At 46.5% G+C, this 72,089-nt stretch overlaps 1 pseudogene; it reads left to right on the top strand.

Annotated features, from left to right (window-relative positions):
* Positions 1-28,892: 28,892 nt before the first annotated feature.
* On the top strand, positions 28,893-58,103 carry LOC147729721 (uncharacterized; annotated as a pseudogene).
* Positions 58,104-72,089: the final 13,986 nt, after the last annotated feature.

Below are 72,089 nucleotides of genomic sequence, written 5' to 3'. Positions count from 1 at the left end.
GAATGCTCCCAGTGTGGGGGCAGTCATGCTGTCTTCCAATGCTTCCCCAACCAACACCCGGGAGATCACAGGAGGGGTCAGAGGGGGGGGAGAGGATCTGTGCCGCCTCTTATGCCAAAAGGCGCCTACTCCAATTAGGTTACAGGCCATGTTGAGCGCATTGGAAGCTTACCCTGATGTGGAAGGAGCGGCCAAGTTGTTTTGGGGGTTTCGGCTCGGATTTAGGATTGGTTATCAAGGCCCCAGAGTTTCCCGTTGGGCTGATAACTTGAAGTCAGCAAAGGAGATGGCGTCGGTGGTAGAAGTGAAGTTGCTGAAGGAAGTGGAATTAGGCAGAGTAGTTGGCCCTTTCGAAGTTTGCCCCTTGCCAAATCTAATTGTGTCACCACTTGGTGTTATCCCGAAGAAGGCAAAGGGTGAGTTCCGCCTGATACATCATCTGTCTTGGCCGGAGGGGCTTTCAGTTAACGACTTCATTTCCACTTCGGATTCGGCAGTGACATATGCGTCAGTGGATGATGCTTTGGAATTGGTGCGCAAGGCAGGGGTAGGAGCTGACCTTGCAAAATGTGACATACAGGCCGCTTTTCGCCTTTTGCCTATTCATCCAGCCGATTTTGGTTTGCTGGGTATGTACTTTGCAGGAGAATATTACGTGGACCGGGTATTACCCATGGGCTGTGCTATCTCTTGCTCACTTTTCGAAACTTTTAGTACATTTTTGGAGTGGTGTGTAGTCCAGCGCTCAGATCACGCAGCTGTATGCCATTACCTGGATGATTTTTTTGTTTGTGGGCAAAGCGGATACGGAGCAATGTACTAAAGTCTTGGCTTGTTTCCAGGACTTGGCTAAAGAGTTTGGTGTGCCTTTGGCAGAGGACAAAACGGAAGGGCCAACGCATAGGTTGACCTTCCTGGGCATAGAAATAGACACAATAGAGATGGTGGCCCGTTTGCCCAGAACAAAGTACAAGAGATCAGGTCTTTTTTGCAAGAACTCCTGGGAGCTAAAAGAGTGCAGCTGAGGCAAGTCCAGAGGCTTCTGGGCCATTTAAACTTTGCTTGTCGAGTTGTCAGGGCAGGCAGGACGTTCTGCAGGCGGCTGGGCTTTGCTATGGCTGGGGCGTACCTGCCACACCACCACATACGTTTGACAGCAAAAATCAAGGAGGATTTGAGCATTTGGCTGCGATTTTTGGACGATTTCAATGGCGTGTCCATCAATTTTGTGTCAGTGGACACGGTCTGGCCAGTGCAGATATTCTCGGACGCGGCCGGGGCCTTAGGTTTCGGCGTGTTCTGGGACGGAAGGTGGTGCGCAGAGCAGTGGCCGGCACAGTGGTTGCAGCAGGGCCGCAGCATTGCTTTTTTTAGAATTCTTTCCCTTGTTGGTGGCGCTGCAGATTTGGGGTGAAGAGTTCAGGGACCGCTGCGTGTTGTTTCATATCGACAACATGGCGGTGGTTTTTTCTGGTGAACGGGCAGCGGGCAAAGGATTTAAAGGTGTTACAATTGTTGCGGGCCTTCATGTTGCGTGTTCTGCAGCTGAATATTGTGTTTAAAGCCCAACACATCCCTGGTGTCAACAATTCAATTGCCGACGCTTTGTCTCGTTGCCAGTGGCAGAGGTTTCGGGATTTGGCACCTGGAGCGGACCAATGCAGAACACCGATTCCGCCGAACATGTGGGACCTGGGGAATTGAGGATGGCAGAGTTTACGGAGCAGTCCTTGTCAGAATCCACGCGACGCAGCTATCAGCTGGCATGGTCTGGTTTTTTGAGTTACACTGCACAGCACGGCAGGGATGGTACGGCAGTGCGGGATGAAAAGTTTATGTGGTGTTTTGTTCTGAATTTAATAGACAAAGGTTTGTCGCCTTCAACCATTTCAGGCAAGTTGGCAGGCATTTCATTTTATAGTCAACTATAATTGGGGTGTGAGGTGCAGAAAGGCTTTCGTTTGCAGAAAATGCTGAAGGGTTTTGGGAGATCCTTTGGGCAGGTAAAGAAGTTGAGGGACCCCATTACGTTCGACTTGTTCCAAAAAATTGTTGGGTGTGTTGCCCTCCTGCTGTTATGATGAGTGGGAATGGTTTCGGTTCAAGTTATGCATGATATGGTTATTTTTCGGTGCATTTCGGATATCAGAATTATTGGGGTTACGAAATCAGGAAGGGATCCGTTCATCTGATATTGTTCTTTTGGGCAAGGGTGTGTTGCAAATCACATTGAGAAGGTCAAAGACAGACCAGGCAGGAAAAGGGATGTTGGTGCGTCTGGGCAGGAGTGGGGTGAAGGGTTGCTGCCCGGTTGGGGAATGGGAGGCATTTGTGGTTTCAGGGGTATTTCGAGAGGGTGGGATATTTTGCCATAAAAACAAAACAAAGTTAACTTGTTTCCAATTCTTAGCGGTCTTACGGTAAGCATTGACTTTCGTGGGTGAACATGCGCACTGTTTGGGACGCATTCATTCAGAATAGGTGCGGCTACAGAAGCTGCGAAGTTGGGTTGGGGGGCAGAGGAGTTACAGCGAATTGGTCAGATAGCACGGGGCCAGGGTTGTGTGGACAGAATTTCTGTACAGGAGCCAGTGGAAGGGTGCTAGGGTTCAGGCAGCTGTTGAGAGGGCCCGCAAGAAAGTTAATAAAGCATTGAAGACATACTGCGTGGCAATGGGCATTACGGTCATTGCCCACAAGCATTTTAACGGCGAAATTCTGCACTTGTTAAGGGAGGATGGGGTTCATCTCTCACAAATGGGGCAGTCCTATTACTTGATGGAACTCCGAGATAATTGGGCCAATCTTTGGTGTGTCGATTTGTGGTGCTCCAAACCAAAGAAGTGAAGGTAAGAATTTGAGGATAAAAGTTTTCCTTCACAGACATTAGGTATCGTCTTGAGCGGACTATTTCTGCATTAGGGGAAGGTTTTGTGTGGGTGGGGCAGGAAAACTCAAGGGTTTTCCTGGGTGGCGTGTGTGATGGGGATTGGGTAATCTAGAGCGGATTCATCCTTTCTCTAAGGGGGAGGGCTTGGGAGGGTAGGTGGGGAAGAGATGGAAAAAGAAGAAGGAAAACTCAAGGATGGTAGCAAAACAAGTTATGTTATCGGAAAAGAAAGAATTGGAAAAAGGAAATGGTTATATGGAAAAGGTTTGGAGAAAAAAGAAAGATAAAGTTTTGTTGGAAAAGTTAAGTTGCGGGTCTGTCTTTGGCTGTCCTGGTAATAAAGGTGACCTTTTATACTATATTCAGAGTTGTGTGAGAGTCCTTATTTGCGCGATGGGCCCCCAGGGGCACTTGGCAAAGCCAATGTCCCCCTGGGGGATTTCGCGCGAGGGACGACCTCACGCGACCTGATTGGGTGGTGGGAGGGGTTAGGGTCAAGTGAAGGGTGGGGAGGGAGGGGACGTCACTCTGAGCGAGTGAGAGGAACGGTGGAGTCGCTTTTTGACCCACCCACCCGCCCTGATTTCAACAAATCAAGGGTAGGTGTTTTTTGTTGTCTGTCGTGTTTTTGTGTTCAGATAAAAAAAAAAAAAAAATAACAAGATGCAATGGAAGGTTTTCACAGCTTGATAATAAGTCAAGCATGCATGTCTACCTCTTGATTCAGGTCAAAGTGTCAAGATGTCACCTCAGGACACCTCGGGCAGATTCTTTTGTTGTCTTGTCGGCGTGTGTGATGGGGATTGGATAATCTAGAGCGGATTCATCCTTTCTCTAAGGGGGAGGGCTTGGGAGGGTAGGTGGGGAAGAGATGGAAAAAGAAGAAGGAAAACTCAAGGATGGTAGCAAAACAAGTTATGTTATCGGAAAAGAAAGAATTGGAAAAAGGAAATGGTTATATGGAAAAGGTTTGGAGAAAAAAGAAAGATAAAGTTTTGTTGGAAAAGTTATGTTGCGGTTCTGTCTTTGGCTGTCCTGGTAATAAAGGTGACCTTTTATACTATATTCAGAGTTGTGTGAGAGTCCTTATTTGCGCGACTCGGAGTTGACAGTAAAGAGAGACTATGCGTGATTAGTGGTTGGCATTATTGGTTGGCATAGAAGTATTCGAAAGATTTTGGATATGTTTAAATTGGTGAAATATTACTACAGTTACTGGTATATCGTTAGCAACGATATTGTTTATATTGAGAAATGGATATTTCAATTATAGTGCGATGTGGAGCAAAATAAAAGGATCAAGTTTTGATCTATGTATTCGGCTCATGCTGTTTGTCAATAAAGTCATAGGATCAAAAGTGATCATATACTTAAGTCAATGTGTCATAATCATTGTTGTTTGTCCGTGTTGATTTTATGCAAGGGAATGCCAAGCGATGTTATCGTTCATGCCTTCCCTATCTGTTTTTAAACGGTGGACCCAGTGTTGTTCTTTTTCATATAGAACCCGTTCTGCGTTGTGGTTTTTGGCAGTAAGGGTCTCTAAAACAACCCAGTTGATGTCTTCAGTGGAGTGGTTAACCTCTATGAAGTGTCTGCTCATCTTCGTGGTGGCCCAATGATAATGCTGTTGCGACACTGAAAGGCGGAGAAGCAAGATATACCGCCTTATGCCTGTGTTCGCATATGAGGGTTTTTACAACGATTGCTCGTTCCACGTGATATTAGACCCTGGAAACACAGGACAAGTGGTTCATTCTCCCTCATTGATTTTTTGCTTTAGCCTAAGGAAGCAGAATAGACTTTAATTTCTTTTCCCTCTTCATTGATTTTTGAGTGAATTTCTTTCCAGTCACTACTGCCACTGATGATAGGTCTCTGCCGTCCAGTCTCTATGTAACTTCTTTTTTTAAATAACACTTTATTTTCATGTTAGTTTTGCAATAAACGAAATTGTAACCAACATGAGGTTTCTGCTCATAGCATCTACCCCTAATGTATGCAGGAAGGCACCCAATTGCCCAAAAGCACGTAAGCAAGTCTCATCACTGGCGGTGCCTATTTTATGTAACAAGAGTCTGGTGGTGTATATTTGGTGAAGTATTTTAAGTTGGATCAAGCGATATCTTACCATAATTGTTTCCTCTTGTTGGAATTGCAGGGCCTCTCTCCAATCCTCTGCAGCTAACTCCCATAGGTCCTCTTGCCAGTGCACCTTTGCCCATTCCAGCTGACCCTGGGTACTTCTCATCAATGTGCTATATGTGAAGTGAGATCGCCTTCTTGATCATATGACCCTCCGGTAATCTACTCTCCTTCCATGGTTCCCCCACCTGTAGCACATGACTCAACTGCAGGTATTTAAATATTTGCATGTGTACCATTTCATACTCTATTCAGAGGTTCTTAAATGCTATCTCTTCCTTGAGTGACTTTACAACTTGTACATTTGCAATTTTTACTATTTGTATCCCTTCCCTGTGTGACTTTACAACTTGTACATTTGCGAATTGTTTTCCAATTTGTATCTTTTATGTAACTCATATAATCCTAAGTCCTTATGTATCACAACTGGTTCTTTTGTAAAGCGCTCTGACACCTTCGGGTAATGTTTGTACTATAGAATATCGCATTAAATAAATAAAAAATACAATGCCACTTGCTTCCCTTACATCCCCCAGTGAGGAGAGTCCTATGGCGTCTCATCGTTTAATCCCGGGTATCTTTGGCACCAGGCCAATGTGTCACCCCCATCCATAGGGGGTATAGAGTATCAGTCTTTTATCCCCGCTCTTTTCTCTAATAAGCCTGTGCCAAGTAGCTATCCCTGTCGCTGGTGGGACATCGGTCCCCACCTTACCATCGTATAACATATGTAAATAGTCGTGCTCTCCTAGTGCCCTCCGATCTAGTCTTTATGTCGAGTTGTCGAGTGATGCGTATGCCCATTCATTCACTGCACTGATTTGCACGGCTTCAGAATATGTGTTGATATTCTGTAGTGCTATACCTCCATCCAGGGCTTTAAGTGGGATGAAAAAAACAGGGGGGTTCTCAAAGGGCCGTGGCCAATGTAATTAAGGGCGTGGCTTAAAAAAAAACATAAGCTAAAAATCTGTGCTTAGCATAGTGTGCCACCAGACTTGTATTTTGCTGTTTCTTTCATTGCATCCCGATATATGAAATAACAAGTAACATCATACCTAGAACAAGGCAGTACGATTGGCTTTGTCAGTGGTTGTTAGTTGCATAAGATAAATAAGCAGCAACTATGGCTTGTATATAATATTGAAAAAGCTTCCACTTAAAGCCCTGCTGACAACACGACGATGTTGCTGCTCCTGAGTTTCAAAAAGAGAAGGGAAATCCAGAGAGAAAACAACTCTTTTTAAAGGATTTACCTTCCCCTACAACGCTCACCTAGCCTGACGTCATGACATAACTTCACTAGTGATCAGTGAGCAGTGGGAGCATGCGCACATGGATGTGCATGCTGTCACTGCAGTCCGGAATAAAACGGACCGCCTGTGCGAGGGCACAAAACAGCCTGATAGAGACCCGTTTCGAGGCCCCTTAAAAAAACTTCTGTTGCTCAGACCCAGTGAGACCCGGCCCACTTAAAGCCCGGCATCCATCATATGTGGAGCGGTTGAGGTTGGATAAGGTGATTCTCTGTAGGTCATCCTTCTACTATAGGGACCCTAGGAGCGTGTTAACAGGCTAGAAGAACTTGCTAGGTATGCGCAAGGCGTGTTTTGCAAAACATACGTAATTCGTGACACATTGATCATTTTAAAGGTCTCTTCCCCTCCCATAATGGAAAGTGGCAGTTCCCTCCAGTGGATCACATCCATCTCCAACCTATGGAGCAATGGGGACAAATTATCTGCATAGAGTGTCCCCTCTTCTCTAACAATCCAGAGACCCAGATATTTAAAATTAAATTAAACTAAATTTGAAGATTTAAATAGCGTGGCTTATTACCCGGGGGGACATCCAAGCGCTGTCCATGGGCATGGGGAAATTAAGTGATTTGCCCAAAATCACTCTGTCCGGTGCGCCTGCTACTGTCAGTGATATGGGGAGGCGTCCAGACACTACTCAGCTGACCAGCGGAAATATTCAAGACTTTTCCCACTTTGTTTGCAGCCCTGAATACCTCCTGTATAACTCAAAGGTCTCTCCCGCTCTCTTAAGGGATATGTCTGGGTCCGCCAGGTATAGCAAAATGTAATCCGCATAGAGGAATATCTGTTTTTCCCTAGTCATTTCCCATCGCCAGCTGCATAGCTGGGCATCTACCCTTATCCATTCTGCCAGTGGCTCGACTGATGAAGCAAGCAGCATGGGGGATAGAGGTTGCCCTGTCTGGTGCCTCTCTTTACTGGGAGCTCCCGCCCGAGATAGAGTTCTATTGACTATAAATCGCGGCCTGGGGTATCCTGTAGAACAACTTAATCCAAGCCAAAACTTGGGCCTGACTCTCATTTTCCCCAGAATAGCAAAGAGTCAAAGGACTTATTGGCATCCAGGTATACCACAGCCAATGGAATTGCCTCCCCTCCTACCATAGCTATATTATTGTATAATTTGCAGAGGTTCAGTTCTAAGTCCAGGTCTAAGATCAGCCCCTCAGTCAATTAGCCTATACCTTGGCCAGTATTTTGGCAGCCAAGTTAAGCAGCAAGATTGGGCGGTAGGAATCCCATCTGTCTGTAGGCTTCCAAGCTTTGGGAATGGGTACCACTGTCGCCATGGGAAGGTCCCAAAGTTTCACCTTTTTGGTGCACCTCCACATATAATTTGTGTAATAGAGAAAAAAATCAGACTGGAAATTTTCTTTAGGAATTCAGCTAGGAGGTCGATTGGGCCCGGCACCTTCCCAGCTTGCAAATGTGTCAGTGCCCAGTATATATCTTCTTCTGTCAAGTTTGCCTCTACATTGAGGGCTCTGTCCTGTGCCAACCGCCGGAGGGACACTTTCCCTGCATAGAATTCCTGCACGTCTGCCATGGTGGTCGCTATTGCCTCAATGCCTGTGATTTGTCCACCGGTAGGGCCCTGTATCTCTCTAATGTGCTTCCTACCTAGTTCTCTTCGGGGGAGCCAATCCAGGAGCTTGCCCAACTTAAAACCTGTTTTATCTATACACATCACTGTTAAGTTAGATAGGTCTGTTTGATTTCATTAGTTAAGAAGGATCTGTATTCCTCCAGTTTGTGGATCATCTGCATTTTGGTTGCCTGGTATACTCAGTCGCCAGTGCCCTAATGTCCCCCTCCACGTCCATGCAGGCTTTCTATCTCTGTCTCTTTTCCCCAATTTATCCAGAGATTACCACTCCCCGTAATGTAGCTTTATAGGCTTCCCATAGGCTACCTGCCTCTTTCACTGTGTCTGTGTTCTACCTGAAGAAGTGTTCTGTTGCCATCTTAAGGCGTGTCACCTCCCCCTGTTTTTCTAGTCTCTATGTAGCCATCCTCCATTTGCCTCTACCTCTCGATTTCGATATCTCTAGCTTAACAGTCAAAGGGGCATAATCTCAAATCCCCCATGCTTTATGTTCCGCCTCTGTGAATATATGCAACGTCGGGAGTGGGGTGATAAAAAGAAATGAGAGAGAAATGGAGTCAAGGGCTCTGTAGTAGAAGAAATCATCTCTGCTCTGGTCATGTATCGATCTCCATATATCTCCCATACCCACAGCATATATGAAACTACCCAGCTTCCCAATACTGGGATGGTGTGTCTGTCTCAACTGGGAACTATCTAGCAATGTATCCAGTGCCATATTAAAGTCTCCTCCTAATACAGTTGTGGCCTGTGGCAACTCTGCCGGGAGTTGACCAAGGGTGTGCAATATATGCGTTTGTAACCCTGGCGGGACATAAACAATAATAGGCACCACCCTTTCCCCCTCCCAGTCTACCAATGCCGCTATGTACCTGCCTAGCATGTCTGTACATATCTTGTCCACTGTGAATGGCGTTGTCTTTTTTTACTAAGATCGCCACTTCTCTATATCCCATTGTTTAACCTGAGGGGCAGGCTACTGTGTATTTCCCAGCGGTGCCCCTCAGATGTCTTTCTTGCAGATATACTATATCTGCGGCATTCCTAGCCAGAGCCTTCATCACTAGTCCCCGTTTAATTTATGCCCCAGTCCATTAACATTCCATGTTAAGAATGTAAGCTTGAGTATTACCATGGCTGATGTGTCATACCCCTTCCTCGCCTCTCCAGCTCCACATCAGTTTTGCATTTACCCCCGTAGTTCCCTACCCCCTTAAGAACATCTTCAACCAGTCAACTTCATTCCAACACCCATCGCTCAATACTTTAGAGTTGCAGAAGTCTCACCTGTAAGACAGGATCTGCAGAAACAGAGATAGTCCATCGTCTCACCTGCAGACTAACAGTCCACACCGCGATATCAGAATGGGCATTAGCCTTAAGGGGAAAGGGAGAAAATAGATATAGAGAAGGAGTTGGTTCCAGAGGAAGTGCTGCTCACACTACGGGCATGGTACTGTTCATCTTTTGTGATAGGTATCCTGGACACACTTCATTCTAGTACACAATCACAAAAACGCCACTCCGTAAGGCACCCCCCAATTATCATTCCAGGCAGCCACATATAAGCACTCATCAGTCAAAACACATTTTAAACGTCATCAATCCCCACAACCCTCTTGGAGAATAAGGGATGTTAATCAAGGATATTCCTAATAGACATCATTGGAAATAAAGAAAAAACCAAAATGAACAAAGTCTCATAAGGATGCCTAGAATTGAAAATAAGGTGTCCAGAGTCAAGGTCTCTTGATTTCAGGGTAGTGTAAAAATGAGGCAATAAAAGGGGTTGGTACACATGATGGTTGTCAAAAAGAATCATAGGCTTACAAACTTGAGAGAGAATTGAGGGGTAAAGCCAACAGAAAGATGCGTCCCATTACTAATGCCTAATCTGCCATAAGTAGGGTGCACTGACCTGGACTCCTAGGAGGGATGTGAGGTAGGTGCTTGCCATAAGCGCAGCCAGGCGGCAAGTTCGGTGATATCAGTGATGTAGGATTCAATGATTACAGAAGCCAAGAAGCTGGAGCATTTCTGGAAAGACACAAGGATCCCACGATGAAGAAAACAACCACAGTATTACGTTTCCAAGAAGCAGGTGCTGTACGGTATGAGATGTGCCACCGAGAACCACTCCGCGCGGAGCCGCACAGCAAAACAGGAAGTTTAATATCTGAGGCCACCCAACCCTTCTCTCAGTAGGATCTGAAGCCAAGCACTATGGCAATAGGGCAAGCGCTAGATATAGGACGTGCACCACAGGACATCTGATTGACAGAATGTCGAGACCTTGAGAGATCTTGTGTACTACAGAACTAAAAGAGACGGAGGGAGGGCAATATTGAAGGAGAGCTCCCTGAATACCTGTGGACAAAAATAATGGTCACTTATTCCCAAAACACACAGTTCAGGCAGAACGGGTGGTAGCACTTACTATGCCAGGATCCTTGAACTGACCGCCTCCCCAGTTCATGGAATGTCGGTTGTCCCCTTGTTCCGCATTGTGTGTATGGAACCATCGGAAAGGGAGAACTTGTCCATGTCCATACTTGGGGACGCAGGCCCGCAAAGAGGACAACTGGGCTGAAATACTCCAGTATTCTCCTGTCCTCACCTCCAGGGCATTGAAAGTCTCAGAAGGCCGGCAATAGCTTTTATTTCACTACCCTTGCCTTAAAGTGTGCCTTCTGAGGTCATTGGTGTGACCTCATTCATCCCCAGGTCAGAGTCCTCTCTCTTGAAGGTTGCAGGCTCTTCTCGCAGGGTTTCCCATCTGTTATTTGTCTCCGTGGTCCGATCCCATTTGATCTCCGCTACCACTCTCACCCTATCTGATTCAGCCTGGTCCTGTGATGGGGTCGCCTGTGGACGTCCTCGCTATTTCAGTGTCTCTTATGTTCTTGCCATTCCCAAGTCTCTGGCTGCTACCTTGTCTGTGGGCGCAGGGTATCCTAGTTTCCAGGGCCGGACTGGAAACTACAACACGCCCTGGCAAAGTGCTCGCCGGGCTCCCTCCCCACTCGGGGGTGTTGGAGGTGCTGCCGAGCTCCTTGCCGGGGCCGGTTTTCAGCCGATTTTGGTATGGGGCCGGTTTTGCAGCTATGCTGCAAAAAGGCACTGTAGCAAAAACGACCCCAAGGGGCCCAAAACCGTCCCCCACCCGTGCGGCGCACCGGGGGATTGCCCGGTGCGCGCTATGGCCAGTCCTGCTTGTTTCCCCAGCTATTCCCAAACCTCTTCCACTGATGTAAGGAAATGAGGCACCCCCTTTGTTGGTATTTTGAGCTTTGCAGGGAATATTAAAGCATATCTGATCTCCAGCTGTGTTGATGGCATTATACTCCCTAAAAGACTCTTTTTTACGTACCAGTGTAGTGTAATCCAGATAAAGGTAAACAGTCGCTTCGTCTATCTGACAGGTGCAGTGGGACTGCCCTTGCTGCAGTATAGTGTCTCTATCTCTGAAATTCAGTAGTCTGGCCACCATTGCTTGGGGTTTGGTGCCCGGTATTGGAAGCCTTCCGGGAACTCTGTGTATGCGTCTACCATGAATAATTTGGAGGCCCCTCCCCCCCAGGACCACTGAAGTCTACCAGTCCTCCAGGATCAGTTCCATGCTGGGTCCTTCCGCCTGCTCCGGTACTCCTACCAGCCAAACATTGTTGTTGTGGGATTGTCCTTCCACCTCATCCATCTTCCCTTTAAGAGCGGGCACTGCCTTCTCCAAAATTCTCACGTGAGCCGTATCCAAAAGCATTTTTTGGCCTCACATGGGCTAGAGTGGATTTATTCTTCCTGCTACTCTTTCTATAGGTTTTCCATGGTTAGCTCGTAGCAGGTTCACTTCTTGCAATACTGTCTCAATATTTTGCTTCAAGGCCAGCTTTGTTTCTTTAATGGCTGCCAATATAACTGCCGGGTGTGGGTAGGTGTGGCTGCTGGTCCTCTGTGAGGTGTGTTGCCCTGTCCAGCTAGGTCGATCCGGGAGGCTTAGAATGCACTATGTCTCCTTTATCAGGGCCAGAAACTCTCCTGACTGGCTCTCTATGTTCTGCTGGCTGGTTATAATCAAGTGGCTCACCGTGGGCTCCGTAGATGCCACCACACATGGGCACTGCTGCGGTAACCGTGGTCACCTCTACCTTGATGTGTCTCACCAATCCTTGCCACTTCCAGATGATCCGATCAGTTATTTGCTGTGCCCCTGGCATGTGCGCCCCTGTTGGTGGTATCCTGGTCCACACCTGTCCCCGTGGACTCTTTCCTGACCGGCTCCCCAGGGATGGTCAATGTAGCGGTTAGGCAGGTCAAGGCAGTCCCATCACTTTATTGAATCGGCCCCTCTAGACTCTCCCGGTTGCTGCTGGTTTCCCGTGCGCTGGAGCTGCAAAGTGTTCTGCTAGGGAAGGAAGTTTAGTCCGGCAGTCTCCCCTGCTGTTCGGTGCCAGATCAATAGGACTTTGGAGGGTGATGCCCCCCTTTGCCCCATACATGCAGGTGTCCATTTTAGACCCCAGCTGCACGTCGAGATTCACCGGCACAGCCTGAATTAGCGCTCAATCTTGATGTGGCCCACACTCTCCAGCTGCTAACTCTCCTGCAACGCTCTTAGCGCTTTTATGCCCCCAGGTGAGGAGGGGTGTTGGTCCTTCCTGCATCTTCTGGATCCTGTGTGGGACATGGGGTTTATGGTTCTCTGCCCTCTATCTGAGTGTTCTGTGGGGTCGCCCAGCCTCTGTCTTTGGACACCGCAGCGTCCAACGCCTGTTTCAGGCCGCCACCATTTTGCAGCACGCGGTCAACTGATCCCCAGTTCTCTGCTTGCGGGGCCTCCTGAGAGGCGTTCAAGTCCCCCGCTGCCATTCCTTATGCCCCTGAGTCTCCTCCTTCTTCCTTTGACCGCAGGAGACCTGTGGGGGGACAGGAAAGTTGCACTCTTGCCGGCCTCCGACACTGGAGCTCCGCAACTAAACAGCCAACTCCATGCATCCCAAGTCATGCCCTATCTATGCAACTATTTACAGGTGCGTTGTTTTAAATATTTACATTCTTAGCAGCTGGAGCTGTGGGGGCCTCCTCTGACATCGAAGATGTAGGGACATCAGTTACACTCCTGAAAAAAGTAGTAATACTAATCTTGTTGATGAGTTCTGAGAGTAATGTGGTATTTATTACTTTTATTAAGGATGAGGAGGGGCATCATGACTCTTGCTCAACAATGCAAAAATATCATATTGCACACCTATAAATATGTATGTATGCATGTTTGTGTGTGTGTCTATATATATATATATATATATATATATATATATATATATATATATATATATATATATATATATATATATATATATATATATATATATATATATATATATATCCAACAAAAGAGGTTGCCTGTTAAGGAAGAACCCACATCACCGGTTAGTATTGCCAAAGTTGGTTTATTCAGGAAGGCAACAGCATGTCAGCAACTCTGTCCATTTCAAAGTAGAGTCATGCCCGACGCATTTCGCATTCGCTTCCTCGGGGGCTTTTGACTCGAGTCTGGAGGCAGAATCATTTAGGCGGGGACTCCTCAATTAATAAATCACAAAAGGGCGGGGCTTGCACCCCGCGGCTTGCTGGTACTTGGAGTCCACACATTTTTACTTCAGTGAGTTGAGCTGCCGCCAGCTCGATATTAAGTCACAAATTAAAATCCAAGTGGACTATGGCATCAGTTGCTTTCAAATGCCACTGCCTGCTTCACATGAAAAAACGGCACCAGTGTCCTTGAGCCAAACCGCCGGATGACGGCTCAGCAGGGGTGCAGGAACTGCATCAGGGGTTCCTCCGCGACCCAGGCCGGCCGCATACATCCAACAAAAGAGGTTGCCTGTTAAGGAAGAACCCACATCACCGGTTAGTATTGCCAAAGTTGGTTTATTCAGGAAGGCAACAGCATGTCAGCAACTCTGTCCATTTCAAAGTAGAGTCATGCCCGAAGCGTTTCGCATTCGCTTCCTCGGGGGCTTTTGACTCGAGTCTGGAGGCAGAATCATTTAGGCGGGGACTCCTCAATTAATAAATCACAAAAGGGCGGGGCTTGCACCCCGCGGCTTGCTGGTACTTGGAGTCCACACATTTTTACTTCAGTGAGTTGAGCTGCCGCCAGCTCGATATTAAGTCACAAATTAAAATCCAAGTGGACTATGGCATCAGTTGCTTTCAAATGCCACTGCCTGCTTCACATGAAAAAACGGCACCAGTGTCCTTGAGCCAAACCGCCGGATGACGGCTCAGCAGGGGTGCAGGAACTGCATCAGGGGTTCCTCCGCGACCCAGGCCGGCCGCATACATCCAACAAAAGAGGTTGCCTGTTAAGGAAGAACCCACATCACCGGTTAGTATTGCCAAAGTTGGTTTATTCAGGAAGGCAACAGCATGTCAGCAACTCTGTCCATTTCAAAGTAGAGTCATGCCCGACGCATTTCGCATTCGCTTCCTCGGGGGCTTTTGACTCGAGTCTGGAGGCAGAATCATTTAGGCGGGGACTCCTCAATTAATAAATCACAAAAGGGCGGGGCTTGCACCCCGCGGCTTGCTGGTACTTGGAGTCCACACATTTTTACTTCAGTGAGTTGAGCTGCCGCCAGCTCGATATTAAGTCACAAATTAAAATCCAAGTGGACTATGGCATCAGTTGCTTTCAAATGCCACTGCCTGCTTCACATGAAAAAACGGCACCAGTGTCCTTGAGCCAAACCGCCGGATGACGGCTCAGCAGGGGTGCAGGAACTGCATCAGGGGTTCCTCCGCGACCCAGGCCGGCCGCATACATCCAACAAAAGAGGTTGCCTGTTAAGGAAGAACCCACATCACCGGTTAGTATTGCCAAAGTTGGTTTATTCAGGAAGGCAACAGCATGTCAGCAACTCTGTCCATTTCAAAGTAGAGTCATGCCCGACGCGTTTCGCATTCGCTTCCTCGGGGGCTTTTGACTCGAGTCTGGAGGCAGAATCATTTAGGCGGGGACTCCTCAATTAATAAATCACAAAAGGGCGGGGCTTGCACCCCGCGGCTTGCTGGTACTTGGAGTCCACACATTTTTACTTCAGTGAGTTGAGCTGCCGCCAGCTCGATATGAAGTCACAAATTAAAATCCAAGTGGACTATGGCATCAGTTGCTTTCAAATGCCACTGCCTGCTTCACATGAAAAAACGGCACCAGTGTCCTTGAGCCAAACCGCCGGATGACGGCTCAGCAGGGGTGCAGGAACTGCATCAGGGGTTCCTCCGCGACCCAGGCCGGCCGCATACATCCAACAAAAGAGGTTGCCTGTTAAGGAAGAACCCACATCACCGGTTAGTATTGCCAAAGTTGGTTTATTCAGGAAGGCAACAGCATGTCAGCAACTCTGTCCATTTCAAAGTAGAGTCATGCCCGACGCGTTTCGCATTCGCTTCCTCGGGGGCTTTTGACTCGAGTCTGGAGGCAGAATCATTTAGGCGGGGACTCCTCAATTAATAAATCACAAAAGGGCGGGGCTTGCACCCCGCGGCTTGCTGGTACTTGGAGTCCACACATTTTTACTTCAGTGAGTTGAGCTGCCGCCAGCTCGATATTAAGTCACAAATTAAAATCCAAGTGGACTATGGCATCAGTTGCTTTCAAATGCCACTGCCTGCTTCACATGAAAAAACGGCACCAGTGTCCTTGAGCCAAACCGCCGGATGACGGCTCAGCAGGGGTGCAGGAACTGCATCAGGGGTTCCTCCGCGACCCAGGTCGGCCGCATACATCCAACAAAAGAGGTTGCCTGTTAAGGAAGAACCCACATCACCGGTTAGTATTGCCAAAGTTGGTTTATTCAGGAAGGCAACAGCATGTCAGCAACTCTGTCCATTTCAAAGTAGAGTCATGCCCGACGCGTTTCGCATTCACTTCCTCGGGGGCTTTTGACTCGAGTCTGGAGGCAGAATCATTTAGGCGGGGACTCCTCAATTAATAAATCACAAAAGGGCGGGGCTTGCACCCCGCGGCTTGCTGGTACTTGGAGTCCACACATTTTTACTTCAGTGAGTTGAGCTGCCGCCAGCTCGATATTAAGTCACAAATTAAAATCCAAGTGGACTATGGCATCAGTTGCTTTCAAATGCCACTGCCTGCTTCACATGAAAAAACGGCACCAGTGTCCTTGAGCCAAACCGCTGGATGACGGCTCAGCAGGGGTGCAGGAACTGCATCAGGGGTTCCTCCGCGACCCAGGCCGGCCGCATACATCCAACAAAAGAGGTTGCCTGTTAAGGAAGAACCCACATCACCGGTCAGTATTGCCAAAGTTGGTTTATTCAGGAAGGCAACAGCATGTCAGCAACTCTGTCCATTTCAAAGTAGAGTTATGCCCGACGCGTTTCGCATTCGCTTCCTCGGGGGCTTTTGACTCGAGTCTGGAGGCAGAATCATTTAGGCGGGGACTCCTCAATTAATAAATCACAAAAGGGCGGGGCTTGCACCCCGCGGCTTGCTGGTACTTGGAGTCCACACATTTTTACTTCAGTGAGTTGAGCTGCCGCCAGCTCGATATTAAGTCACAAATTAAAATCCAAGTGGACTATGGCATCAGTTGCTTTCAAATGCTACTGCCTGCTTCACATGAAAAAACGGCACCAGTGTCCTTGAGCCAAACCGCCGGATGACGGCTCAGCAGGGGTGCAGGAACTGCATCAGGGGTTCCTCCGCGACCCAGGCCGGCCGCATACATCCAACAAAAGAGGTTGCCTGTTAAGGAAGAACCCACATCACCGGTTAGTATTGCCAAAGTTGGTTTATTCAGGAAGGCAACAGCATGTCAGCAACTCTGTCCATTTCAAAGTAGAGTCATGCCCGACGCGTTTCGCATTCGCTTCCTCGGGGGCTTTTGACTCGAGTCTGGAGGCAGAATCATTTAGGCGGGGACTCCTCAATTAATAAATCACAAAAGGGCGGGGCTTGCACCCCGCGGCTTGCTGGTACTTGGAGTCCACACATTTTTACTTCAGTGAGTTGAGCTGCCGCCAGCTCGATATTAAGTCACAAATTAAAATCCAAGTGGACTATGGCATCAGTTGCTTTCAAATGCCACTGCCTGCTTCACATGAAAAAACGGCAACAGTGTCCTTGAGCCAAACCGCCGGATGACGGCTCAGCAGGGGTGCAGGAACTGCATCAGGGGTTCCTCCGCGACCCAGGCCGGCCGCATACATCCAACAAAAGAGGTTGCCTGTTAAGGAAGAACCCACAACACCGGTTAGTATTGCCAAAGTTGGTTTATTCAGGAAGGCAACAGCATGTCAGCAACTCTGTCCATTTCAAAGTAGAGTCATGCCCGACGCGTTTCGCATTCGCTTCCTCGGGGGCTTTTGACTAGAGTCTGGAGGCAGAATCATTTAGGCGGGGACTCCTCAATTAATAAATCACATAAGGGCGGGGCTTGCACCCCGCGGCTTGCTGGTACTTGGAGTCCACACATTTTTACTTCAGTGAGTTGAGCTGCCGCCAGCTCGATATTAAGTCACAAATTAAAATCCAAGTGGACTATGGCATCAGTTGCTTTCAAATGCCACTGCCTGCTTCACATGAAAAAACGGCACCAGTGTCCTTGAGCCAAACCGCCGGATGACGGCTCAGCAGGGGTGCAGGAACTGCATCAGGGGTTCCTCCGCGACCCAGGCCGGCCGCATACATCCAACAAAGAGGTTGCCTGTTAAGGAAGAACCCACATCACCGGTTAGTATTGCCTCTAGACTCGAGTCAAAAGCCCCCGAGGAAGCGAATGCGAAACGCGTCGGGCATGACTCTACTTTGAAATGGACAGAGTTGCTGACATGCTGTTGCCTTCCTGAATAAACCAACTTTGGCAATACCAACCGGTGATGTAGGTTCTTCCTTAACAGGCAACCTCTTTTGTTGGATGTATGCGGCCGGCCTGGGTCGCGGAGGAACTCCTGATGCAGTTCCTGCACCCCTGCTGAGCCGTCATCCGGCGGTTTGGCTCAAGGACACTGGTGCCGTTTTTTCATGTGAAGCAGGCAGTGGCATTTGAAAGCAACTGATGCCATAGTCCACTTGGATTTTAATTTGTGACTTAATTTCGAGCTGGCGGCAGCTCAACTCACTGAAGTAAAAATGTGTGGACTCCAAGTACCAGCAAGCCGCGGGGTGCAAGCCCCGCCCTTTTGTGATTTATCAATTGAGGAGTCCCCGCCTAAATGATTCTGCCTCCAGACTCGAGTCAAAAGCCCCCGAGGAAGCGAATGCAAAATGCGGCGGGCATGACTCTACTTTGAAATGGACAGAGTTGCTGACATGCTGTTGCCTTCCTGAATAAACCAACTTTGGCAATACCAACCGGTGATGTGGGTTCTTCCTTAACAGGCAACCTCTTTTGTTGGATGTATGCGGCCGGCCTGGGTCGCGGAGGAACCCCTGATGCAGTTCCTGCACCCCTGCTGAGCCGTCATCTGGCGGTTTGGCTCAAGGACACTGGTGCCGTTTTTTCATGTGAAGCAGGCAGTGGCATTTGAAAGCAACTGATGCCATAGTCCACTTGGATTTTAATTTGTGACTTAATTTCGAGCTGGCGGCAGCTCAACTCACTGAAGTAAAAATGTTTGGACTCCAAGTACCAGCAAGCCGCGGGGTGCAAGCCCCGCCCTTTTGTGATTTATCAATTGAGGAGTCCCCGCCTAAATGATTCTGCCTCCAGACTCGAGTCAAAAGCCCCCGAGGAAGCGAATGCGAAACGCGTCGGGCATGACTCTACTTTGAAATGGACAGAGTTGCTGACATGCTGTTGCCTTCCTGGATAAACCAACTTTGGCAATACCAACCGGTGATGTGGGTTCTTCCTTAACAGGCAACCTCTTTTGTTGGATGTATGCGGCCGGCCTGGGTCGCGGAGGAACCCCTGATGCAGTTCCTGCACCCCTGCTGAGCCGTCATCCGGCGGTTTGGCTCAAGGACACTGGTGCCGTTTTTTCATGTGAAGCAGGCAGTGGCATTTGAAAGCAACTGATGCCATAGTCCACTTGGTTTTTAATTTGTGACTTAATTTCGAGCTGGCGGCAGCTCAACTCACTGAAGTAAAAATGTGTGGACTCCAAGTACCAGCAAGCCGCGGGGTGCAAGCCCCGCCCTTTTGTGATTTATCAATTGAGGAGTCCCCGCCTAAATGATTCTGCCTCCAGACTCGAGTCAAAAGCCCCCGAGGAAGCGAATGCGAAACGCGTCGGGCATGACTCTACTTTGAAATGGACAGAGTTGCTGACATGCTGTTGCCTTCCTGAATAAAGCAACTTTGGCAATACCAACCGGTGATGTGGGTTCTTCCTTAACAGGCAACCACTTTTGTTGGATGTATGCGGCCGGCCTGGGTCGCGGAGGAACCCCTGATGCAGTTCCTGCACCCCTGCTGAGCCGTCATCCGGCGGTTTGGCTCAAGGACACTGGTGCCGTTTTTTCATGTGAAGCAGGCAGTGGCATTTGAAAGCAACTGATGCCATAGTCCACTTGGATTTTAATTTGTGACTTAATTTCGAGCTGGCGGCAGCTCAACTCACTGAAGTAAAAATGTGTGGACTCCAAGTACCAGCAAGCCGCGGGGTGCAAGCCCCGCCCTTTTGTGATTTATCAATTGAGGAGTCCCCGCCTAAATGATTCTGCCTCCAGACTCGAGTCAAAAGCCCCCGAGGAAGCGAATGCGAAACGTGTCGGGCATGACTCTATTTTGAAATGGACAGAGTTGCTGACATGCTGTTGCCTTCCTGAATAAACCAACTTTGGCAATACCAACCGGTGATGTGGGTTCTTCCTTAACAGGCAACCTCTTTTGTTGGATGTATGCGGCCGGCCTGGGTCGCGGAGGAACCCCTGATGCAGTTCCTGCACCCCTGCTGAGCCGTCATCCGGCGGTTTGGCTCAAGGACACTGGTGCCGTTTTTTCATGTGAAGCAGGCAGTGGCATTTGAAAGCAACTGATGCCATAGTCCACTTGGATTTTAATTTGTGACTTAATTTCGAGCTGGCGGCAGCTCAACTCACTGAAGTAAAAATGTGTGGACTCCAAGTACCAGCAAGCCGCGGGGTGCAAGCCCCGCCCTTTTGTGATTTATCAATTGAGGAGTCCCCGCCTAAATGATTCTGCCTCCAGACTCGAGTCAAAAGCCCCCGAGGAAGCGAATGCGAAACGCGTCGGGCATGACTCTACTTTGAAATGGACAGAGTTGCTGACATGCTGTTGCCTTCCTGAATAAACCAACTTTGGCAATACCAACCGGTGATGTGGGTTCTTCCTTAACAGGCAACCTCTTTTGTTGGATATATATATATATATATATATATATATATATATATATATATATATATATATATATATATATATATATATATATATATTTATATATATATATATATATATATTTGTGTGTGTATAAATATATATTTATATATATATATATTCATATATATATAAATATATGTGCATGTGTGTGTATATATATTTGTATATATGTGTGCATGTGTACATACATAGACATATGTATTTACTAAAATGTATGACATAGTTGTCTTCTGATGCAGTAGTAATTCCCGTTGCTATGGTACATTTAATGTAATGCCTGCGAAGTAAAGATGATGTAATGTTGATGTAGGAAATAAATGACCATCATGTGCGTGATGTTCCCCCAGATTTGTGCACTGTCTTGCTAGTTTAAATCCCAAGTATGTGGTACAAAATAAACCCAGGAACTGGATGTTAACTGCTTTTAGTGGACTGCTTTGCCTAGTGTGACATCTATATAGTGGCAGTGCAAAAATAGAACCAGGCTTACCACTATAGCCTGATTGTAACAGTGCACAGCATGCACTGATACCTGCCAAACAAAACCCTTTTGACAGGTAAAAACTTCCCTTTTAAATATCACTATGTCGCCCCTATGTGAACCTTGTAGCCACAAGGTAGGGGTGCATTGTATTTAATGGTTGGACATGTAGAAAATTAACATTACAATGACATGGCACTAAAAGCTATTTTCACTGTGGCACACCTAACTGTCTTATGTAGAAAACCAAAGTACAGATTAAAATACTAATCCTGTATCTCGGGAATGGGACCACTTAGAAAAATAATTAAACCACTGTTTTTCATGGTTATTAAAAATACAATTCAATAGTGAAGTCATATTTTCAATAAATATTAAGGAACAGTTACCCTTCACCTACCTGACACTGACACTGAACCCAATATATCTATAACATGTCTGACATTTATTGTGTTAATTCAATGTACATGTAAAAAAAGCAATTAAAACCATTAAAAAGTTGACAACTTTTTATTGTATAACTTTTTGGAATAACACTTTTGATTTTGTGATGAAAGTTTGTTTATTCTTATAATAATAAACAAACTTTCATCAAACAATCACAAGTGTTTTTTGAAAAATGCTTTATTTGTTTTGAACCTGATGATAATGCTTTCTGAATTGTAAGTTACGTTTGTTTCTCTGGCAATGTCTTATGAATTTGTAACTCTGATGTTGATGAAAAATAAAAATTATTTAAAATAAGAAAGTTTGTTTATTCTTTTTTACTGATTTGCACTTGGAAAAAGTTACAGACTTTTTTTCAAAGAACACCAGCCGTTTTGTATGTTCCTCTGAATACACTGGATTAGTACATTAATGTGAAAAGGAGGGGGCAGAGGAAATCATGTGCAGAGGGGAACTGAATGATATGATGTTTTAGTATAACTTTTTAATGGTTTTAATTACTTTTTTTTAAATGTTAGTTGAATTATTACAAAAAATATCAGATATTTTTTACATATATTTGGGCTCAGTGGGATGAGAAAACGGAGTACATGAGAGTCTGTTAGTGATGCATGATTGTAGTGATCAGAATTAGATTCCGTGTAGTAGGGGATATCCTCTTGTTGATTTTTCAGGACATCCTTTTTGATACTAGAGTGTCAAATCTTACTTGACAGGTCTGTTGAGCCACATGGGGCATACTTAAGTGGGAAATTACAGGCTGCCAAGATAATTCTTGTGGATCCCCTGTCTGCTTTAGTCTACCAGCCTTTTGTTTCTGGGTTTGTTGTTGGTGCAGTGTCTGCCTCAAATTGGAATTTATTGTTAGGTGTGGAAGGACACTAGAATTACTAAAGTGCACTCCCCACACACACGCACACACCATCTGCCCTCAGAGCCCAAGAAATGCCCTGACACACAGCATGTTGGACCTGTTTGAAGTAAGGCAAAGACTAACCACAGAAAAGATTGGACCTGGGAACTTTTACCCCATTAGTCAGGGAGGGGCCAGGAGTCAAGTGTTGCATAGCATACCGCCCCACGTGGCATGAGTTTTGGGGGCGGCAGCCGGCCGACCCTCCCCCGCTGTTATCTGCGGATGACGTGGCCGCAAGAATCAACAGCACCCCCTCAACCCACCCCTCCCCACGCTCTTAACAGTGAACGCATGAATTGCTAGCCATCCCTCCCTCCCACTCTTCGATCAGGCTGCCCCGGGCGGAAAATGCAGGGGCCGCCATGGGCGGCCTAAAGCCTAGCTTTGCCACTGGGTCACCACTGGGTTCAGAAGAGGACTAGTCCTGCTGTATGTGACCTTAGTGGAGCCCTGAAGGACTGGACTTGCTCCCTCTTGTACCCTGGACAAAAAAGTGGACTCCAAGGATAAGTTGACTGATCTCCTGTGTGGTACAGGGACACAAGTTGCAAGAGGCCTTTTCCTGGAAGTAACCAGCTGACCCCTACTGTTGGCCTCTGCCTGGCTCACTGTGAATTTCTAAGTGTCTGCCCTGAGAGCCTGGGGGATTTGAAAGTCTTCTCCTGTGGTGGATTGGGACTTAAAACACTATGGGCTTGATTTATATTTTGGCAAACAGCCCACCGTTCCGTCATGGGGCCGGCGAAAAGTACTCTGTCCCAATGACGGAGGGACCACCAGCCAAATTTATGAATGACTGACAAGCAGGCGGTGTTGGAACTGACTGTTTCTGATTGGTTAAAAAGATGCCCCCAGCAAATCAGAACTTACTGCTTCTGTCAAGGGTAGGTGATTATACACGTGGTACAACCTGTGCTCACCCTTGTGTCAGATGTGTTGTGCTTTTGGCACTGTGATGAGGCCGATAGCGTGACACCAGGAGGCAGCGACATTTCCAATATGGCCACCATCCTCGACCATCCTGGAAGTACGGGAGTCGGTGTAGAGGATGCGGTGCTTCAGTAATACGTGCTCAATGAAGAGGAAGACGGCAGGGGAACACCGCGTTCGAAATGGTGGAGAGCTGGGCCGGAGACGGAGGAGAACGGCCAGAACCACGGACCAGAGGAAGACGCGAGGACTAGAAGTCAGGAGAGGAGAGAAGCCGTCAGTGCCGAGGAGAAGAAGAACGGCGTACAGACCGGAGATCGGGAGGAGACGCGGAACGATGCTATCATCAAAGAAGTGGAAGGAGAAGTCAAAGAAGGAAACCACTCGAGGAGTACTGCGCCAGAGACCGGGGCTTCCCAAGGAGACGAGGAGGCTGGGTCTTTCCTCGCCACGGCCCAGGAGGGTCATGGAGTCAGGCAAGTACCTACTGCATGTTCGTTTTCTGTAAAGGGTTTGTGGGCATGGGTGAGTGCCACCAGAGAGTGAGCACAGATATCCCTGCACTAGTCATCCACATGTTAGAATATTGGTGATGGAGCTAAATGTCTGAATTATACAGCAGTAGCCTGAGCCCTTTCTTTTATTTCCTTTTGGGTTACCGGTCTCCTGGAGTCTACATGGGAAGAAGACAGGAAACACAGACGTGGGAAGAAACAATGAGATAGTCTGACTTATAGTCAACTTATCCTCTGCTCGTACCCAGAAATACTTTATTTTGAAAAACGTTTGTGCCATAAACCTACTTTTCCCGTCACCCAATAAAGGAAAGATAAGGAAAAGAACCGAAAGCCTGTACCTGTCTTGAATAAAAGGAAGGGTGGGAGATCCTGACCAGGATCCCTAGACCACAGTGGTGTCAGAAGTGGGATTGCTGTCAGGACAATGACACAACCCGTTACCATGGAGGCAATAATCACCCAAATAGCCGAAGGTCGGCGACATCTGCAGCTTGTCTTTGAGCAGCAGACCAAACAGGCCCAGAAAGAAAGGGAAGCCCAACAGACCGCCCTAAAGGATCATGCTGCACTCTTGACCGCAAATCAGCAAGTCCAAGATACCGCGTTTTTACGCCTCACATATGCTATATCAAGCGCCCAAGTTCACCCTAACATACCGGGGTCTGTCCTTCAGAAGTTCTAACAGGGGGACGACCCAGACTATTTCTTTGTGAACTTTGAAAGAGTCGCCTCCACCGCCACTTGGCCGCCGGAAAAGTGGGGACAATATATAACTCCTTAGCTGTCAGGGGAGTTGCAAGCTGCATACCAAGCGGCCAACCCCGAATGAGTCACTAGTTATGCAGACATAAAGAAGGAACGTCTGGGCTGTGACTAAGAGTAGTATTGTACTCGCATCCGAAAAGGAAAATGGACTGTAGTAGATAATCTAAGAGCGCTCTATTACCGAAGACGAGACCTGGGAAATCTTTGGTTACAACCCTCCACATCATCCGTCAACGACCTTACCGAAAAAGTGTACTTGGAACAGTACCTAGAGGCGTTGCCCTTTAACACGAGGGCATGGATTAAATAGCACCCCAACCTTACGGTCACAATAGCGGTTGACCTGGCCTGTGTCTACCACTGATCCCCCGAATTCAAAGCCCCTACACATAGGGCCCGATAGGTACCCCAAAACCCCTGAACAAACCACCATCAAACCTCCTTGACAATAAAGGCCCAGCTCATCCACGATATCAACCTAGTCCGGTTCCCTCTGTCCACCCCACACAAGGGTCACAATGTTTCCAATGTACCGAATGGGGCCATATAGCTCGCCACTGTCCCACACGCCTTCCCCCGCAGGAACCCATGGAGGTTAGGTATTCGTGTGGGAGGGTATTACTCACAGGAGAACCACCAGAAAGGTATAGGAAAAGGATATATGTGAATGGGAAAACAGTTGTTGCATTCTTAGACACTGGATGTCATCACACAGTCATCGATAGAGCCCTGATACATGAGTCTCAGATAGTAGAGAGAGAATGCATATAGGTAACATGTGTCCATGGTGAGAGGAAGCTAGACCCTAGCAGAAGTATTGTTCCATATTGATGGGGAGTCACAGTTGAGGAGAGTTGTTGTGGTGCCGTCCCTTCCCGAATCTGTATTGTTAGGGATAGACCTTCCCAGGTTCCATAAGTATTTACAGTCACACAATCCACCTTCCCTCGCAGTAGCTTGGCTTGACAGTGACCCTTTATATAGCAAAGTCATAGAGGAGACAGTGCCCAAACCATTAAAAACACTGAGAGAGAAAATGAAGGAACGGGCTATGTATCATCAAACTGAGTCTGCCTTATCTGCTCATGTCCTTGCCTCCTCAGATATACCCCAAACACCAGGTCGGAGTTTCCGAGCAGCCCAAAGAGACGATACCATGAATCAAAATGCCTGGGAACAAGTACAAGAAGACCAACCGGAGAAGGTGGACCCCTTCTTTTCTGTACAAAAGGAACTACTGTACAGGATAACTTAGGAAGGGGATAATAGGAAAGAACAGTTGTTGGTTCCAGAACCTTTTGGGAGCAGGTTCTTTGTCTGGCTCACAGTCAAACCGCGGGTGGGCATAATGGCAAAGAGCATACACTGAAATACCTACTAAACAAGTTCTATTGGCCGGGCATATATCAAGAAGGGATGTATGTCGTTACAACGCATACTTTTACAACGCATACCTTTACAACGCATTTATTACACCGCAACATCCATTACAACGCATTCCATTACAACGCATGGCATTACAACGAATTCTTTGAAACTACCTTTACAACGCATTCCACTACAACGCGTACTACATTTACAACGCATACCATTACAACGCATACCATTACATTGCATACATGGTAAGTATTGGATAGTATAGGGGTAAAAATTACTATTCTAACTCCAGGGGGGTGCAACAGTAGGGTAAGTATTGGATAGTGTAGGGGTAAAAATTACTATTCTAACTCCAGGGGGTGCAACAGTAGGGTAAGTGTTGGATAGTGTAGGTATGCGTTGTAATGGTATGCGTTGTAATAACTGCGTTGTAATGACATGCGTTGTAGTGGTATGCGTTGTAGTGACATGCGTTGTAATGGTTGCGTTGTAATGGCATGCGTTGTAATGGATGTTGCGGTGTAAAAGTTTCGTTGTAAAGGTAGTGCGTTGTAAAAGTTGCGTTGTAAGTGTTGTTTCCCATCAAGAAGTGGCCCGTTATTGTGCCTCCTGTCCACGGTGTCAGTTGGTGAATACCCCATCCCTACCAAGGGCGCCCCTACAACCCTTGCCAATCATAGACATTCCCTTCAAAAGAGAAGGAATGGATATAGTTGGACCACTTATCCCCTCTGCTCAAGGACACCAGTTCATACTTATTCTCATGGACTATGCTACGAGGTATCCAGAGGCGATTCCCCTAACCTCTACAACCACCACAGTTGTGGCCCACGCATTGATCACTTTCTTTTCCTGTGTAGGATTTGATCACTTTCTTTTCCCATGTAGGTTTTCCACATGAACTGTTAACAGATCAGGGTATGCCTTTTATGTCCAGGTTGATGAAACAAGTGTGTGACCTCCTGGGGGTTAAGCAAATACGTACCTCATTATACCATCCCCAGACGGATGGGTTAGTCAAAAGGTATTACCGAACAATCAAGACCATTTTAAGAAAAATCATAGATAAAGCAGGGAGAGATTGGGACCAACAACTTCCCCTCGTACTGTTTGCTATCAAAAATCCATGGGCTTTTCACCTTTCAAATTACTGTTCGGGAGGAAATCCTGTACCCTCCTATATATGGCGGTAGAGTAGTGGACCGAGAAAGAGGATGAGGGTAAGCCCCTGTTGCAGTATAGCGCTTCCCTGAAGGACACTTTATCCACCCTTTGGGAGGAGGTACATACTAATATGGAGAACGCACAAGGTAGGCAAAAACAGCTATATGAATGACACACCAAGCTGAGGGAATTTGCTATAGGGGACCAGGTACTCAAACGTCTACCCACCTCGGAGAAAAAGCTGCTAGCACCCTGGCAAGGACCCTATAATATTTTATATATAGTAACGCCGGTAACCTATCATATAGATGTCCCCCACAGACAACACAGAGGACAGATATACCACGTCAACCTCCTCAAAGCCTGGGATGGACCTGTACCTGTGACGCCAGACTTGGGCCTCCCCATACATCACGCCACTGTAGCTAAAACTTAAGAAATATACCTAACTCCTCAAACCCATAAAGAGAAAGCAAATGTCCAGTTAGGCCCACAAGTGACGGAAGAACAAAGGCAACAAATGCTGTTCCTCTATGGGACATATGCCTCTGTCTTGTCAGGTACACCGGGATGGACTATTCTGGTTGAGCATGACATCATTACGATTACTGCTAATCCTATTAAGCTAAAGCCGTACCGTATCCCAGCAGCAAGAAGACAGGCGGTAAACCAAGAGGTAAAATCCATGTTAGAGGCCGATATAATTGAACCATCTCATAGTGCTTGGTCGTCCCCGGTTTTCCTTGTACCAAAACCAGATGGCAGCACAAGGTTTTGTATAGACTTCCGTCAGGTGAATTTCATGTCAAAATTTGATGCTTATCCCATGCCAAGGGTGGACGAACTCATCGAACGCCTTTGAGAGGCCAGAGTCATGTCCACCATAGACCTAACAAAAGGATATTGGAAAATTCCACTGGCACAGTTAGCCAAGAAAAAAACGGACTTTTCCACTACGTTGGGCAGGTATCAATTTAAAGTCTTGCTCTTTGGTCTCCATGGGGCTCCCGCCACGCTTCAAATGCTGATGGATGTCCTATTGACCAATCACCAAAACTATGCTGTTGCGTATCTGGACGACCTAGTCGTGTACAGTCCTGACTGGGACACACATATAGTCCACCTAGGAGAAGTGCTAAACACCCTAGAACAAGCAGGCCTCACAATCAACTCAGAAAAGACAACCTTTGGACCTAATCATATTGAGCACTTAGGATATGATATCCAGGTAGGAAGTATGAGACCGCAAATCAATAAACTAGAGGATATCTCCAAAATACCCCGACCTACATGCAGAAAAGATGTCCGTTCTTTCTTGGGGTTGGTAGGTTACTATAGAAGTTTCATCCCTCACTTCTCTGACATCGCAAGCCCCCTCACAGATCTACTCACAAAAAAACACATAGGGAAACACTTAAACTGATCTGCTCCTCAGGAAGAGAGCTTCTAGCAGTTAAAAAAGCCTTGTGTACCGCCCCGGACCTTACCTGTCTCGATTTTAAGAAAACCTTTGTCCTCCAGACCGAAGCCTCTGGAACAGGCCTCAGTGCCTAACAATCCCAGCCTGATGACTCTGGGGATCTACGCCCAGTTCTGTTCCTCAGCAGAAAACTATTCCCCAGGGAAACGAGGTATGCCACAAGCGAAAAGGAATTGCCTAGCCCTCAAGTGGGCTATGGAAGCCCTCCAGTATTACCTTCTGGGTTGAGCGTTCCTCTTGCTTATCGACCATGCTCCTCTCACCAGGATCTCCCTGCACAAGGACTCTAACCCTAAAATATTGCATTAGTTTCTTGCATTACAGCCTTTTGCCTTCAATCCCATGCATGTCCCTGGGAAGCTACAAACGAACGTGGACCATCTCTCCTGTTTTCCTGTTTCCAAATGGCCCACTCGTCCATTCCTGGGGGGAAGGCAGTGTGATGAGGCAGATAGCGTGACATTGCGCGCCGGCGACATTTCCAATATGGCCACTATCCTCCACCATCCCGGAAGTAAGGGAGTCGGTCTAGAGGATGCAGTGCATCAGGAATACGTGCCCAATGAAGAGGAAGATGGCAGGGGAACATCGCGTTCGAAATGGTGGAGAGCGGGGCCGGAGATTGAGGAGAACGAACAAAACCACGTACCAAAGGAAGACGCGAGGACTAGAAGTCAGGAGGAGAGGAGAGAAGCTGTCAGCGCTCAGGAGAAGGAGAACAGCGTACAGAACGGAGGTCGGGAGGAGATACGGGACAACGCTGTCCAAACAGAAATGGAAGGAGACGACAAAGACAGAAACCACTCGAGGAGCACTGCACCAGAGACCGGGGCTTCCCAAGGAGATGAGAAGGCTGGGTCTACCCTCGCCACGGCCCAGGAGGGTCGTGGAGTCAGGCAAGCACCTACCGCATGTTCGTTTTCTTTAAGGGTTTGTGGGCACAGCTGAAGGCTACTAGAGAGTGAGCACAGATATCCCTGCACTAGTCACCCACATGTTAGAACACTGGTGATGGAGCACTATTACCCTCCCCTTTTGTCTGAATAATATGGCAGTAGCCTGAGCCCTCTCTTTTATTTCCTTTTGGGTTTTGGGTCTCCTGGAATCTACGTGGGAAGAAGACTGGAAACACAGACGTGGGAAGAAACAATGAGATAGTCGGACTTATAGTCAACTTATCCTCTGCTTGTACCCATAAAGACTTTATTTTGAAATACGTATGTACCATAAACACACTTTTCCCCTCCCCCAATAAAGGAAAGAGAAGGAAAAGAACCGAAAGCCTGTACCTGTCTGGAATAAGAGGAAGGGTGGGAGGTCCTGACCACGATTCCTTGACCACAGGCACCAAATCAACGTATAACGTGGCACCGCCGGCCAGTGTTGTGAGTCATAGGCTGTCCACACACTATCACTCCCACTTGCACACTCTCACTCTGCACAGCTCCATGTTGCAACTGGTAACCAGCCCAGTCCATATGGAATGCTCTTGCACACCCATGCACCCAGCACCCTAATGCCATGCCCATCAGGTCAACGCTTAACACACTCTGCAAACTCTGTAGCCCCAATCTCCCTCCACCTTTCAGGTCACCCAAAATTGTCTTATACCCCTGGATGGAAAATTACCAACCCCGCCTCCCAGACATGAGGCCGCATGCAGCCAAAGTCACTTAGTCTGAGTTTTCAGGAAACCAGTGGCAATATGTAGCAAGTATAAATAAGAGGTAGACTAAACAAGGGGAGTTAAGAAGCCATTCAGGAAGTTCAACCACAGGTCTCAAAATACAATGGAGTCACAAAGTCTCTTTACTCGCTTCTGTACTGTATCAGAAACGTTCCTAAGACCCAGTCACTCTCTCTCTCACTACTACCTTGCACCAAGATGTTGTTGGGAGGGGCCAGGTGAGGAAAAGCTTGTTGGTCTGCCGCGATGAGGGTCAAAAAGGGAACAACCAATAAATGGGGAGTAACACAGGAGAGCCTCTCGATAGGATAAGGCACCCTGTCAGGTACATGATGATGACGGTCGTGCCCAGGTAATCCCGGCACAGTGTCTGGTGCTCGTTAGTATGAGTTGCACCAGACCCTTCAGATCTCAATCACTATGAGTTACAAATTCCAAACCTACCTGGAAATGAGGCACTATGACTGGTGAACATTGAAATTGGTCACACCAGGCAATTTCGGTAACACACAATGAAGAGTTGCAATTCCGGACGTCCCAGGACAGGAGGCACCATGTCCCGTGCATGATGATCAGGTTGCATCAGACCTGTCCAGTCACACACTCAGGCGTAAATTCAGAAGAGCTACACGAGGTAGAATACAGCACTACTATCGGTACACCCCCACATTCGAGGGTCGCACCCTGTGAGTCAGACACCGCACGCAATGGTGATGGTGTAAGTCCCTTGTGGGAGATCTTTGATGTCCCTGAGATCCCAGAGAGAACAGGAGGCCCGCAGATAGACCCTTGGACAGCACACTTCGGGTGCCACACTTCAGCAGGGCTCGCCCAGGCCAGTCACTATTCCGAGAGAAGCCTTTGTCTCCTTCGCGGGCAGTAGTCCTCCATATGCACAACAGAGTCCCCTGAAAAAATGTGCACCACACAGTACGGTTCTCCACAATGAGCATGCAATTGGCATGTCACACAAGAGAAATGTAACACAATCAACAAAGCAGGTCAATTTGGATCCCACAATTGGTGAATCCACTCATCACCAACTAGATGCTTATGCGTGTCAGGATTCCTGCGTTCTAGAACAAATGCCTTGGATGCTTGAAAGATCTCTGGGCACCACACTACACAATGTGGTATCCAGGTAAAATTCTGTCCAACGCTCATACCACGCTACTCGATCAAATTAGGTAGCGGATCTATAAATGTATGGTAGATGGTGTTAGTTCCTGAGAGACCAGGGGGCCTTCAGACGGAACCTTGGAGAACACACTTCAGGGTGCCACAATTAAGCAGGTCTTGGCCCAGGCCAGCCACTATTCCAAGAGGACCCTTTGTCCCCCTCACAGGCAGTAATCCTCCATGTGCACAACAGAGTCCCCTGACAATGTGCTGCACACAGTCCGGTTCTTCGGTACAATGTTCCCGCAAGCATATCTCACTCTCTGCTGAAGAATGGCATCCACAGTTATACTATTGTGTGCCTTTGAAGTCAGGGGCCGATGTAGGACTTTTCCTTTGAACCCCATATGTCTCCCGTAAATGGAAGGGCTGTCTGCCACGGGGTCGTGGAATGTAGCTCTTAATCTTTAGTGGGGCCATGATACAGCCCGAGGGGCCAAGTTTCAAAAACTTTACTCTCTCTTTCTTTTCCATCCGACCCTAAAATGGAAGAGGTTGTTACCATTATATGTCCGTGGTTTAGGGCAGTTGTTGGGAAATGCACAGATGTGCTCCCCCGAACCCTGAATCCGCACCATGGCACACAAGACTCTGAGTGGATAGAAATGCCCATATTCCATTTGTGGCATATCTTTTCGAGTTATGCCAGCATCCCATTTACCACTGGAAAGAGTTTGGCACAGCGAATCCACTGATATGAAACATCATGAGGCTGTTCCACTGCAGTCCACTACAGCAGCCTGAAGTAATGTTAATCATTCCCAATCTCAACTAATGGGTAGAGCCAGTCTCATCGGTAGTGAAAATACACTAAGGGAGTCCTCACTGCTGGGCGCACGTGTGCTATTGCTCACACTCACCTGCCATGGCAGGACCTATACATAGTCTCCAGCACCTGCGGTGCAAGTGCGCTCACCCCAGTCTGTAACAACAGACTTGGCATGGGTTTAACTGAGACGGGAGTCAGTGCTCACACACTGATGGCGGCGGCACACTTGATCATGGGCACTATAGGTGCAGGTGCACACACAGCGCCCTGCACTACAGGCTGCATCTGAGTTTATTCAGTATAGATCCTAGCGTGCACTAACCGGTCTGCACTGACCGGTCGGCCCACAGGTTTACCCAGGTCCTGTCTCCCGTAGGAGCAAGGGTGCACCCACCACTAGGTTGGGCCAGAGCGGCCCGGGTTGTCTACTGATCGGTGCGATTGTGCACAGCCGGTCTGCTACAGCAGACCGGGCACCTCGCCACTAGCACCGGAGGTGCCAGAACCTGAACACAGGCATTCCCCGGCAGGCCTTACCCTGGTATTAGAACACTGGGGTGGCCGGGATGCACTTACCGGCCTGCATTGGCAGACTGGGAACCCATCAGCACTGCCATAGGTACTAAGGTACGTATGTTTCAATGCAAACCTCCGCTGCAAAACATGTACAAATGTATGTAGTAAAAGATCAATACAGGCCTAGCCTTGCTATAATAGCAGAATGAAAAGCAGCGCCAATAGGGTTAACATTAGAAGGGAGGAAAGCCAATGCATGTTTTCGTAGACTAGAGAAATATATTTAGGCAGCAGCCTTGCCTTGAAGGCCACAGGCCTGCTTTGTAGTGAACAAGTTTAATAAAATATGTTGATAAGAGTAAAATAGACGTGCAAGGCAGCCAGGATCTTAGGCTTCATAGAACCCCAGACATGTAGGAGTAGACCTCATGCTTCAGAAGCAGACAAGACAAGGACACCAAGCTAGTGTAAAGCTGTATCAGACTCCAGGTGCTGACTTTTATAATCACATGAATAGCTGTTTTTGTAGAACAGTATTGCCTTTTGTTAATAGTGACGCTTGCTGGAAGTTTCTATCAATAATTATGCATGTGACAAATTCACCATTGAAATGAAACAATATATATTTCACTGCACGCTCGTGTACCCAGTGGTCGAAGTGGGGAATAAAAAGTAGGGAAACTGTGGGTGGAGAATCAGGGGGCGGGAATAACCGAAGATTGGATCAGTGGGCGGATTCAGGGGTGTTGTTAGAAATTGCAAAACATACCGATTTTTAGTACGTTTAGCCTTTTTTACTGACCAGTTACAGCTTATAACGTTATTTAATTCAAACAATGGATAAACATGTTTATTTGAGGTTTAATTAAGGAAAAAGCAAATACTCATAGGGAATACAGGTTTAAGTAAAGCGTGCGAAATATAAGCAGGAACAATGGCATGGGCGCAAATTCAGGATGGTGAGTGCAAAAATTCAGGACAAGTGGTCAAAATTCAGCACACAAATTCGGGACAACAGGTATGCTTTGCAGACACATCAGTGAATGTCATGCTATAGTATATAAATAAATAAATAGGCAAGGAACATAAGTACAAGTCACTTCTACCCCATCACCGCTCCATCCCTGTCATTTCCCCTGCCCGGTCACCGCTCCTGTCAAGTCAGCACTCCTGCCCCATCACCACTCCTGCCCCATCACGTCTCCTGTCTCATCACTTCTCCTGCCCCTATCCATTCCCTGCCCCTATCCATTCACTGCCCCTATCCATTCACTGCCCTATCAATTCACTGCCCCTATCCATTCACTGCCCCTATCCATTCACTGCCCCTATCCATTCACTGCCCTTATCCATTCACTGCCCCTATCCTTTCATTGCCTCTATCCATTCACTGCCCCTATCCGTTCACTGCCCCTATCCGTTCACTGCCCTATCCGTTCACTGCCCTATCCGTTCACTGCCCCTATCCATTCACAGCCCTATCCATTCACTGCCCCTATCCATTCACTGCCCCTATCCATTCACTGCTGCCCCTATCCATTCACTGCCCCTATCCATTCACTGCCACTATCCATTCACTGCCACTATCCATTCACTGCCCCTATCCGTTCACTGCTCCTATCCGTTCACTGCCCCTATCCGTTCACTGCCCCTATCCGTTCACTGCCATTATCCGTTCACTGCCCCTATCCATTCACTGCCCTATACATTCACTGCCCTATAGTTCACTGCCCCTATCCATTCACTGCCCTATCCATTCACTGCCCTATCCATTCACTGCCCCTATCCATTCACTGCCCCTATCCATTCACTGCTGCCCCTATCCATTCACTGCCCCTATCCATTCACTGCCCCTATCCATTCACTGCCCCTATCCATTCACTGCCCTATCCATTCACTGCCCCTATCCATTCACTGCCCCTATCCATTCAACGTGGCTTTTTACTCAGTAGCCGTTTCTCTCTTGAATTCCTGGCTCACTGCTCTTTTAGTCTCTCATTTGGTGTTATGTTATTATGTTGCAGCTTTTTTGCCTTCTCCAATAAAAGCGCCGGGACACTCTTTTTGAGTAGCTGTGCGCTATAAAATGAACAAATAACATAACATAACATAACATAACATTCACTGCCCCTATCCATTCACTGCCCCATCCATTCACTGCCCCTATCCGATCACTGCCCCTATCCGTTCACTGCCCCTATCCATTCACTGCCCCTATCCATTCATTGCCCTATACATTCACTGCCCCTTTCCATTCACTGCCCCTATCCATTCACTGCCCCTATCCGTTCACTGCCCCTATCCGTTCACTGCCCCTATCCATTCATTGCCCTATACATTCACTGCCCCTTTCCATTCACTGCCCCTATCCGTTCACTGCCCCTATCCATTCACTGCCCCTATCCATTCACTGCCCCTATCCGTTCGCTGCCCCTATCCGTTCAATGCCCCTATCCATTCACTGATCCTATCCGTTCGCTGCCCCTATCCGTTCAATGCCCCTATCCATTCACTGTCCCTATCCATTCACTGCCCCTATCCATTCACTGCTCCTGTCTGTTCACTGCTCCTGCCCGGTTACCGCTCCTGTACATGCCTAATCACTGCAACAGCCCCTTCACTTCTGAAGGACTGGGTTCTTTAAGACCCAGCGGTGTCAGGGGACAACACCTGAAACCTTCGTGGGTAACCTGCTCCGGCGTACGAATGACAGAGACACGGGACACTTCCTTCGGCGTCAAAGATTCAAGGTTTATTTGCTGCAGGGAAACACAGAAATCACGGAAGTACAACGAGTGTAGTTCGGGGAGACTGCTTCAAATTGGTTCTGTGGGTCGCTCCTTTTATACACGATTCTCCCATAGGTTTGCATAGCAGACAAAGGTTTACAACCCGGTTCCCACAATTATCCCCTAGAGGGGTCGCTTTGGTCACTTTGATACTCATAAAGTCCGGAACACAAGTGCGGAAACATTTGGCGGTTCCCAACTGTAAAAACCCATCTTCCCACCATTAGTACATTCCAATCAGCAATAAAACAGATCGAAAAAGGAACAAGAACAGGTGTGGAGGAAGATGGAAACAGTGGGGAGATTGGAAAAGGGTGTAAAAGGGGAGGTATCGGGCAACACGAGCTACAGGCATCAAAGAGACGTGCCTAATGAGATGCACGGCTGAGACAATAAACCGGCACGGCGAGATGAGCCTCGAGCGGGCCATCTGCCTTACAGTATCATCCCCCTCATCATAAAGACACTTACAAAGGACATGTGTCTTCCGCAAATATCTTGGGAGTCCCAGGGTCGCGAAGCGGACAACGTCCGTTCGCTGGCTACTTGAGGGCAAGAGACAAAATGGATGCCGTATCTAAGATGGAACCCGTGGGTATAGATGAAAAACCCACGTAACAAACGAACGGTTTAAGTTAACACAGCAAAACTGCGCACACTTACTAAACTCGTCATTTGCGGTTCGTAGATACCAGACTCGACCATATTCGTGCGAGTCGAAAACACCACTTACAATTGTCACGGAACCTCAGACGCTCCTTTTGCCCTCATGTAGGCAAGCACTAGTCAGAATCATACTCGATATTCATCAGCCCATCTAGATGTTGCTGTAGCATAGCTCTGTCCAACCGAGTTCCATTGGTAACAGGCGGCTGTCTCATACACGTTGTAGCACAGAGGCCACATAAGGCAGGACCGCACTGCACACAAAGGCAACACGTGAACAGGAACGCCACAACAACTCCGATGATCATCAGAATCTTCCAACCCCAAGTCGACATCAGGCCCCAAAACCACCCAAGTAGCGTCCAATCCCCTACATCCACGTGTATGGATTCAGAGATCTTATGCAACTTTGAGATGGCTTGATAGACAGTCGGAGCGTTATCAGGAATGAAAATACAGCAGCTCGAATGGATCACCTTACATACCCCACCTCGATCTGCTAAGATCACGTCTAAAACCATACGGTTTTGTAACGTCATAAGTCTATCCGCCTGAAGTTCTGTGGTGATATTACCAAGGGCACTGGCAGTAATATTAGCTGTCGATTCTACCACTCGAGTCAACTGTCTCAGGTTCCTACTATTAACCATAGGTCCCCAAAACGGGAGGAAACCCTTGAAAAAGTCTCCAGCCTCTTGACCGGCAGTATCCTCTTCGCTAATTACGCCTCTCACAACTCTAGTCTTGTGATAATCAGCATCTACAGTGAACGTCGGAGGCAACAAGTTTGCGATAAAACATGAGCCCATGAAGTCAGAGGGCAACCATGCATACGCACGATCATGACAGACAAAGTAGGTACCCTTGGCAGCCAGAAACACAGGGGACGAGATCATCGGCAGCATGTAATTTTCAGTGCAAGCACTCTCTCCAAGTCGGGCTTTCGATCTTCGGCCACGACCCATGAGACAAAAATTACCAATGTGGGGTACGACCCATATCGGAGGCGAGCTTTTAAGCTGTTTATCACTCGTGAGCACACTATACTCAACCTTACTCAGGACCCTATAGGCTTGTACCTCTTCCACTGGAATGAGCGATGGCTCATAGATATCTCTATCTAAGTCTTCTATCGCTATAGACAGAGGCTTGTTATACGAGCCAGGGCCAAAGTAGGGAGAACGTGGCTCTCGATTGGGGTAAGAATCTAGTGCGCTTCGAAACATTGTTTGAAATGCTCGAGCAGACCCTTGGGAACTATATGGTAACACCAGATATGGAATTCCCTTATCCGTAGTATGTGGCATCAACCCACACACCCAACAATTAGTAGTGTTAACCACTAACTGATGCTGATGAAGGAGCTGAATAAAGGAATTGTTGCGGAATTCTGCACGTCTAGCCTGCTCGTGTTCGGGTAAGATGTGAAAAGAATGGGGAGATGCAACAGTGGTAAGTTTAGGATTAGGGGTAGGAGTAGGTATGGCAGAAGATAAGAAACAAGACATCATATAATACACCCCTCCCGCCAATAATGCAGAAACAGTCAAAAGCAATACGAAAATTTGAAACATAAAACATTTGGTACGACTAAGTTGTTGCAACTTGAACCTTTGCGCCTGAGCTTCTTCCAAGTCCATCAGCTTCGAAAATGCCATTCCCTATGACCGTCCGCAACGTTTCTTGACGCACTTCGTTCTGTGTAGCAGTAGTCAATCCCTAGGAGTTCCCAGGAACCGACGGTCTTTAACCTAGTGTCAAGACCTACTAACCAGAAGGAAGTACACGCGCGGCCCTACGGCCTTTATTCACAATTATGTGTATGCAAAGTGTCTCTCAGCTGTGGAAGCAAAAATATGAGGAACGAAACTCAATGTATATATACAAAAATAATTACAATGATACGAGTGTTCAAACTGATCGTGTGAAAACGGGATAATGCAGTTGTCAAGGGACAAAACAGGATCTTTTATTAGTCTTTAGTGCTGGATCGCAAAAAGTATCGAGTTTTCTCAGGACGTGTCTGTTCGTCAAACAAAGGATCCGTTGAAGAGACAGCGTTCTGTTGATCAGTTGAATGTTCTGGTCTTGAGTCTTTTGATGACAAATGTTCAACAGTGTCTTTCTGCTGCACTGAGGATTCTCCGACAGGTTGTGCGTCGCTGAAAGGTACAAACGCCGGCAATCCTTCGGTTTCAGTTGATGCAATGCCTCTCCTCACCCACGAGTCTGCCGGCAACGGAATAGGGACTTTTTTCGTGTGGGTGGCATGCACCCAGTTTTTCCGCCCCTCGAGACGAACAGCAGTTCTCGTGGCAAGGAGGACCTGGTAGGGTCCAGTGAATCTTGGCTCCAGATTCTTCTTGCGCGTAAAATTGCGTGTCACCACCCAGTCTCCGGGTTGGAGCTGGTGGCCTGGACCCTCCGTCTGCGTCGGCAATGCTTCGTAAACCTGTTGGTGAATTAACCTCAGTTTAGCAGTCAAGTCATGAAGATAATCAATCAACATTGATACTCAAGATCACAGAACATACCCGGTCTAGGGACCCCCCAAACATTTGCAGGACGACCGAACACTATTTCATAGGGACTTAGCCCTATTCGGGAGTGTACGGTTGCCCTTGTTGACAGTAATGCTAAGGGTAAAGCGTCAGGCCACGAGAGACCAGTCGTAGCCTGAATCTTCGCCAGCTTCAGTTTAAGGGTGCCGTTATACCCTTCAACCAAACCAGCTGACTGGGGATGATTGGCGCTATGGAATTTCTGATTAATTCCAAGGCCCTTACACACACTCTTCATCACACTCCCCACAAACTCACTTCCGTTATCCGACCATACAATCCGAGGCATTCCATACCGAGGAAAGTATTCCTTCAGTAGGATGTTCGCAGTTGACAAAGCAGTGTTGTCCTTAAGAGGGTAGGCTTCGATCCATCGGGAGAACGCGCAAACCACAACTAAAACGTATTTCAGGTTATTGCATCGCTCCATATGGATGAAGTCTAATTGGATCACCTCAAAGGGACATGAAGGGGGAGCAAAACTACCAGGAGGAGTTGGGGTTCCCTTACCAGGATTGTACAACATACATACCATACAATTCTTAACCAATCGTTCAGCACATTTCGTGATACCATCATTCTTCCACACAGGAGACAACAACTTACAGATACCTTTCACACTAATATGTGCTAACCCATGCGCCATTGTCACAACAGCTAGCACATATGCATCCGGTAACATCCATCTTTTCTGGTCCGACAAATCAATCCAACAACCATTTGCATCCAACTTTCCCGTACTTTCTTTCCACTTCGTCTTTTCAGTCTCAGTGGCCTCATTCTGAATTGCTTTCACACTCTCGATAGTGTCCTCACACATACTCGACTCTGTAGGCCACCTAACCGAACTCGTCACATACATTCGAGTGCTAAGGTTCCGGGCAGTCTCCTTAGCAGTTTCATCCGCAAACGCATTACCACGACCAACATCATCCGTCACCTTACGATGCGCACTACATTTAACAATCGCTACCTGCTTAGGCAACGTAAGTGCATCCAAAAGATCATTCACAAGCTGGCCATGCTGAATCTTCGTACCATGCGATGTCAGAAAACCTCTCTCTCTCCACAGCCGTCCGAAGCTATGGGCGACACCAAAAGCATATTGGCTGTCGGTAAACACATTCACACGTTTCCCTTTCGCTAACACACACGCTCTGGTAAGAGCAATCAGTTCTGCAGCTTGGGCAGAATTCTGATTTAATCTTGCAGCCTCAACAACAGTATTCAACGTTACAACAGCATACGCAGTAGTCACATCACCATTTGGCAGTTTAAAACATGAACCATCCACATACAAGGTCCCATCGGGATCTTCCAAAGGTGTGTTTTTAAGGTCCACTCGACCTTTTGTTTCCTCTTCTGTCCTCAAATAACAGTCGTGTTCTGTTATTTCGTCTGACTCTGAGCTAATTGGTAACAAAGTCGCCGGATTCAGAACATTGCAACGTTTTATCTGAATATGACTTGCCAGCAACGTCAGCTCGTACCCAGACAATCTCGCACTCGTCAAGTGCTGAGTTTTCGTACGATTTAAAAGAGTATCGACTGCATGCGGAACCATCACCGTAAGCATATTATCCATGACCAATCCTGCTGATTGTCGGATGGACACCGCAGCTGCCGCTGTTGCTCTCAAACAACTCGGCAATGCTCTAGCTACCGGGTCCAAGGTCGAGGAAAAATATGCACATGGACGTTGCTTACCACCAAAAGGTTGCGTTAAGACACTCAACGCACAACCTTCCCTCTCGTGAACATATAACGTAAACGGCTTACTGTAGTCAGGAGTACCTAACACAGGAGCCGAACACAATGAATCACGTAATTCAGAAAAACTTTTCTGACATTCTTCCGTCCATGGTAAAGGAGTTGAAACATCCTTGCACGTGAGAGCTACCAATGGTTTCGCTAGCAATGAAAAATTTGGAATCCATTGCCTGCAATACGACGTGATACCTAGAAAGGCACGCACATCTCTTTGGGTTGTTGGCACAGCCATTCGCGCAATTGCTGCAATTCTCTCTGGGGTCAACCGCCTTCCCTCCTTTGACAATAAGTGACCTACATAGGTTACTTCTTGACAACAATATTGGAGTTTAGAAGGTGACACCTTGTGATTTAATTCGCAGAGATGTTGCAGCAGCGATACCGTAGCAATTTTGCAAATGTCCTGAGTATCTGCAGCTATCAATAAGTCGTCAACATATTGGATTAAGGCCGCACCAGCCGGCAATGAAAACGCATCCAGTTGACCCTTCAAGGCTTGACTGTAAATCGATGGACTCTCACAGTAGCCCTGAGGAGCGCGTTTGAACCGGAAGCTGCGTCCACCAAGAGAGAAACCGAAGAGGTCTCTGCTCTCTTCTGCAATGGGAATGCTGAAGAACCCATTCTTCAAATCAATCACCGAAAACCAAGATGCAGCAGCTGGAATCAGAGTCAGTAGTGCCGTGATGTCAGGCACAACGGGGAACTGAGGAATCACAATTTTATTTACCTCCCGTAAATCGATAACAAAACGATAAACAGGTGGTTTCGAAGGATCAGTACGTTTAAGAATGGGCAGTACGGGGCTGTTGCACACGTTTCCCCGAGTCTCTTCAATAACGTCTTTCTCGATCAGATCATAGATGATCGCTAACAGTGCTCGTTCACCATCAAGAGAAATACGATACTGGGGAATACGTGGCAATCGCACATTAGATTTCAACTGAACAACATAGGGTGAGATATCAAGCAGGCCCACATCATTGGGACCTGTTGCCCACAAAGACGCAGGAAGAGAACTCAATTCCGGTGGAAGCTTATCGAGAGACAAGTACATAGGAGAGACAACCTTCTCTCCCAACGTAAGCTTTACACCTGCAGGAGAACAATACAAAGTTGCATACAAACGTTTAAGCAAATCCAGGCCCAAAAGATTTTCACCACAACCAGTAGTCAAAATCAACGGAGCTTGCAGCTCGCGAGGCCCAATTGTAAGGGGCAAAGGGCGCGAAACTGGATTGCTAACGGGGGTGCCAGAGAATCCAACGGAAACATTTGTTAAGCCAGACAAAGGTGCGCCAGGGAGTTTCGAATGCTTTATGGAACTTTTCGCTGCACCAGTGTCCAACAGAAAAGGCTCAACGACGCCCGATGTAGCAACTGCGACGTAAGGCCCTCTCTGATCAACCGGAACTGATACCACTCCCTCTCCTTGTCTATGGCTGTCCTAGTAATTATTGGCGTCAGTTCCCTGATCGACGTAATAATCGTCTACATTGTACTGCGCAGATCGTCCTTGCGACGATCCACGTTGATCAAAACAATTGTCGGAATTTGATGAGTTATCTGAACGGTCATTCTGAGCACCACGACCTCTACCGCGTGATGTCTGCTGTGAACCACCACGACCTCCTCTAGATGAATTACCGCTATTACGATCGTTTAAAACAGGACAATTGAATTTGATATGACCCTCCTGTCTACAATAGGCACATTGGTTGTACCCTAACGAAGATCTTTGGGAAGAGGAGTCATTACGAGATTGTGGTCGATTCGATTGCGGCTGCGATCTATTTTGTTGCAAAGTATTCTGATTCGAACGTGGGGGATACGCCTGCTGTAACAACACCTTAGTTTTAAGCTCTTTCGTCTTTTTATCAGCACGGTCGTTCTCTTCTTTCTCCCTATTCTCATAATATTGTGCTGTAGCCAATATTTGAGCCGAGGTAGAAACGGCCCACGCACTTTCTGAATTTTTCAATTTATTGCTCAAATCGGGCAATAAGTTTGAAACAAATTTGTCCACAAACAACCGTTGACCACCCTCAGTGCTCATATCCTGGCCACTATGGTCGATGAATGCCTCCTCGAACCTCGTAAAGAAGTCGGAGACACTCTCGTCCTTCTTCTGTCTACAAGCTGACAATTTGTCCCAATTCACCCTCATAGCTGGCATAAGAGTTTTCATTAACGTGATTATTCTCTGAGGAAGAGCAGCAATCAACTGCTCGGGTTTAGCACCACCAATTTGACGACCATCCGCTGCTACAATGGCAGCCCAATCACCACCTAATTCGTTGGCGTGATTCTCCTGACGAATCTTAGCCCACACCGGTTGCGGTACAACATTGCCAAACAGCATGTCAATATCAGCAAGATTCATTACCGTAGCGTCCACGAGCTGCGATAATTCTTTGTAATACCCTGCAGGATTTTTGCGAGGGTCAGGCAAAGATTGCTTCACCTGTAACACTTCTGATCGTTTCCATGGGAGATGTATCCACACTCTCTGAAAGAACGGCAAGATCGGAGGTTGAGCTGCAGGATTACCTGGCATCCACACTGGTGGAACTTCTCGCATAGGAAACTGACCAGACTCATCTGGCTGTCTTTCAACATCTTCAACAAACAAGGCTTGAGGTATAGGAGTGGGACGAAAAGATAGCAACCGCTCAACAGCACGTCGAACGTTGGTATCCACTATCAGTCCAGTCGAGAACTGAAGCTGTAGATCAGACAAAGCGGTCAGCACCTCGTCAGGTGCATCGGCTGATATCTGATCACGAAGAACCTTACACATTTCTTCGAACACGAATCTTTGGGTTGGTATATTAAATTGACAAAACGTATCGAGTACGACACGTGGTGGATTTCTAAGAGGATGTGTCATCCAACCCATCGCCATATTATATAGCGAAGCGCGTTCCCTGTTACCAGGAAGCTGACTACGTCTTTGAGGACCATCTGAACCAGTGGACCCAAGAACAGGTCCGAGAGAATGAAAGAAGCTAGCCGCAAGAGGAGAAGTACGATTACGAGTAGAGGGAGAAGAATAGGACACAGGACTAACAAGCGAAGGAGTGGAGACAGAAGCAACAGCAGGAGTTAACAGAGCAGGAGCAGTAGCGGGAGCAGGAGTATGTGGAAGCGGAGGAGCAGTAGGGATAGCAACAGGCAAAGGAGCAGGAACAGTCGGAAGAACGGGTGCAGGTTGAGGAACAGGCGGAGGAAGAATAGGTGGAAGAATAGGTACAGGGGGAACCACAGGAGCTGCGGTACCCTGTACATACGGAGGTGGCGACTTCATAAGATAGGACATTAAAGGATCCTCAACTGCTTCTTCCTTCTTTTCCGACTCCGTAGGCAAAGCAGGATAGCATTTATCTATAGTCATGCGCTGTAATCTATCAAACACTTCCTTTTCCTTAACCTCCTTATCACGCTGAAATTGCTCTGCTTTCTTTACAATGGTAGCAACACCATCTCTCTGATTTCGTTTAGTCTGTCTGATTTCTTTCTGTCTTGCTTCTTTACGCCACAACCGAAAGGCATCAAACATGGCCGGCCTTGACTTTTTCTCGAACAATTTAGCCTCTAGGTTATCTAAGATCGGGATCTCAAAGCTACCATGAGGTGGCCAACTAAGGCGAATCCAATAATCATTAAAAGTAATCGGGCCTAGCCCATGTTTGCTGTACAGTTCATAAGTCGGAGTTCCAACCGGAGGTATCGGACACGAGTCCTCCAGTCGGGAATCCGCACCACAACGTCTGAAACAACTAAACAAAGTACTACGACCAGGCATCTTGCACACTAGCCGAGTTTCACAAACTTCAAGGGCTACGGGATTTACCAAGTCCCAGCAAAAAGCGAAAACCCTCGGTTTTTGGCGGCTGCAGTCGTCAAACAACACAACAAAGTACCAAGAACTACAAATGCAATGGAACCATGCAACCACTAAGCAACCACAACCAAGAACTCTGGGAGCGACCCACAAATACTTAACTCAAAGATCGATGGCGTCACCAGGAAGGCCCGTCAGTCGTCTCGCTCTACCAAGGTCTACGCCAGGCGCCAAAACAGGTCTACAGTCAGGGCAGCAGTCCGTCGCAGCCGTCAGGAGGCGGGAATCTCCGCGGGAAAAGTCTTCGGGCCACTTGTTTCGACAACAGGATCGATGAAGCGGAGTGCACTTTCCCTCGGAGATTTCACACGAAGTTCCTCACGATCGTCGGGCTTGGACCGGTACCACTGATGCAGCCCTACGTTGGGCGCCAACTGAAGGACTGGGTTCTTTAAGACCCAGCGGTGTCAGGGGACAACACCTGAAACCTTCGTGGGTAACCTGCTCCGGCGTACGAATGACAGAGACACGGGACACTTCATTCGGCGTCAAAGATTCAAGGTTTATTTGCTGCAGGGAAACACAGAAATCACGGAAGTACAACGAGTGTAGTTCGGGGAGACTGCTTCAAATTGGTTCTGTGGGTCGCTCCTTTTATACACGATTCTCCCATAGGTTTGCATAGCAGACAAAGGTTTACAACCCGGTTCCCACAATTATCCCCTAGAGGGGTCGCTTTGGTCACTTTGATACTCATAAAGTCCGGAACATAAGTGCGGAAACATTTGGCGGTTCCCAACTGTAAAAACCCATCTTCCCACCATTAGTACATTCCAATCAGCAATAAAACAGATCGAAAAAGGAACAAGAACAGGTGTGGAGGAAGATGGAAACAGTGGGGAGATTGGAAAAGGGTGTAAAAGGGGAGGTATCGGGCAACACGAGCTACAGGCATCAAAGAGACGTGCCTAATGAGATGCACGGCTGAGACAATAAACCGGCACGGCGAGATGAGCCTCGAGCGGGCCATCTGCCTTACAGTATCATCCCCCTCATCATAAAGACACTTACAAAGGACATGTGTCTTCCGCAAATATCTTGGGAGTCCCAGGGTCGCGAAGCGGACAACGTCCGTTCGCTGGCTACTTGAGGGCAAGAGACAAAATGGATGCCGTATCTAAGATGGAACCCGTGGGTATAGATGAAAAACCCACGTAACAAACGAACGGTTTAAGTTAACACAGCAAAACTGCGCACACTTACTAAACTCGTCATTTGCGGTTCGTAGATACCAGACTCGACCATATTCGTGCGAGTCGAAAACACCACTTACAATTGTCACGGAACCTCACTTCTCCTGCCCCATCACTTTTCCTGCCCCTTCACCTCTCCTGCTCCGTCACCTCTCCTGCCCCGTCACCTCTTCATCCCTGTTGCCTCTCCTGCCCGGTCACCTCTCCCGCCCCATTACCTCTACTAACGTGACAGCAAGTAAACAACCTTCATGTATGTAAGTAACTTGGTCAGCGCGCAAATGATTCCCTTAGCACGGGTCTTTACAGGCAGGGGTTTCCACGAAAATGCATGCCTTTAGAGCACATTCACTCAAGAGAACATTCACGCAAAATCACAATCGCTTCAAACCACCACAACTTGCTGTAGAAAACTAGGAACCTCCGAGATACTCGGTCAAAACGAACTCTTGGTCGCCTTTTCTGGTTCAGAGCAATACATGTCCAGTTCATTACCGACTAGAACATTCCCCAACACCCCAAACAATTTTGTCCTGCAAAATACGGGTATATCCACAAATGCCGCGTTCAGAGCTGCCTGTTAAAAATGACAGGACCTGAATAAGCAAAAGTACACAAAGCATACAAGTCGATAAGCAAGTATCACGACAAAACACCAAGAAACTAACATCACATTACAGAACAGGCCTGGAATGTTAAATTAGCCGCTGTGCAGGAAAACCCCGAATTATTGTCCGGAAAAAACTATAGAGTATGCTGAAGCCGCGGTGTGGCTGTGGATCTACAGTTTCTGGCCCTGGTTGTTTCATGACATTCGCAGGAAGTGACATCTTCAAGGAGCTGGACAAAGGAGTATCAAGTTTAAACTAGATCAGTTGGCACGGACATTAAGGCCTAAAAATACAAGTCACAATTTTTCATGCATTTGTTTTCCTCACAAACTTCTTGCAAAGACATCTTACCACCTTAACCAAAAAATAATCATGCAGGTTTTGCAGAGTTGGTGGCAAGTTCCCAACAGCCCTCTGTCTGGGGAAAGCTCCTCTGTAATCACCGACTCAGCATGATATGTTAAAGGCAGAGGGCGGCGCATTGTCATTCGAAAGGATTAATCAGCCTCAATCGGAATGACAATGGGCCACCCTCGGTCTGTGTGAGCTCAGGGAGGGGCTGCTGCAGCCTCTGGAGTTCAACAGAGAAGTGTGAGCAGCCCCTGGAAGATGAAAGAATAATCGTTTTGTAAGTTGGACTATCCTTGCCGTCCCGGGACGATTTTTTGAATGACAGAAGTAGGGGAAGGGACTGAAAGAATTTTTAAAAGTAGGGGCACGCCGTGCCCTTCCGATCCCGCCCACTTCTACCACTGCGTGTACCACGGGACGTTTTAGTTCACAGCTGAGCGGAGCTGTCGATTCTTCCCCCTCGATTGAGTAAATAAAGTCTGTGCTTTGTTGATAAAATGAAGGTCATGTTTTCTTTTCTTTCATCCTGAGAACATTTGGCTGAGCCACGCCAGAAGTTCATTTTGACAACCCCAGACGGTGACCGGGGGAGTGCTGCCTGCTGTTGAATGAATAGAGGCAGCGAAATATCAGGTAAGAAACTACCGAGTGTTACAGTGTTACGCTAAGTCTGTCTGTTCAGGAGCGAGCAGGTAAGATCCCACGTCGCTGTCACAAAAGGGGGGGAGAGATCGAACTTCGTTCCTTGCAGTTTCAATTACATGAGGTTTTGGCAGTCACAGCACAGAAATGTAAAATGCATAAATGAGAGTTTCTTTTCTCTTTTGCCATGATAAATATGACTGAATGTGATTCTGTTTCCTTTCTAAATATGAATGTGATTCTTTTTTCTTTCTTGTGACAATTATAAATGTAAGGTGATTCCTAGCATTTGCTGGGAGACTAGCTAGTGTGAAATTCCTTTTGAGATTGAAAGGAAGAGACACTCATGGGAAGGTGGGCGATCTGATGCACTGGCAGGCATGAATTACCCAGTAGACAGCTCCTGGAAGGGACACTCCAGTCAGAGGTTCTCCACCAGGTTTTAGTGAATTACCCAGTAGACAGCTCCTGGAAGGGATATTCTGGTTAGAAGTACTTCGTCAGGCTCTAGTGCACTACCCAGAAAGAAGCTTCTGGACGAGGCACCCTCTCTTTAGGGGGTGATCTAGCAGGCATTATTTAGTGCAGGTAATCCTAGCTGCCCCAGAGAATCAGTACAGGAAGAGTGACGGGGCTGGGTCACAAGTGTGTGAGGGCTGATGTGGTAAAGAGACGGTACTGGCAAGCCTTACTCTGAATAAGTGAGACGCCCAGCTCCTGTAACCCCAGATTTCAGAAATCTGGAAGGTGTCTCTTAAGAGGAACAGCCAAGGCTAAGGCATCAGTTGGTGAGTCTGACAGCTAGGCAAAGGGACACCGGTGTACTGGTGTCAATTGACTTTACCCTGAGCACAGGCAGACCATAATTTGATAATCCAAATTCACGTGAGGGGAAGTAGATATTTTTCCATGAATAAAAAAGATATAAAAAGTACAGTGCTGCACAGTCATGAGGGACACACTGAGAAAAAGTGCAGAGTTTCACGCCAGCATCAATGCTGTCTAGCATAAGTGAGGAAGAAAGGCAGCAATACCTGTGCGATATTTTTGGTATTTCAGCACAGGCCCCAAGGTATCCTGGAAGTGGGGAAATATTATTTCAGATAAAAGTACAGAGAGTCAGAATAAAGTGTCCCATGATAAACAGTAATAAACAATTCCTTATGAGTGAAGCTGATAATTTACAGTGGCAAGTAACAGATGAGATTGAATTAATTTGAACCTTTCAGCGGGCCCAGGGGCAACCCATGTGTCCATGTGATACCCCTAGAATCCATATAGTAACAGAGTCACCCATCATATTAGAGTCCCTTATTGGTGCATTTCTTACTGATATTTATGAAAATGAATGGGATACCACATTCTCCAGTACCGCAATAGTTGTGTATATTCATGATAATGTGGTGACATGTGTTGCTTCACGCACAAATCCACTTAGACCCACACCCCATTAATGCCCCAGTTCCAGATATAACAATGTGTTACACAGGGTAGCAATAAGCGCACTTGATATTCATCCTTTTTATTTATTTATTTATTTGCATACTTATAACGCGCTGGGAATCGACTCCCTGAGGAGTATCTCCGCGCCTTTTTAGCAGCATCTGAGACCAAGGCCTGCTCTAACAGGGTTAAGTAAAGACTTAGTGGGACTAATAGTTGAACAAGAAAGTTTTTAATTTTTTCCTAAAAGGAAAGTGTTCCTTACAGATTCTAATATCATAAGGAAGATCGTTCCAAAGCTTTGGTCCAGCTACGGACAGAGCCCTTCCTCCTTGTCTGGTCTTACAAAACCTGGGGACACATAACAGCTCTTGATTACCAGATCTCAGAGTTCTAGCAGGGATGTAAGGGACAAATTTTTTTGTTAGATAGTCAGGACCTTTACCAATGAGACATTTATGGATGATGCAGCACGTTTTAAACAGAACCCTCTGTTTCACAGTGAGCCAATGTAATTGATTCAGCAATGGTTTCGAGGGTGTACGTGCTGGGGCATTCAAAACCAAGCGTGCTGCCGTGTTCTGCACAACTTGGAGTTTGTTAATGATGCCCTCATTGGCGGCTAACAGCAGCCCGTTACAGTAGTCCAGTCTGCTCAACACAAGCGACTGAACTAGAGTTTTCCTGGTGGAATCAGGTAACAGGGGGAAAACCCTTCGGAGAAGACCAATCACATGGAAACAGGAGCCTACCATTTGATTGGTATGATGTTTAAGAGCGAGCTCCTGATCCAGTTTGACTCCAAGATCTTTTACCACCTCTTTGGGTACGGGGACTGGGCCAAGGTCTTGAGGCCACCAGTCGGGAGTCCACAATCGTTTGGCTTCTCCAAAAAGCATTACCTCAGTCTTTGAGACGTTACACTGAAGGAAGTTTGCTGCCATCCATTGAGCCACCTCTTTCATCCCCTGGGCAAAGGAGTTGCGTACCTCAGGAGTCATGATTTTAAAGGGGAAGAGGAGTTGAGTATCGTCTGCATACGATACAGGAATAAATCCGTGGGATCTCATGATGTTGGCCAGGGGTGCCACGTAGATGTTAAAAAGTGTTGGGCTCAAGCAGGAGCCCTGTGGCACCCCCTTAGAGATCTCCACCTCCTCTGACTGGTATGGACCCAGTGTGACTCTCTGAGTACGCTTGATGAAAAAGCTCCTTAGCCAGGCCAACGCCTTGCCACCCAGCCCGATGTTAATGAGTCTGGAGGTCATGATATCATGTGACACAGTGTCAAACGCCGCTGACAGATCTAAAAGCACCAGGATAACGGAATAACCCTTATCCTGTAGCATATGGAGATCGTCAGCGACGGACAGCAAGGCGGTCTCAGTACTATGCCTGGGTCTAAACCCTGATTGTGAAGGGTCAAGTCCTCCTGCACTTTCTACATATTTAGATAAGTGCCGATTTACAAATTTCTCGGCGAGCTTCCCTAAAAAAGGGAGGAGGGAGATAGGTCTCAGGTTTGTGAGGTCGGTCCAGGGAATGGAATTATTTTTGCGTAGGGGTCTGACCAAAGCTTGCTTCCAGGCTAGGGGGACTTCCCCCGTGCTCAGAGAAAGGTTAAGTACCTGCTGAATACTTACACCCAGCTCCTCAATAAGAAGAGTCATAACCCGTGCTGGTATAATATCCGAGGGGCACCCACTCTTAGTTTGGGTGATAAGGGTAGTTATCTCCTCCAAGGATATAGGTGGAAAGGCTTCAAGCTTACAGGTCGTATTTCCTATTGGACTAATATGGGACTGGACCAAGCTATCAGCATTGCTCATAGTATTCGAGATGGATTTGGTGGCTAAGATCTTCGTGTAAATGCCATCTATTTTTTGGACAAAAAACTGAGAGATATTATTGCACAGTTCCTGAGACTCAATTCCATCCGTTTCGCAAGCCGAGGGTTTTATAAAGGTTTGCAAGATCTGGTAGAGTACTTTGGGATTTTTACCGGCTGCTGACAATTGGGCTGCAATATGATGTTTCCGTGCAGCCTCACAGTGGAGAGGTGTGGCTCACTGGTTAGAGGCGGCAGACCCGAGTGCAGAGAACGGCCCGGGACCAGGGTTCGATTCCCGACGCGGCAGGGTCTTGGACCAGGATCAGCGGACTGATAATTCTCGCATCGGTGCCTACTCCGACCAGGGAGCACACTCGGCAACTCTGGGCATTAGCTTGCCTCATCTCCACAACGGCCCCACACAAACGCCGGGGATGCCTGGTTTCACCTTGGAGACCCCCAGGAGGGACTATCTCACAGGGAAAGCCAGGACGGGTTCCCCAGCGGTCTATAGCGCTACGAGGCCTCCGGGTAGCAGTGCGCTTTACAAGACACAACAATTTACAATTTACTGTAATATATGTGAGACCAGGTACCACTCCATAAAACCACGTGTTTTCCACTATTACAGGTTACTGATGGTTATAGGGCACAAATAGATTAGTGGAGAAGTCAAGGTTAAAAGGGACATAGGATAAAACATTAAAAGTGACTTACTTCCACAGGGGACCATGGAGACCCCTGTATAACACATGATAAAACCCTTTCCTTCAGATCAGAAGAAAATACTGAAATATTGTAAAAGAAATGGCATTAAGGTACTAAGGGCCAGGCTAAACAATGGCCAAAAGCTGGGACATTTGATGAAGACATAATTGAACATCACTATCTTAAATTCGCTCTAAATATAGTAGAAATAAAAGACAGAAAAAAAGGAAGCCATCCTGTCATTATGGAGGGTGTTCCATGAAGCAAAAATAACAGCACCAGAAGAGGTACAGTCCCCCGAGCAGCCCCCACCTTATGGTCTCTACCGTGTCCTGCCAGCCGCAGGGTACCAAGACCCTGTTGGAGCTGAGCCTGAGGAGAAGGGACACATTTCACAGGGAGGAGAAACAAAGGCTGACCCCACCCCTATAACTCCACTGGCCAACCAAAACCCAGACCAAAGAGACAGATTTATAAAAGAATTACAGTACACAGTTAGACAGGTAGAGCGTTCTCAAAGTCTTGCTTCCCTTAGAGGACAGTGGATCACAGGACATGTTATTCTCAGGCTGAGAGACACATCTGCAGAAACTTTGAGTGAGGCAGCTGAAGAGTGGATAAGAGATAAAGAAGAAGGATGGGAGACGGACACAGAGACGCCATAGTATTATGAACCCCCTGGTGAGTTACAAGATGTAGGAGGGCTAGAGGAAGATAGAAAGGGGATGACAGACCCAACAGAGGTACAGCTCAACCGGACATTAACAGACAACATACAATTTTCGTCCATGCCCCGTGCAAGGGTCACTTATGACAGTAAGAGACACTACACAAGGACTAAAGAAGTCGTGAAAAAGAGCAGGTCAGACCCAACACCTATAGAGATCATGGAATAGAAGGAGGGTAGTTATTTTTGTCAGCCCTTCTCTGATAAATTAGCAAAGTGGTCTAAAAGAGATGGCAGGTAGCAATGGACTCAACAAGGGCCTTTTGACCCTATTGATTTAGCAACTGCTGAAGATTGTATACAGCAGGGACAAGGCAACCAACAGTGGGATTACCCCTTTATGCAAGAATGTCTCGCAGTATGTGAAAGTTATGTTAAAGACCAACCAATTGAAGTGATCAGGAGTAATAGGTCAGATCTGAGATTAGGCTCTAGACCAACAGGTCAACGAACAATAACTCAGTTGCCCCTCCTTTTTAGGGGTGGGCCAGTGCCCACATATGTACCATGGCCTCTAATGGATAAAGAACATTTAAAAGGGCGTTGCCTCCACTATCTGCAGCAGGATTTCCTCAAATAACCTTGATAGACACACAATATGATGGGTCATCTTTTAACAATATCAGACAATATTTGTGAAGTGCGCTAAGCAAATATATCCAGATAGACCAGATATTGGAGCTCTTATGGAAGAAAGTATAAAACCAACTGAAGACATTGCAGAATTCATTACCAGAATAAAAGAATGATGGGTGCAAGAAGTAAGTTGCAATTGGGAAATACTGGAGGAAATGTCATGTTATTTTACAGTAGGTTAATGCAAGGCCTGCCCACAGAGGTACAAGCAAGGCTAGATTGTGTAATGGGACAAGAAGCTAAACTATGGCCAGTAATACAAGCTCACATATACATTATTTCAATCGAAAGAAAGAAAAACATAAGGAAAGGACAGAACAAACAGAAAGGGCTACAGCTAAACTTTTGCAACAAAAGCTTAAAAAGTCCAGTACAGAAGGGACACTCTTAGCAGCACCATAGATGGCTGTTACTGTGCCAATGCAGACACGGGCGCAGGCACTGGGAAGGTAACCTGTAAACAATATAGGAAAGAAACAAGGAAGTTTTCCAGGAGGTCAGGGGTCAGTAAGAGGGAGGAAACAAGGAGGCCCCAGAGCACGAGTACAGTGTTATTATTGCTATCATACAGGTCACATTGCAAAAGAGTGCAGAGCAAGAAAAAAGGATGAGCAAGCACAAGGATGGGTCATTCCTCAAAAGCAGATGGGGCAAGTGATACAGGGACCCCAACAGCAAGCCCCTCAGGTTCAGTGGATGGCACAGCAAGGGCAGGGCAGGTGTTGAAGAATGCACCTCAAGTTATTAGGAATACAGCAACAGGAGGGTCTACACAGATGCATGTAGGAGGAGGAACGACGGTACAATATGGTAACCCTTCACTGTCTAGAGAAATGCCAACCTAGAGTTATACACAATGAGAGAGCCCACACACAACCATTGTGTGCTCGACACTATCGTTAACTCACTGGTCAGATGAGGATCCCACTGTGACGGTAGCCATATAAGGTCGCCGCAATAGCTTTCTAATTGACACTAGGGCCTCAAAATCTCGCACAAAGGAAGGACCAATACCACTTTCGAACAAAACAATGGACACACAAGGGTTTTCTGGGGCTGTCAGGAGGGTTCCTTTCAGTCATTGAGCAAGACAATGGGAGACACACAGTTAAAGGAACCATTATTGTCCGCCTTGAGGCTCCAGTTAATATTCTTGGAAGGGACCTGATGAGTAAGTTGAATATGACAATCTCTTTTTTGGAAGATGGGTCAATGGTATGTTACACCCCAAGTATCACACCAGGTAGGATGCTGTCACTCCTAGCTCATGAGGATTTGGGACAGCAAGTCAGAGCAACTCCAGAAGACACAGAGGCTTTTTTTTCGTGGAATATATGCTTTGATAGCCCACACACCAGCACTATTGGGAAAAACAGTGCAGATACCTAAAGAATTATTTTTTAGACCTGAGAGACCTATAGATCCTATAGAAGAACCTAACATGGTGTTTGAAATAATGGCCCTTGAAATAAAACCACAATATGCATTATTAATAGCATACAGGAGACAGATAATGTTGGCATCAGTGGTGTTTATCGATCCAGGAGTCAAGTTAAGAGATATATCTGATGAAGAGATGTTCGATGACAGTCCGTCACTTCAGACAGTGGCATTTCAAATGGATATTCCTATTAGAGTGCAATTACAATACAGAACAGTGCTACTCTGAACAAGAAATGGCTGTACTGCTTACTGCTGGCTTTATATACTCTAAGAAATCAGCCAGGGAGTGATCCTCATCTAATGCCACACAAAATAGTGACAGGATGTCCAATCCTTTGGCAAAAGACAGAGGCCCATAAAACAGCTGAAGTTTTAGGAAAATAAATTAACTGTTATTTGTTTGAGTTACTGAAGTCTGCTAAGTTCTTCTCTAAACAGGTACTGCAAACAGAGAATTCCGCCCCAGCCCAGCCCGACCCCTGTTGGCAAAGAGGTGTGCATCCGTATCTTCACCCGAAAATGGAAGGATCCTCATTACGACGGACCCTTCTTGGTGGCGATGAGCACTCCCACTGCCCTGAAAGTAGCTGGTCGGAAATCATGGATGCATCAAAGCCATGTGCGCCTGAACCTAGCGTCACTGTAGCGATTACGAGGACGAGGGGGCTGCATTCCTGTTATGCTGAGAAAACGGGTAGGTTGCAGCGAACTACAACTCCCAGACTGCCTTGGGGGAGACTCGTGAGTACTAAGCCCCTCCCGTCCCTGAGTAAGGTGCTTGTCAATTGATCCGGAAGTGTCAGAGAGGAATGGCGGATGGTGTTCCCCGCCGGATTCCAGCGTGAAGAAATCAAGCTTGAGGAGAAGAACTTGTTATCGGGACTTTTTGGATAACCAGTGAATATCAAGTAGAACCTTGATGTGAAAAGAAAGGAGCGCAGGCTCGCCTCCTTTTAATCGTGAACTTGTTGCTTGAACTCTGGGTCGAGTCTCGCCAGATAGAATAGCCGCGGCGATTGTTCAAGAGCGAATACGCACTGGACAACACGTGAGTAAATAAAGCGTTTTATGTTGTGCGCGTCTGGGAGTTCAGATGCGTTCAGGGTAAAGGCTGATAGTTTAGAGAGGACAAGGGAATCGGTGCGGCTGCGCCGAGAAGATATTCCTAATTTAAGGTCCGTTTGTTTTGGAAGTGTACTATCGACGTAGCCAGATCGCCTACGCCTCACGAAAGGAATTGTGGTAAATGGAGTTCCAGGTTGTGTTCTAAACGACGCCAGGAGAGGAAGATACATTTTCATTTGACTATTATTTAAGTTCCTTTTGTTTAAGTTCATTTATCTAGTAGGTTAGCCTCCTGTCAAATTCCTTGGGACTAAACCTTTGTACTATTGGACCCTTCAAGCGGATGGGAACAGGGAGCTTACATTTCTTCGAAGCCACACTAGGAGAATCCGTGGTGAGTGGTTGCATTATACTAGTTTCATAGAGAGGGAGGTGTTTATTAGAACTTAAGGGTAATTGTATGTTTTCTCACCCTCCAGATAGCCTTGAAGGGGTCACAGAACCATCCCAAAGAGTCACTACGTCCTGGAGAGTCCAAAAGAGAAGTACAGCCAGATCTACTTTCTCCTCCTCCGTTTCTTCTCTCCTTTTTTCCCTTCTGGGCACGAAGTCGGGCAGAGTAATATCAATTCTCTGTTGGGGGTCGTGTAGGAAGGGATTAAAGGATCTAGCATCTGACATCGTCTCTGCTGGGCAGAAGAAGAAGGTTAGTGGCGTTTCTATTACTTGCGCTGCTGCCAATCCTGACAGCCACCACAGATACCCCCGCAAACCCTAGGGGACCAAGAGGCACAGAAAGAAGCACAAGAATGACCAAGTACCCGTTTACTGAGAGCTTGGCTGAGCCCCATCTCAACACAAATTCCCAGTCCATAGGAAACACGCTGGATGACTTCAATTTGCTGCTCTTCACATTGCTAGTCCTGATGAAGACCCCACCTTAAGGTTGGACTTACCTAGTGTACCCAATAGGGGTCGAAACGTTGACTTTCCACCAACTCACAAACCAGGACAACTTTATACTAATGTGATAGTGTCAATACACTGCTATGTGTTACCTTCAGAACAATTGACCTTGCAACAAGGCTGGGCCAGTACTATTATGTGATATTGATGTATATATGTCACACTACCCTGTCCTTGTCCACTAACCCCACTCCTTAATCACCATCACTATCCCATCCTTCATTCCTTCAACTGTTCTCTTTTTTTGCAAATAATGTTTCCAATACATTCAATTTGAAGGAGCAACTGTGTTGCCACTACTGATAATATCTAATCTAATGCAAATAAACTGCATAAAATTGCAACAGTGACTTCCAGAATCTTAATGGTGAATGCAAGAAAAAATTTCTGTGTTTGTATTATAAGCTATTTGTGCTACTCGACCGCTTTTTTATTGTACCGCAAGTACCCTTTCAAAGCACAAGTGGAGTACTTTGTCAACTCTACTCATGGCCAGTTATGTTTTGTTATTTTGTTCTTCTTCCTATGCATTATTTTGTATGCAGCAGCACAACTAGTGTATTATACCCCGTGTTTGGGGGGGGGGGGGGGGTGTAAAAGTATTAGACACTTGCAACGAGAAATACATGAGCAAAACTATGTATCCCATAGTATTCATGTAGGCTTGTTAGATAAATGTATCCCATAGTATTCATGTAGGCTTGTTAGATAACGTATGGTACAGGCATATGACAGAAATAGATATGCAAGCTTTAAATGTTTCTTGTTTTGTATGTTCTTTGATTCCACATGCTACTGATTGAGATAGGTTACACTCTGTTAGAGAGGTACCCCCCAATATTACTATGTGTCTGTTACACCTTCTTCTTTGTAGAATGCAAGCACAGATGCTACCACTGTGGATTATACAGGCAGCATATTTAGTAAACACTACACATTATAGAGAAGAGGTAGCACATGTAATGGATGTAATAACAGATCATAAAAAGATATTTGTGAAGCTAACTGAGATGAGGATGACAGGAATTATGAGTTACACGCATCAGAATTGAAGAGATAAAATATTAAGACAGGGCTTTTAAGGAGTATCTAGGCCTCCGCTTTTCGGCAAAAAAGTTTCTGCTACACCCGCCCATGATTGTCAAAGAAAGACCTTATTTCAGCCTAAATGGATCAGTATATGTTCATGGACAATGGCACCATGGTGCTACATTTGGATGTAGGGGCACCCTCTCCCTGGAAGGGAAATCAAATTGATTATAGAACAGGTCATAAGTGTTAGGGAGTTTGGGATGAGAATAACTCTAGGCTAACCTGGGAAGAAACTTCTACACTCATTCGAGCAGGTAGAAAACCCATTCTTTTTTCTTTGTGTTTCAGAGGAAATGCAACAGTTCCAGTGGGCCGCAATGTCAACTGCAATGTCACCACCTTCAATTCGGACTTTCAGTGGGGCACCACAAGTCTAATGGACTACTACTGGATCTTTGGTTAGTGGCTGTATACACGACTCCCTTCAGGATGGCAAGGTATTTGCTTCCTGGCAACTGTACACAGACCGTCTTTGGTGATTCCAGGGGTAGACATTTTCAATTGCATGCACATCCTACTGGCCATCCAACGACTTTGCTACATCATCATCTGAGGAAGAGAACTGCTGAGTATTACAGCACAACAGCCTGGGAAGATGTTTCACAAGAAAACAGGCTTTTTAACAACGTGCAGATACTGTTTGGGAGCAACCTCCCATTTATACAAGCTAAAGCAACTGCGCGTTGGCTACAAATGACCTGCTTTTAATGCGGGCTATCAACACTGTGGAGAATGGCTTTAACGTTATCAAGGAAGAGTTGCAGGCTGGTAGAGTGATGCTTATCCAGCACCGCAATGCCCTCGACTTAATGAAAGCTTTGGTAGGAGGAGTCTGTGCCAAGATTCATACGGCCTGCTGCACATATGAGAATGGAACTCTGACAGAGGCTATACAAGCTCTGCATACCTTACAAAAGAAGATGGTGGATGAGGGGGGTGCCTCCATCCACCACTGAGTGGTTTACTTGGCTCCCTTCCTGGATGTCAGGACTATTTAAGGCCTTGTTGCCCATTGTGGTGATCTTGCTGTTGATCTTCTGTGTCCTCATATAGTGATAGGATTGTGCAAGAGGGTTAGTCAGAAGACAGGATTGATGTTCACTCATAGAGTGGTCAATATAATGCAGGATGTTGAGAAGAATGTATACGATGCCAAAGAAAGGTGAGGAGGTAGTTGAAAATTCAATATACATTTTCACAAAATATGGCAAACATCGTTAGAGGGTGACCAGATTGGACACGGGTCTCATTGAAAAATGGGATGTAGTCTGGCTCGACTCCACGCCGGAGAACTGGGCGGCGGCCCAGGGAAGGGCAGGCTAGAAGATACCATAGAGAGGACCAGCATCCAATCTGGTTGCCCTCTGACGATGTTTGCCATATTTTGTGAAAATGTATGAAACAGACCCTGATACATTGATGCCTTGGAAAAACACAATTAGCCTTGAGAAAGCCCTGGCCTCACTCGCCACATAGGGCAAAACACGTGTTCTCTCTTGCACCTCTTAAACAATATCTACAGTGAATAAATGATAAATGAGTGAAAATGGATGAAATAAAGTGAAAAATACAAATAAAAAGAACTACTTTCACTCAAACCAATTCGTACTGTGCCTACTTCAAGAAAACAAAAAAAGAAAAATATACCCATTGATGGGGGTGAACATAAACAATTGGAAAGGAGGAACACATGCTCACAACGTTCTTCCTACTCGTTTTTCTAGAGGCTGGGGAGGCCCAGAGCCTTGAGCAAAAATCCTCTGAGACGTTTAGGGATTTATATCCAGACTCAGGATTCCTGAATCCTTTCTCTTTTCGACACATGTAGGAGTAGTGCCTCACACTTCAGAACCAGACATTCCAAGGAAACCAAGCTAGTGTAAATGTATCAGACCACAGGTGCAGACTTTTATAATCACATAACTAGTTATTTTTGTGGAACAGTATTGCCTTTTGTTAATAGTGATGCTTGCTGAAAGTTTCTATCAACAATTATGCATGTGACGTCTTCACCTTTGAAATGAAAGAGTATATATTTCACTGCGTGCTCGTGTACCACAGGAGGATTTAGGTCCCAGCTGCTCAAAGGTGTCTATTCTTCCCCCTCGATCAAGTAAATAAACTCTGTGCTTTATTGCTAAAATTAAAGTCATGTTTTCTTTTCTTTCATCCTGAGAACAACAGGCTGCAACTGAGTTTATTTAGTATAGATGCTAGTGTGCACCCACCGGTCTGCACTGACAGGTCTCCCACAAATGTACCCAGGTCCTGGCTCCCGTAGGAGCAAGGGCGCACCTACCACCTGGTTTGGCAAGCGCGGCCCGGGTTGACCATTGATAGGTGCGATGTGCACAACCAGTCTGCTGTAGCAGACCGGGCACCTAACGACTAGCACCATAGGTGCCAGCACGTGTACATAGGCATTCCCCGGCAGGCCTGACCTGCGTATTAGAACGAACACTAGGGTGGCCGTGATACACTCACCAGCCCACATTGGCAGACCAGGAACCTATTGCACTGCCATAGGTGCCAGGGTACAACTTTGTGCCTGCAGTGGCATGCTGAACAAGTATTCGAAACAGCACGAGGACCGGTGCGTGCACCCAAGCTGGAATGGAAAGCTTGGCGCTTAGTCAACACTCCACAGGAGTAAGTGCTCCTTCCCGAGGTCTGCCTTGGCAGACCAGCCCATTTTCCAGACCACCATATCCATGTGTCTTCCTAACTTGCATAGGAAGGCGTGGGCACTGTCACACTGCCTCAACAGTGAGGACGTGATCGGAGCCCTGCCCAAAAAAAGTGGCACCATGCCAGGATGGTTGTATGACGTTTCAACGCATGCTTTTACCACGCATGCCTTTACAACGCAGGTATTACAACGCAAGTTGTTACAACGACTTGCGTTGGGGGGGCGCTGGATAGTGAAATACTTTAATTTTCAATTCCAACTCCATTACCCGTGGATAGTAGGGAAGGTGTTCGATAGAAAATCAAACTATTCCCTATCCAACAGCGCCCTCCAGCAAAGTCGTTGTAACAACTTTTGTTGTAATTCCTGCATTGTAATGGTAGTGCGTGGTAAAAGTTTCGTTGTAAACGATGTTCCCCTGCCAGGAGTATCCTCCTGGGGAGATTTGAACTCCAAGGCAGGGGAACCCCCCATGTGAGGGTTTCTCACTACCTCGGCCGCAAACATCCATATCAATCAGCCCAGCCTGCTGCCTACCGCCCCACTCAGGGCTAGCTGAGGTGAAAGGGATGCCTACTGATGCTAGGGCACAATGGCTCTCCACCAGCCTGCCCTTGCAGCCTCGATATATGGTTGACTGGCTATTTGGTGGGTGGCACACTCAGTACATCGTCCCACTACTAGCCAGTTCTGTACCCTCCGGGTATGTGGAGCACCTGTTCACAGGGCACACGGAGGTACAGCAACTGAATCTACCACGTATGCAGCCCCCTGCCCAATGCATCAATGTGGACAGAAGCACCTTCACTCTGCAGTAAAGTGCTCCGATTCCTACGGTCATGCATAGAAAGTTGGCAAAGACTAGGAGGAAAAAGGTAAACGTTTTGGAGTCATTTCCCCTCAGAAAGGCCATGGCCAACAGGCAGCCATTTATAAAGAATTGACAGGAACCACTGTTATTGCGGTTCCTGCAAATGCACTTGCATTTTGGTGCAGGCTTGCATCAGCATAACTCAACCCTGCACCAAGCAAGGTTCTTTTTTTATTTCCAAAAAGAAAATCCAAAAATTAGATTCTTTTTTTGAAAATATAAAAAAAGTAATGCTTGCCTCGCCATGGGTGGCATCTCCCATGGTGGGGGAGGGGGACTCTATTTTTTTTACTGTCTCTTCCCGTCAGGTTTTGCCTTGCGGTGACGGGGAGTAAAAGAAATGGCTACATGTCTGCCCATATAGCCATTTCTTTGGCTATGGCGGTGATGGAGTAGTCACCAGTGTAGCCAAACCAAAGGTCTGTCCCCATTTAAAGGTGGGCAGACCTTCATGTTGGTGTGTAGCGGGTAAAGGAACGCTCAAGGCGCGTAGGTGGATTGCGAGCGATTCTTTATTCCAATAACAGAGTTCGGGAAAAGTAATACGTCAACAAAACTGTACTGTCCATGTCCTCTTGGAGGGGAATCAGCTCTTCGCTCTTCTGATGAGAGGTCATGTCTACTTCACAGACTACACAAGTGATGGCATGTAAAAGGAAAAGAAAAACAAGCCTTCACTATCAGTTGTTTTTGCTTGGATGAGGGTAGGGATAGTGATGGAGCACCATTAGGCGGGGGACTTGAAAAGGGTAGGGGGACCAACACCAAGAAGCGGGACTCAACCCCGGAAAGCAAGGGCTTGGCTTCCACCCGCCTTATGTTCCACCCGGGTACGAGGTAACCGCCCATCTCCCAGACCCCAGGAATCTGTCACAAACCTGTTGGAGCCACAAACCTCCAGGTCCTTTGCTAGGCGCTTGGCGGTGAATGCCTCCTGGCTCCTCGTCGCGAAGTTCGGCTTCAGGCTCGGGTCCTCCACAGAAGCACTCCGTCCTCCTGATTCCGCTGGTCTCTGCAACTCCGGATCGCCATCCTCAACGCTCCGGTCGTTCTTCTCCTGACTGGCTATCTACCTTTCCAGTTTCCCATAGCCTTCAGGGGCGGGCCTTGTTCCAGCTGAGTCCCGGAATTAAAGTGCCAGAGGCCCGGAATGTCCGGAGTCCCAGAATCAACAATAGCAATGTCAGTATCCAGAAGCTGTGAACAAGAAAATGGATTCGCGAGAGGTGAGTCTTGGGGGTCCTCCACGGGAGCAGGAAGGGTCGAATCCCGACATGGTGGTATGTAAATTACCACCAACATATATATCAGGGTTCAAATTAAAAGGTAAAATCTCTAACCAAAATGAATCTGGATGGTGTATCCGACCCGTGCTCCATTGCGGTCAACCTCAAATTTTGCTTAGGTCCGAGACTACAGCAACCATTAAAAATCATTGTAACTTTGCGCATTTGTCCTTTTAAAATGTGTATCTCCACTTTCCCATATTGTTTTTTTATTTTATGTCATTTTATTCATTTAATTGTACTACATTTTCTTATTTGGTTAGGGATATTTATTGTGTCGTATTTTGACTTTATTACTGTTTTAGTATTGCATAAACACTTTACACATTTCCCTAAGTTAAGCCTGTCTACCTTGTGCCATAGTCACCAGGTGCCTAACCTCAGGTTAATTTAGTACATTTGAGATTTGAGGGTTGTGATTATTCCTTGATGGTAATAATCCTATTTCTTACACTTTATGTCTCCCTGAAATGATTATGAAACAAAATCAAAAATCTCTTGTTATTGGTCAGGCATATTTAGGTAGAAAAATCATCATTCAATAACAATACATATCCAACCAAAATAATAATGTATTCATAGGAGTGTCATTGATAATGCCCATCGTAAGGTTATATGTAACGTCAGCAGTGATCTGAGTCATTTGTGATCGCACAAGTCACATCATGCCCCCAAGCCACATCCTCTCCAGGATCGACCTCCCAGCCTTTTATATCCCCTTTCTAGATGTTTTATTCCTGCATTCTAAATCTGTGAATATCTGTAGACCCAGCGTGTTGGCAGAAGCCGCAGTATCCGTACTGCATGCACTCAACATACAACACAATCAACATCAGGATTATTGTGCATTTGCAAGAGCATTAACAGTGCCTTTATGATCCCTACAGATCTCCTCAATTGGATTTGGGAATATACTCCATTCCCCTTAGGCCCCGCCACATTTGTTCAGCAAAGTGGGACTTACCTTGCATTGCATAATGGCAGTCTCATCTAAATCTTTCAGCCATGGACAGCCAATCAGATTGTGGATACCAAAATAGGCAACATGAAAATTTGCTCTCTTGTCCCTTTTATATTTGAATATTTTTCAAACATTTAAGCTCAGATACTTCTCTGAACCTTGAGTTGGAAATATTCTGTACATTGGCGGTCAGGATATACATAAAAGTAACCATTCAAAGTCACCATGACACTGTCTTGGAAAGCACAAAATATAAAAAAAACTACCAAACTGACTTAAAATAGAAAATGCTACTTTCATTTCAAATGCTAAATATAACTTCCCCCCGATCAATCTACTCGAAGTCTGTAATTGAGAAGATTAAGCTAGACATTTGAAGTGATGGCCTAATTCAGATTACAAATTTAGACAAGGCTAAAGTTAATAGCAAATTAAAAACAGACATTTCCTACAGAAAGTGCAACTTGCCCGTACAAAAGAGTCACTAATGCTATTTCTGTATTATATGTGTGTCTTTTACATATGCTGTAAGGTGTAGAAGAAAGTTGTAGCACTACAATCAGGATTCTAAATATTTATTATTTTTTAATTATCATGGCATGGCATTGGCATGTTCTTATGCATAACACTGGTACTAAATGCTAGGGTTTTTGTATAGAGGATTAAGGCGCTCTGCATAAATTAACGGTAGTCTGTTGGACAGCGTTCTATTTATAGATGGTACTAACTAGAAAGGGGTGACCCTACCAACCCCTTAGATATGATTGTGAGCCAACCACATGAAACAATTGCAAAAGGTCCTGTGCACACATACACTTATAATAAACAAAGTGCATTTGTTATTCAAACATCAAAACAGATCTCGTGTTGCTATTTCTTTTTTTGTTCCTTTAATATTGCGTTGGTACAGAGAACAGCCAGCTGACACGTGTTTTGTCTATGATACAATGATCTCTGACTCTTCATGGCTGGAATTAATGCAGAGGAACTCACTTATTACATGTTAAACATTAGCAAATTTAATTACACAGGTTCAAAATCTGGACTAGCAGTAGACATCAAAGGCACTAGTGGAAACCAATGTGCGAAAAAAGGGCGAGTGCAGAGAAGGCAGAGATAACTGCATGATAGGCCTGAACGGGCGTACTGATTAAAAGGCCAAAAGATAGAAAGAAAAAATGTGACAGAAAAAGGGGTATTTCCGTCACATCAAGAATTGCTTAAAGGAATAAACGGGAGATAAAGGACATCCAAGGTGCTTGCCAAGTAACGATAATGTAAAATAATTGTGCCAAAGGCCCCCATGCTACCAGTGAAAAAATGACTGTGAAGTAGAACATCAATGTGTTGCCCAATCGGAGATCCAGGCGTAGTGTAGTGTGAAAAGATCTACCTGGAGCTGAACTAATACGATACACATACCTCGAGTCACAATGGACAGTACCGTGTCGTCTGAAAATTAATAAAAGAAATGGCACACAGGAAGGAGGGATGAGAGAGGTGAAAGCAGGATGAGTATCAGAATAAAAAGCCCTTAAATAAGTGGAAATCCAAAGAAATCCACTTGTAGTCTGTACATATCACAATCAGTAGCAGGATCATAGTAAAGACTCACCCCAGAGACAATGATAATTCCAAACCGGTTAGGTTCAAAGCGAATTAAGAGTGTTGTGAACGTATCTAGGATAAGCATGGGCGAATTTTGCGAATCTCGCGTTCGCGAATTTTGCGGATTTGCGAACTCGCAATCCGCAAAATCCGCGAATTCTCGCGAATTTGCAGATTTTTTTTTTTGTGTTTGCGCGGGTTTCTGCCAGTTCACGAGGGTTTTGTACAATGTCGCAAATTGCGAACTTACCTGTCGGGTCGCAAGTTTCGCGAACTTGTTGTTTCTACGTGTCCAGCCTGTTTGGGACACTCTTCTTCATCACTGCGACTCTCTGTCACCACTGCCACTCTCTGACTACTCATGCCACCCTCTGGCCCACCCATGCCACCCTCTGTTTCATCACAGCACCCTCTGGTTGTCCAGGCAGTGTACATTATTGTGGCAACGCAAGCACACCTTCCCTGCCTCAAGTGACCTGAATTAATTTGGGGCTGATTAATGTGTCACAGAATATTTTTTTAGCTGGCACCTGCTTCCTTAGTGCTTCCTGATTAGTGATCTTTTGCACTTGCTAAGTGCTTTCATTGTTGCAAAATTAGTTACAACACCTGCCCTGCCCCAACTGACAATAATGAATTAGGGGCTGATTAATGGATTTGAACTTCCAGCCTGGCTCCTGCTTGTCTCCCTTAGCTGTAATTCAGGACCTTTGTGGCATATGTGTAACTATTCTGAGGTTCAGAGCAGGGTCACATAATAGTTGCAACTGGCAACTGAACTCTGGAGGGGCCCCTCAGGAAGCACTACAGGAAATGGCTACTAATGATGAGCCTGAACTTTTGAACCTGGTAAGTAGTTTCAGTTTTGCTAAGATCGTATTTCTGCAATTTTGCACTTATTCGCGGGGCGCAAAGTTGTACTGGGAAGCCGCGAACTCACGCGAACAGTGCGAGCAGTGCGAGCAAAATCCGCTGCTCGTGGATTTGCGGATTTTGCGGGAGATTCGCGAATCTCGCGGATTGCGAATTTACCGAAAATCCGCAAAATCCGCGAGCGAAACGGATTTTCCGCCCATGCTTAATCTAGGACCCTAATTAAACATTCCCGATTTATGCCCTTATGTGGTTATAACAACTCATAACCTTATAAAGGCATAAGAATCATATCCATATTTAGTTATAGCCAATGCAGTCCAAATACGGCAAGGCTACTTCCCTAGACTCCTAGAAAGTACAACGCGTTCTTTAAACAAACCAAACCTCCAGCAGCCCGGGATTTCACCCTGCTTCTGTTTTGAAGACTGCTCAATAAATAACAACTTTTATTGAAAACGCCCGTCTCTCTATTTCTCTGCACTCTGGTGAAACTAAGCATGCACGATTGACTAAGTGAAATAGCTATCTATTGTTTTCACACGACTCTGGAGATATACTCCTTATTCTGGAGGGAGCAAAGTTGTCATGTTTATGCGGTTGTCAGAAACTAATCCCTTCTTTTCTAATCAGGAAAGTTCACTCCTTCCTGTTCATTCGAGAAAGTTTCTAGTGACCTCTGAGCTAGCTGGCATACAGTGGCGGCTGGTGACATTTGAAAGTGGTGTGGCGTAAAATGATTGCCATACTGCACCGTAGCGAGCGAGCGTAGCGAGCGAGCGTAGCGAGCGAGCCCGAACAGCCTAAGGAGGGTTCGGGGGGGTTTCCCCCCGAGAAATTTTTGAAAAAACAGTGGACAAATGGTGCATTTTCAAGCAAATTTGAGAAAGCAGGAAGGTTAATAAAGCAATTGTGAAAGTGCAGTTATTACATTTATAAAGAGATATCCTATGACATAGGTAGCTGCTTATTCAAGCTTTCTTTTAACCCATAGTCCAGCAGGGTTTTGATACAAGACAGATAAGAGAAAAAGCAGTGTGGTCCTCGACCAGGAAGACCCTCGTATTTCGTTGGTAAGAAGTCAAAAGTTTGGTCAAATTGAAAACCTGAAATGCAATACGCAATCCAACAATTTGCAAGTACATCTCATTTATGTTCAACAAGCTATATGTTACCCATGATTGGAATTGTGAATCACCAAATAAACTGAGCCACTGCAATCAAATTCAACCAAATCTGTGGCTCAAGGTTACATATTGGCAGAAACAGTATAAAACAGAAACACAGTCTAAATAACTATAAAAGTGACACATAAATATTGACCATGCAACTCAAACTCAGAAATTCCAGATCCAATTCACTGCCAAAGCAGGCCTTCCACGTGTCATTTCATGTGGGCTAAGTGCAGTCTACAATGCATGGCTTGCCAAAGCAAGTTAACATTCCCTCATATTTAAAAATTCCTGTAGCAGACAACATTTTAAGTTACCCCAAAGCGGGACAAGGCTTTACATTCCAACATTCAATGGTCTGTTCCACTGTCTGATTATAGTAGAGATAACTGTATACATATGTTCATACCCATATCTGTCTTACTTCCTATGTCCCTCTTTTTCTCTCTCTAGCTCAACATACTCGTTATACCCCTCTCTCTTTCTGCCACACTCTCTCATTCTGGCTCTGCTTAACTCCATCTCTCTCTGGTTCACCCCCTCTCTCTCATTCTCTCTAACAATCCATCGCTTTTCTCTCCCACACACACACACACACACTCTCACTCTCTCCTCTCATTCTGGCTCTTCATCAATTTCGCTTCATCTCTCTTGCTTTATTTATCAATCTATTCACTCTCTCTTATGTTATAAATTACATCTAGGTTAGTTCCATTACACACCAGGCATGACATTTTGGTTTACAGGTGCGTTCTGTGTCCCTTCTCTCTTTGCTTTCCATTGACTTTATCTCCAAGTATCTGTTTTCTCTCTTTTTAGGCCTGTCGTTTTATCTCTATCTACATCCATACTTAGGTCTGTCTTTCTCTTCTTTGCACCCTCTTTCACTCTGTGTCTGTCTCTTGATTTCTCTAGCAATCTATTTGTTCTCAGTCCTCCGTAGTCACACTCTCTCTTTTGTCACTCGCTTCATATCCTTTATTCCGTCCTTCAGTTGGTCCTCCCTCCTTGAGGCTATCCGTCCGTTCGTCTATCTGCATTGACTAGCTAGTTTTTTATCTAACTATAGAAGACACCCCCCTCTTCGTCATCTCTCTGTAAATCTACCCATCTCTCCCATCCCCCTCCAGTCACAACCGCTGCCTCCCTTTTCTGGTGCTTTATTTGCAAGTCTGCTTTCAAGGCTTCTAGCCCGGTGTACCCCTATCTGCATGAACAGTTTTACTCAAAGGATGTGTAGCAAGGGTGCAGGTTTCCTCACGACACCAAATCTTTCTATGCCTGCTCATAAATCCTTCTGTTCTGTGTGGGTTGCATGCTTGGGATGAATTATGAAGAGTGCAGCCCAATGCAGACATCAATAAACGTCACTGTCACCCATTTCTGTTATCAAAATGCAGCGCATGTGTCTGCTTGTCCCGCTGGGTAACGGCTACAAGGGCTGACTAGGTCTGTAGCAGAGCATCAACAGTTTGGACTCCAGGTCGCTGTCCCACTTGGGATCTGACCAGGCCCGGCCGACTCGATTCTCCCAAAGAGGATGTAAGAGGCCCCAAATACGGATTCTCAGCTGCCTATATCATAAATTCAACTTGAATGACTCACGGACTCAAGCACCGCAGACAACAGCACCGGGCACTTAACCCTCACTCCACGCACTTACTTTGCAGTGGCTGCCAGCAATACATTTGTATTGTTTCCTGCTGTCTGTGTTCTTGTCTCTCTCCCCTCTGCTCTTCCCTCCTTTATGTTCCCATCTCTCTAATTGTCACCTTTCACTGGCCTCTCCTCCCTGCTCTCTGACGGCCTCTCCTCGCTCATCGGCGCAGATCCTCTACCTCAGAAGCAGGCTCTGGAGAGAGCTGGCCCGGGCTGAGGTATGGTCAGACCAGCTCCTGACCCTATGTCAGCACTGATTAATTACTGCACGGGCTGTGCATGATTATTTCATGCAGTCTAAGAGATTGTTACAGCAAATCACAGATAAAGGAAACATCAGACAGCATGTACCCGCAAGCACACTTCAAGTGCACTTCAATCCCGGCCGTAGCAGCCAGTGACCGCTGCAGTCAAGAGTATCAACTGCTGTGCTGCACTGCAATAACCGTGTATATGCACAATGTCACAGTGCGCACAGTAAACTACGTTCAACATTCTGCGGGTGCATAACATGCAGCCATACTGCAACTTTTCTTTGCATACATCTCCGGTCCAAGTGGCCCCACAAACTCACAGCTAAAGGCAGTCAATCTGCTCTGTACACATTATACATCTACACAGTGCAGGCGCCATGCCCATAGAGAACTACAGTGTATTTGCCCCGCACCATACACTGCTGCAGTGCAGTACAGCCACCCTGCCCACCTACAATGCAATTGCACAACATGAAGCAATGCAGCACAACAAAACTGGGCAGCACAACATGAGAAGGTGCAGCACAACAAGAGCCAGGGAAGTGCAATAGGGGAAGGGCAGTCCAACAGGCAGGACAGATTAGTAAGAGACAGGGAAGTGCAAAAACAGGGCAGACCAACAAGATGGGTGACAGTCTAACAACCAGTGCGGAGATGCAAGATGCAGAGCAGTGTAAGAGGCAGGACAGCGTAACAACAGACATGGCAGTACAACAGACAGATTAGCACAACAACAGACAGGGAAGTGCAGCAGGCAGGGCAGTGCAACAAACAGGGTAATGCAGGGCACATGAGGAGAGAGATGAGCAGAACCAGAGAGCAGGCAGTGCAATAGCCAGTGCAACGCAAGACCTCACAGGGAAGGGTAATGCAAAGGCAGAGTAACATGAAGGGCTGTGCGCAATAACACAGTGCAGCAGAAACACAGAGGCCAGCGCAACAGACTAGATATTGCAACAGACATGACACCACAACAACGCATGTGGCAGCGCAGCAACTGACAGTTCAGGGCAACAACCAGGGGGCGCAACAATATATAGGGCAGTGCAACATACAGTGTGGCAAAATAAACGAGAGGTCAATGCCACAGAAACACAAGAAACAGGTCAGCGCAAGAGAAAGGGGAGTGCAAACAGAGTCAGGGCTGTCTAAACAAAGACAGCACACTGCAACAACCAGATCATTACAACAAAATGCAGGCTAGTGCAACAGACACGGCAGCACAACCACGGGCAGGGCATGCCAACAGACGGGAGAACACAACAACAGATAGGGATAACAGCAATGATTCATCCCTTCTGAAATTTTGTAAGCTACCAAACACATTGCATTTTATATCATAAGCCTTTTCCATCACCTTTTTAGTAGCTGTGCTTTTTCCCTTTACAGCTTCAAGAAACCTTTTCAGGGGGGAGTAAATTGTGCTTCATAAAATCCCCCAAAGAGTATAACAGGGAGTAGTCAGATACAGGACAGCTCTATCTATATTACCAATGTAAAGCTGCCGTGTGCTCTGTGTTGAGAGGTGTTTACAATAGGACAGGGTCATTTTACACTGCTTCTAATATTAAGAGTGTATTTCAGAAAGTAGACCATTAAAATGTCACGGAGAGGACTACTATTCCTATCAGCTGGAATCCAAGCCCTAGAATTCCGCTCTCTGTCAGTCCCACGTATACTCTGCTGCTCAACCCAGCCCTCAGAAGCGGCCAGCTGATGTTGTGTGCTGGTGTGCAACCGTATTTACACACCAAATATTATGATCAAGGCTTGCCTGCAAGTAAATGCTAGCTACAGTTTACAACCCCTTATGGTTGAAGGGATCTATCATAATCTTCGGGATTCCAGCCACAAACAAATGCAGTCCTGCCAAGCATCACGCATCGGGCGTTAGACTAACACATTTCAGTGTGGTGCTCCGCAACACCGCACTGAAAAGCATTGTCACACATATGTATAGTGCCTCAGCCGCCTCACCGAAGCACTGCCTAAACGATATCATCGAGAGCATGGCATCTGCCAGTGCACCACCCGAGACTGCACGTGCTGTTTCTGGTGCAGGTTTAGTTATTGCAGCTGAGTTATGACTGTTGGCAGGCTCACTGCACTGTGCAACAATGTTTAAATTGTGAATATTTTCCGTTGCGCGGCTCACAGCCTGACGTCACGGTAGTGCCCAGTGATTATATCAATCTGGCGCCCTGGGGGACGTCACGTCGTGCTAAGGAAGGCGGGGAGTTTGTTTTGGGAAGAATGGTTCGGGAGGCTACTGGTTTGTGGGCACCATTGCAATCATGTCCCTCGCAGCACTGCCTGCTCCTCGCACCTGCACAGTGCGGGCCGTCGTAGCATCTAAAATCTTGTGAGCCCGCATTATACTCTATAATTCATTACCGAACTCACGTTATGGAGTCGGTAACCGGCAGTTGCAGCGGCCGCCCGAGGACAATGTCACCGGACAGCAGCAGACTCTTAGAACAGCCGGCTAGACTCTGAGAACACTGGACTAAGGAGACCGGAGGCAAATGATTCGTAAGTACCAGCCCACCCGAGTTTTGATTAACACCATGCGGCTGCAGTGCCGAGAAAACTTTAAAAGTTTCAGTTACAGTTGTTTTCCAATCCCGGTATAGGAAATATAGGGGCATATTATCAAGGGGGTTCATCTCCGCTTTTTTGGCTTTAAAAGCCAAGAAAGCGGGGATAAAATTATCTCCCTATTACCTAGCTGTCGCTAACACCAGTTAGCGACAGCTAGTAGGAGATAGCGACCATCTTGGGCCCCGCTTTGCATGTCAGTGATATTTATCACTAATGACATGCAAAGTGGGCGTGCCAAGATGTTAGCGACTGGAAACAGTCGCTAACATCGCTATCTCCTATTACCAACTTTTGGAGATATTCGCGCTACGCACGAATATCTCCAAAAGCTAACACCTTACCCTGAGCAGTTCTTAGCCATGTTATCCAATGGTAGGTGGATAACATGGCTAAGAGCATTAGCTCGGTAATGCATGAATATCGCTGACTTTTCAGCGATATTCATGCATTTCAGCCGATTTTTATCGCTTAGGAGATAAACCGTGATAATAGCACGATTCCTAAGCGATAAAAATCGCCGCAGCTCGGCGATAAAAATATCGCCGCTAAACCAACATAGCGATAATTATCGCTAGTTGTAGGTAATATGCCCCATAGTTTCTGTGTTTTGACAACACATACCTCTGATATTCTTTGCTATTATACAGTGCGAACCTGAACGAAGAGCTTTAAAGTAGCACCAGTCACGAGGCTCAGTTTTTAGGCCTGGGCACGTTGGGTGATTTGGCCAGAATAACTGAATGGTGTGCAGGTTCACCTTCATGGCTGAGCGCACATTCTACCACAGACTGGGTCATGCCAAGGCTTGAAGATTCGGAAAAGTTAGGGAGCTTGCTCTGGGCTGATTATTAGAGTTTCGAAGCTGCGCAGCTACAGGTAAACAAAAAGATGAAATATGTCAATAAGACGGTTTTGGAGGAGCAGTACTGAAGTTTTTTTACCAATGTGCTTGTTATCGTGTTACACATAACGTTTAAAGTCGGTGTTTTGCATGGTTTATAAGGCTTCCATCAGCCTGAGTTTCTGTTGCACTTAACTTGCTAAGCATTTGAGGTGTGTTAAATTTACATAGATAAGACCCTCCTCAGGCCGGAGACTCCCGATTTTTGAAGCCCAAAATGGCTTCATTGTACTAGTTGTCTCCCGCCTAAAATTCCTCT

The sequence above is a fragment of the Lissotriton vulgaris genome, chromosome 2_1 (assembly GCF_964263255.1).
Source record: "Lissotriton vulgaris chromosome 2_1, aLisVul1.2, whole genome shotgun sequence".
Taxonomy (NCBI): domain Eukaryota; kingdom Metazoa; phylum Chordata; class Amphibia; order Caudata; family Salamandridae; genus Lissotriton; species Lissotriton vulgaris.
The sequence above is the reverse complement of the archived record's forward strand: the minus strand, read 5'-3'. Positions and strand labels throughout refer to the sequence as shown.